Here is a 72,089-nt window from a genome sequence, read left to right on the forward strand (position 1 = left end):
TCATTCCTGCCTTTCAGCCTTTACACTTGCTGTTTCCTCTCCCTACACTCTTACCCCCAGGTCTTCACATAGTTCACACCTTCTTGTCATTCAGGTTTTAGCTCCAATGTCATCTCCCAAGAAAGGTCCTCCATGAGCATCCAGCTGTAATAATCATCAAGTCAATTTCTAGCCATCACTATGTTCCTTATGTGATTTGATCTTGTTGACTTATTTATTTTCTTGTTTACTGTTTATTCCCCACCATCCTTGAAAACACTCCAGTCCACTTAAAGAAAAACACCAGGTATTTTATCTGCCTTATTCTCTAGCATGTTATCAGCACATAGAACAGTTCCTGGATATACAATATACCCCCAGTGACTATATATGAAATGAATGAAAGTATCAATTGCAAAACTATATCGAGACAGCTTGACTTGCTTCCATATCCACAAGTTTCTCTTAGTAGCTGGAAGATGTCCTGCTTCAACATATTTCATTTCATCACAAGCTGATGAGCTTTTTCTTAGAGGAGACCTTGTGCTTAAAAATTAAAATGTGTAGAGATTTTGCTCAATGTCAAATGTCCAACTTGAGAAACGGGTGATGCACTGGTCAGAGGAGGACAGAGACTTTGGCCTTCTCCCGACTTTCACCCTCCAGTTGACATAATCAGGATCTGTTTCTCTGTTGTGTCCCTGGCCTTGTCTGCCTGGGATTTACAGTCTCTACAAATGTGGATCAAGAACACTTGGGGTTATGCTCTAATATTTGTTTCTGACTTTTAATGAATGCAAAATTGTAAATCTTCTGATGCTTGGCTTATCCCACAGACTTAACCAATAGCCCTGCCTCTGGTTTCCATTTAAATAGCAAATTGTCAAATACATCTTAGGCTCAGGGCACCCAGGTGATTAAGCAATGAATTCAGCTTAATCTTCTCCTCTGCTCTGAACATGCATGGTTAGTAGTGAGTTCTGAGTCCTCTTCTTACCCACTCTCCCCAAGGGAAAAAAAAATTGCAATTAAGAAGGCAGGTAAGTCTTCAATTACAGAAATGCCTCATTTGACATGAACACCTTGAATGAAGGTGTATATGTCAACTACTTTTATTAGTCTTCCCAACTGATAAAAAATGCATTCCAATCTTTTATGGGATTCCTTCAGTGTAACTTAAAGTATTTCTTTAGTGAGATTTTTGTTTTGTTTTGTTTTGTTTTGGAGCAGAGAATTCTGTACTTGGAGTAGCTGACCCATTTTTACATTCTGTGAGTTCAAATTTAGGGGTGTAACACCAGCATCAGTCTTTATGGGCACCTGGGAACCGAAAACAGGAAATAAAAAAGGTTGACAAAGTTGTACAAATCAACCAACTCTATTTGCATAGTCCTATTTGAACTTAGTGATATGTATAAAATGTAGTACTTTAAATCTAATTTTACTTTTGAACTATTGTTTTACTCTTTGTGTAAGCATCTATGTTCTATTTCTGCAGAATCATTTTCTCCCCGAATTAGTAAACCTTCTTTTCAAACCTGCCAGTAATGCTTAGTGAATTCACAAAGCAGGCTTGATTTTATATAGAGAGTAGTTACTCATAAAATCTAAGCATAAAGAAGTCTTGCAAATACAAATGTGGCTGGCATTTTTGAGATTACTGCAAAGATAGCAGGAGGAGAGGCACGTCTTTTTATTCAGATTCCTAGATGGAGGCAGTGAATCAGATTTCTAAGAAGAGAAACAAGATTTTTGACTTCAGAATGTCGTCCAAATTTAGCAACATCATTCTTAAAATGGAGGGAATGTAAAAAAGTATCTTGTTTTAGGCAACCTGTTGATTAGGCATAAAGAAAACTTCTGGTTTATTTATAGACTTCTGGAACCGTTCAGTACAGCTGAGGAATTCAGCTACCTCTCAATTAAAAAAAAAAAAAAAAAAAAAGAAACAACAACATCCATAAAAATAAAGATTTGGCTGAAGGAAAAGAGATGTCCTCTCAAACATACCCATCTTCTAAATGTCTTCTAAGGTGTTTTGTTCTGTTTTTAATGTGCACTAACAGTGGATCTGGACTCCAGGCTGTGATGATTCACAGAACAAAAGCAGAATCAAAAACAAACCAACAAATAAGAAAAAGAAATTGTGTATTTGTAATTATTTTGTATATCAGTTTAACAACTGAGAATGAAACTGAAGCATTCTCTCAAAGGTTATCTTTGGCTTCGATCCCAGCTTGCACTTCGGGAAAGTATGGTCTGCCTTCTGGTGAAGAACACTCCAGTGAAACCTTAGACTGAGATGAGGTAGATTTGCTCTTTCCCCACATACACCCCAAAATGTGCATCTGAAAAAAAAATTGTGAGAGGGACTGAGTCCCAGAGATATTCCCCAGGAATTTTACCCAATCTGTGGCACAATATGTGGTCTGACCCAGCTGGGCACCGGGCTGGCCTTGGCTGTCATCCCTCTGGCTGGACTCCTCCCCAAGTTAGGGCTCACCCTCACATGAAATTGCCAACCAGGGCCCACGTGGGTAGAGAACTAATTTAGCCTCCTGGACACTTGATGAATGAAGAATTTCCTCTTGGGACTAAATTATAGGGCTTGTTGGAGTTGCTCTTTCGTGATCTGTTATTTGGAGGTAATTTTCCAGAAGGGCTGGGACACAGGGCCATGAGCTAGAATAGGATTCACCAGGCAGAGCTGCCACGTGCTGGCCAGCACATCCCACCGTGCCCAGCCTCTCCTCCAGCCTCCGTGCCTCCACCCTTCCTTCCCCAGAGAGGAGGCCCAGCCAACAGAGCTGGACTTACATTAGATTTTTACTTTCCTTCTTAATTAAACCAGAATGGCATCTGCCCACCTTTTTCTGCATCTGGGTTTCTAGAAATGTAACATCTTGTCCTAACATGCTTACAAACAGATGAGCAGGCTTTCCCCTCATCCCCCAATGTGGATGATTACAACCTTCTGTCAAATTCCACCAACCCTCCCTCCCCTGTTGGCTGGAAGATAAGCTTCTGATCTTCCCTTGGCTTTTTGAACTGCTGGAAGCTGTGTAAACACAAGCTGTAGGTTAGTCAGATTCTGTTTGACCCAGGGCCTGCTGAGTGCAAAGAGATTACATTTGAAGACTCCCTTGTCTAATTAAGCAATGGTAACTTATTATGGGGTGGTTGCTGATGAGGTCAAGTAGCAAGAAGCTTCAGGCCGACCTGCTGCAGCTGGTCATCTGCTGATAAATAAGGAACAGCTAGTTTTTATTGGGCCAATTTCCCTACAGAGCTCTCATTTCATAAACCCTTGAATTTGGTTCTTTCTCTGAATTTTGCATGTGCATTTCAGCACTTTAGAGACTTTGCAACAGCAAGAGTGACAAGGATTTGTTCTATAATGGCAACTCTTCTTTTCTTGGTCTTTGCACAGTGATGCCCCATCCAGTGGTTCACAAACTAGTGTGCTGTGCCTCTAGCTCCATTTGGACCACTGACTTCTGGCAAATCTAGAAAGCCAGATGAGGGCCACTTCGAATATTGACATTTGGATGGGGTGGGGTGGTGAAGGCAGGAGAGGAAGCCCCAAGAAATAGATCATAAGACCTGGACCAAACTGTGCAGAATGATCATGATCATTTATTGAGCACCCACTATGCAGCAGAACTGTTGCACGATCTTCTCATATATGTCTCCAGACCTTACCATGACCCTCAGAATAGGTGTTATTATCCCTGTTTCACTGTGAAGATTCTTAAGGGAAAAAGAGGTCAGCAAGTTCCACAAAGGCATGCAGTCACCAAGTGAAAGGTGTGGGATATGACCCCAAATCGCTTTATCTTTAAATGTGTCTCACACATTCCAGGGAACTGTGTAATTTTCCTTTGGAATTGGAAGTGTCTGTGGTCCCCGGATGAGGGGAAACATTTGATGAATGCAGATTCTCCTTGTGAGTAGGTGATAAAAGTGAAGATGAGAACTTTGGAACCACAAACCTTGGAAAAGTCATCAAAGAAGCCCTCCTACTTGCTATCACACCCTCAGCTAGGTTTATCCCCAAATCTCTTGTTGTGGGTATCTATTGTTTCTCCACCAGTGTCTGTTTCCTGGAGTTCTGGAAAAGCACATGCAGAATTCCTCTGGGGATACCATCCCTCTGCCAAAATTTTGCATAAGTCTTCTGTTAGGGTCAGAGTCCTTCAGATGCCCTGGTTGTCATGATTACATTTGGACCAATCAGAACCAGTGAAATAAAGTACATGTTTTTATGGAAAGTAGAAAAGATACAGTTGTTCTTTCCCTCCATCTTCAAGTCAAGAAGGACAGGCTGGAGTTACTCCTGCCATCCTTCCACAAGATGTGGCCATCTGGATGTATCTGAGAGACAGAAAGTAACTGGGTCTCGGTGATATGGTTAGAATCCTGATCAAGCTGTCTGTGATCTCCCTCTGTGCGGCACTTTAGAGATTTGAGAATGTTTTAGATATTTGCCAACTAAAGAGTTTAAGAGGTTAAGTGTTAGTATCTTGCCAGATCCATGCATGCACCTATCTGGTTATGGGACAAGAGCATAATAATATCTCCCTGTCTCCAAAGCCACTCCTTTGCCATGGAATCACGCTGCTTCTGAGTTAGAAGGAGGATGTTGGAAATGAGAGGCCACACATTTTCATCAATGTGGTTTTTCTTTGTGAGCAAAGTCGGATGGAGTGTGACGATTCTAAAATCACATCTCTTGCAAAATCTTTCAACCTGTCCCACAGTTCATTTTTCATCCTTCTCATAAGTTGACCATATCAAAAGTTGGTAAATATTTCTGTTAATTATCCTCCATAAAATAATGCAAAGTCTCTAATAAAAGAAACATTTTCTGATGCCTTACAACTTTAGTTTAGACAGTTCTGAACAATATTGCACATACATTTCTCTGGCTACATTTTCAGCTAATGTTCTATCTTCAGCTTCATATGTAAAACAATTTTCCCTTAAATATCCCTTAAAAACTGTAGCAAGCCCACAATTCTCATGAATTTTTTGGGCTAGTGAAGAATCTGTTTTATTTATACAGGGTTTCAGAGTTTACAGAATACTTTTATGTAATTTATCTCATTTATTCCTCTTTTCAACCCTATAAGGTTGATATTATTATCCACATTTTAGAGATTAGCATTAGAAGGTTTAGGGATTAAGTGATTTGTCCAAATCTCCCCAACCCCTCCAATGGGGGGACTGTATTTTATACTCAAGTGTTCTGATCTAAGCTCAGACTTTTCATAGTTCCAAATAGTCTATTGGTACTTGGAAATCTTCTTTGAATAGAGAAGAGGAGTTTGAAATTAGAATGCCACCATGTTGCTTCTTTTCTCTAGGTTAAAGAAGAGAGCTGATTCTCTAAATAGCTGAGAATGGCTTATAATGTTTTCTGTTCATAGTTATCCCTTTTGGGAACCACAGGAATCTTGATTTTCCTGACCATTTGTCCTCCATTGGGCCCAAATGTTTAAAAGACATTATTTTTATATGCCAATGATTGCAGTATTTGCATGTGCAAATCAAGTAATTACTTAACTACCCAAATTGTGCATGCAACTAAGGTAATTATGAACTTAGAAAATTGCTGTAAGAATCTGACCCTGGAAAAATTATGATAGCAGAAAATGAGTGTTGGAGTGGAAATTTCTTGCAAGGCTGATTTTGTTGTTGTCATCGTTGTTTAGTGGAAAAATAAGCTGATTAAGTTGCTTGCTTTGCCTCAGTTTTGACATCTGAAGAATGAAAATAATAATGTTTGCACTACCTACTTCCAAAGGGTAATTTCCTTTTGAAGGAAATTGGGACAATGCATACAAAAGATTTGAAAAAAAAAGGACAAATTTTTTAAAAAGGGAATATTATTTTTAAGTGGCCTCATTAAACCTCCACTTTGAAATCAGAAATTCATATTTTTATATGAATCTTTGTTCATTTATCCAAATAGATGCCATGTTGTGATTAAATAAAATGTAAAAAAATAAGCTCAAATTGTGAAAAAATAAAATAAAATTATTGTTTTCTATCTGTAGGGTACATAACAATTTCTCATGTGGCTCTCCTAACAATTATATGTGGTACATGGAGAAGGAAAGATTAATCATGGTTACATATGGGGGAAACTGAAGCTCACTAAATTTAAAGTGAGAATCTAGCACCAGGGTGTCTGACTCCAATTAATTTCTGCCAGAGAGACCATGTTGCCTTGACACTGGTAGTTATAGCCATGAATAGGTCAAGCTGCTAAATGAGTTTAGAAATGTATCCGCTTCCCAATAATTTTGTGAATGTAATCACTTGTATTAGATTGACTTGTAGGTTACTACTGCGTTATATGCAAGAAAAGGTCTTCCTAAGAAAGCTAATGATGTACTTAAAAGGTGGAGGCTTTTAAAACTTACTTAAGAGAACAAATCAATCAATAGGTTGTGACTATTCTTTATTTGTTGAAACAGATACAAAGGGATAGAGACTAGATCCAACTCTGTGAGCGGATAGCTTAGGTTCCTGGCGCAGTGAGAAGAAACTCACATAAGTTGCTTATAATTCACCTAACCTTTCCTCCCAAATGTTCATTACAGTGAGGTCATTACTATAATTGTTAGAGGATCATCTGATAAAAACATGCATACTTTGATACAGTTCTTCAAACAATGCTCACCTTAGGCTGCCAAGCCTTTGAGCTACTGTCTAGGTTCTAAAGAGTGTAAAAGATGGATGAAGTTTGAAGTCTCCAGATCCCAATGATGTTTGAAGGTGATTCTGAGAGTTAGTGACAGGCATAGAGCATCAGTCATTGATCCTGACTCCACATTGTGTTCTCTAACCTTCTCTCTCTGTCAGCATAAATGTCTCTAGACAGAAAAGGACCAGAGATGTCTTGGACAGTAAATGAGGGTGTTTCAAAGAATAAGGGCCACCAAGTCACCTATCTATACCCAATGACTTGGCAGGAAATAGAATCATAATCTCCTTTTAGAGTGACAATATGTCTCAAATTGTGTTAAATTCTGGTAAAATGAACAGTCATCAGCATGATTCACATTTTTTCCAACTTTAGATGAGAACAGATACATTATCTATCATTATTCTACTCCACCTTTTACCTCATTTTTAAAAAATCAAACAAGTTTATATGCAGAGCTACCATTTCTTAAGCATTCACCAGGTGCCCATCCCCTTGCTAAGCATGATCTATGCCTTATCTAACTTAGCCTCCACTATAGTCCTGTGAGTTAGGCACTATTCTTTTCCTAGGTTCACAGATAATGAAATGGAGGATGAAAGAGCTTAAGTAACTTGCCTAAACTTACATTGATTGACTTATATTTATAAGTACTCTTTTGAGTACACCTCTGTACCCTGAAAACTCATCATTGATGACTCCAAGATGGACATGCCAATGACAAACATTCATATATTTAAACAGATTTCCATAAAAAAGAACAAAATAATGCCATTTGCAGCAACATGGATGGACATAGACATTATCACGCTAAGTGAAGTAAGTCAGACAGAGAAAGACAAATATCATATGATATCACTTATATGTGGACTCTAATTAAAAATGATACAAATGGACTTATTTACAAAACAGAAACAGACTCACAGATCTCAAAATCAAACTTATGGTTACCAAAGGGGAAACGTGGGGGGAAGTGATAAATTGGGAGACTGGGATTAACCTATGCACACTACTATATATAGAATAGATATACCTACCGTATAGCACAGGGAACTCTACTCAATGTTCTGTAATAACCTATATGGAAAAAGAATGGGTATATATATGTGTGTATATACATATATATTTATCTATCCGATTCACTTTGCTGTACACCTGAAACTAACACAACATTGTAAGTCAACTATACTACAATAAAAATTTCTTAAAAAGTTGAATATTTGCACAAAAAAATACATAAACAGATTTACTTCCTTCTCTATATTTGTCCATCAGATGAAGACATGAATTGCATGTTGCGGCTCTTTGAAAAATCATATTTATGCCCTTAGTTTTTCCATAGAATAATGTAACATTGACAATCAATGATAATTACTAACATCTTTGCAGCACCCATGAGATATCATTTTGAATAGTAAAAGAATGCTTTAACAGTTGGTAAATTTTAACATTTTAGGAAGTAAGTTTTACTCTTCACTAAATAAGACTATATCAAGAGGTTGAATAAGCCTTCCAGGATGGAATAGAGAACTTGATATAGAAGATTCTCCTGAACACTCAGTGTTCCTGCCAATTAATTGTAAGCAGAGTAAGAACAATACATCTCTAGAATGAAATTTATCTTCATTGAAGGGACACCAAGTTCTATCTCTTCCACTCCTATTTAGAGATTAACACAGATTAGTGTAACAGACACAGGAATCTATCAAGACGTAGTTATGTGCTGGGGGCTGGAGATACTGGAATAGTCCGTCAGGAGAGAGTAAACACAGAGGCCAGATGGAATTTGGGAGCTAGTGCTGAGAAAAGGCTCTCAGGAAAAGTTTTCTGGCTGGGGCCAGGTAAAGGAAATTCAACCTAGATCTGTACAGTAAATGCCTCATTTCTCTAATTTTTGTTTTTGCCATTTTATTTCTACATAACAACTTGTTGATGAATATTAAGAAGTAAATGTTCTTCACCCACCCACCTAGGATCAATGGTGAGGGGAAGGTCACTGTGCTCCGGTGGCCTCTTGTGGTATCACAAGGGTCTTGACCAGCTCTAAAGTGGTACTGGAGTCCTGGCAAGCTCATGATTTATCACAGTTAATCATCCAGAACTATGTTGTCCAATACAGGTGCCACTAGCCATATGGGGCTATTGAACTCTTGGAAGGTGGCTAGCATGGGTTGAAATGTTCTGTGGGTATAAAATATCAATACATGCTGGATTTCAAAGACTTAATATAAAAAATAATGTATAATGTCTCTTTAACAATTTTATATTGATTACATGGTGGAATGATAGCACGTTGGATGTATTGGTTTAAGTTAAATATAGCATTAAAATTAATTTTGTATGTTTCTTGTTACTTTTTTTAATGTGACCATGAGAACATTTAAAATTACATATTTGGCTCACATTATATTTCTGTTGAATAATGCTGATATAGAGCTTTTCTACTCTCATTGATATAGATCTTTTTCAAGATATTTACTTAGAGGAGAGAATTTATATTTTACAATAAATGGCCCCCCCAGATAGCAGGGCAACATTTTGATCCAATGTTATTTCCCTTTTGCTCTTGCCCCACTGCCACCCAAATATTTATAAAGCATTTTAAATACGATCTATGAAATGCCAAGAAATTGCAGAAATCATGAAGAATATTTGAAAAAAAATAGCAGAAGCAAAGCTTAGAATTTAGAAAATTGATGAGAGACAAAATTAGCAGACAACTTTTTTTTTTAAATCCTTCTTCAGACACAACTTTGTATATTGTTCAAATCTAAATTTTATTTAAAAAATAACAGAACATGGGATTTTCCTAGTGTTACTATCTCTTTAATGCTGTTCCTTTCAAAGTACATTTAACTTAAATGATTTTGATTAGAAGTTTAGTATTCAATAAAGATTTCTGTCAGGGACACACGCTCTGGGCCTATGCCTTCTCCTGTGTGTCATTCAGTCTGTTTCCTGAACCATTAAAAAGAGGGAATGGAATAAAACAATTTTCATATTTGTTTTTTATTTATATTGTCTATGTTTCCACATGCACTATAAACCAAATTTACCCAAAAAAATTATATATAATAACTGGAATGAAATTTCTAGTCTTCATGCTGTTATACTTCAAAAATGTTATCTCACTATTTTCCTTTTTCTTCTAAAAGTTGTGTTTGTTTAATTTTGATCTGTAGCCAAGGAAAAGTTGCATAGTTTACAGATTACAATGTTTGAAAATAATTTTATTTCTGTACTTAGTATGGAGTGATTAATAAAATGTGTAACTAATTACAATTCTGTTAAGTAGGAAATTTTTTGTTATTTTTGTTACCAGTCTAAATCTGTCATATGAAAAAAGACAACAAAATCAAATTTTCACAGCTTAAAATTCTATGGAAATGTATAATGTATATTATATAACAATATATATAATAGAAAATAAGTCCGATGCTAGAACTGTACGTTCAATGTACTTCATATCATTCATTATTAGTATTAATAATAATAATAATAATTTTATAAGATTATATTAATTAATGCCTTTCCATTGACCCAGTATGGATGTTTCATACTTCATGATCTCATAGTCCCGTAATAACTATTGTATTAGAAATGCCAGTAATTCGGGTCTATAAAGCCAATAGCTGTAATTTTGTTTCTTAAACTTGCCGCTTTTAAAATGTAGACATTAAATCTATGACTCAGATGTCTTCAATATCATGTTTTCATCGTTCCTTATATATCATGTGTACAGAGAGAAAAAGTATATTAAGATAATAGTTCCCTGGTAAAATGGTGACTCTTTATATTCATAAATATGCACCAAAGTATTCTTTGGACAAAGATTTGTGAACAGTGTGACACATTTTTGGTAGCTTACAATCGTAACAGTTTAATTAAATCAAAATTAAGGTGATGCTTCCAATGTTTCTAAAGGGTTCTCTCTTCAAATGTCGATAAATGCCAGGAAGAGTATTGTTTACTGCCTTATTGATCCAATTGTCTGGTTCTAACTGGTTAAATGAATAAGAGGACTCATACTAGAGTAAATAGAGGCATTGGGGCTGCGGAGTTTGTTGCAAATTTCAGCCACATTTGAACTGTGACTGTTGCCAATAATTTCAACAACTGACTATGACATGCTTCATCCTGCTGCTAATCAAGGGCGCATGCACACCTTGCTCAGCCCAAGTGGCTACAATTAACCTCTGTACCAAAGCTCTGAGTTATCTGTACAACTAAGAGGCGTGGACTAGTATGTCAGCCTGAATTGAAATAGTTGTGACAACTTATAGTCCTTTGGACAATGACCTGGTGATAAAAGCAGAATAAAGACTGGGGATGTTAAACTGAGTTTACTACTGGCCAAAGCAGGGAAAGTTTGTCCAACAAACAGGAGTGAGATTCTGTGGCATGAGTCATCAGAGTGTCAGAGAAAAAGTAAGAGAAAATTGTGAATTGGCTTGTAAATGGGTACAAGCACAGGGAAATAGACCCTGAGAATACCATCACCCCAAACAAGGCAAAGGTGTGACTTAACAAAGGCTTAAGATTTCACAAGGGACAGAGACTGGTTGGTTCAAACATGTTTTTGACTTGTTGGTTCTGGATTGGGGGCTTGTAGGGTGCTTTGGTGCTGGTCAGTTGCTGAACCCCAGATCTATTTGTGGTTTTCCGAGCTGTCTTGACACACGATGCCTATTAAGGTTAACTTCAGATAGTTCAGTTGAGTCACAGACCACAAGGAGTGGTTAACCATATGGCCACTTTTCTGCTGATTCTCACTGGTTTTCTGGAAGGGGCTGCTCTGACTTCTTCTTCTGGTGGCAGGATACTCACTGTTTTACAATCTTCCATTCTTTTCAAGCACAGGGTAAATCACAGGCTTATAGGTGTGTCCTCAAAGCACAGCAAAGACTTCCTTTCTCGCAGGTGAAGTAAGAGCTTCTCCTGGGCTTGCTGAGGAATAGCCATGTGAAAATGTTAGTGATGGAAAGGAAAGTCACTTGGGGTAAAAGTAGTGCAGAGAGAAATGGAATGTGGTCATTCCTCTTTAAAAATATTATTCACATAATCACTGTTCCTGGAGCATGATACGGATGGCTGAGTCAATTGTTTCAGTTCTTACTTGGTTCTCGAATTCTCTGATTTAGTTGTCTATATAAAATAATGGGACAATAGCACTTCTGTGCTTTAGTTAGTATGGTGTGGAAATAGTCTGAACACAGTCATGTTCGTCCTGCATTATTAAAATAAAGCCATTTTCTCACCCACCTTATCAAACCCCAGGGAAATGCATCAGTACTTTTATGGGACATTGTTAAGTCTTTTACTGTGGGTCTTTACTCTTTTTTTTTTTTTTGACGATGCATTCATCTATGCAAACGTTCAGGTCATGGTGATTGTGCTAATTAATGTCTTGCATAAAACAGTTATCTTTACTGGACAGTGGAAACCATGTGTAAGGTCTAGTTTCTGCTCTTAAGGAATTTAAAATTTACTGAGCGGAAATGTAACACAAGTCATAATACGGTACTTATTATCATTGTGGTGTGAAGAATAAAGGAGATGAGTCATAATTTAATAATTTTAGGTGGCACAATTAGAAAAGTCCTGGCAGGGAAGAAAAAGCAACTTTTGAATTGTGTCTTGATGTAGAAGTTGGACAGGTGGAGATGAGAGTGAAATTATCTCCTGGCAAAAGTGACCAGATGTGCAGTTCCATAGGGATATGGAACTATATACTATGCCCTGAGAATAGTAAGGAGGGACACACAGCATAAGCAGAGTCAGTGGGAAAAAAAAATCTGGAAAGAGGGGAAAAGAAGAGGAAAAGATAGGGTTTTAAATACCAGAGTAAACATTCTGTTTTTTTGTTGTCATTATATTTTTTGTTTGTTTATTTATTTTTACCATAGGGATCCACAGATAAATGTAGAGAAGGAAGATGGATTGCTCTGACTTGGAGGTTAGGTGGACGCCACTATCAGCATTGTGAAGGATGAGTTAGAGAGCAGTGGACCTGACTGGAAAGTGACCACAATAGCCTTGGGAAAAGATGGTATGAGCCTAGATAGTGGTGGGTGGTGGGGACTTTGGAAGGAGGAGGATTGATTTTATGAGGCATCCTGGAAGGAGAACAGACAGAAATTGATCATCATATGAACTCTCTTTGGAGAGAAGACAGAAGGGAGAGGAAGAAATCAAGGCAGAGTCACTGTTTCTTTCAGAGCTCCCTGAGAGGGATTGAAAACCAACTCATCCCTGTGCCCATGGACATCCCTTCTCTGATTGAAGCTTATGAATGAAAACAGTGGAGAAGGGCTCCTTAGAGAAAAGTTGGGATCCTGTTTGCAAGAGAATGGAGAACAGATTCTGGCTGAGCAAAATACTGCAAATCTCATCTATAGATTGTAAAACTATTAACTAAGGTAGTGAATACAGAAGGAAGGAATGTTCAGGTGGGTGGATGAAGAAAGAGGGGTGAGGTGGTAAGAATGGTTGGTATCTACTGCTTGTCATAGCACAATAATTATTAATAATCATCAACCATGATTATGTTTACTACCCATTCAGAGCCTGATTCTTCCAAAAGCAGGAGATACATAGTTTTAACAATATACAGCATGCGAGATATTGTATTGTTTTGTATTTTTCCATAATAAGTGTTATTGTCCCAAAGATTTTGATATGCACAGGGCAGGTATGTCTTTATTGATCAATCATAAATCAGACAATTATTTTCAGATGCATTGTAATAACATGTTTAATATGTTTCATGAATGTATGCAAGGATGGGTCGATAAGTAAAACACTTGTATTATTCCATCTTTATTAACATGACATTTTTGTTTTTGTTCAAATGTCTGAGGATGGTACCAGATGACAATTTTTCAATTTTTTTCTTTCTTTGTCGCTTTTCTGAAAATTTCAGTTAAGTGCACCATATGGAAATAGACTACATACTGACACATTTCATGATCAAGACATTTTATAGAAACTCTCCATTACCTAGAATATGTGGGAGTATATATCCTAAATTAATAACTACAGTATTTTAGCTAATGGATGATTTCTCCATGTACTATGCATAAGCATAAACAAGGGTAATGTGAGTGCAGTATAGATATACTTTACACTAATAATGCTAAATATTTACTTTGAAAAGTAAGATATTTATTTTTTAAACACCTTGCAATACCAATAACAATACTATAGATATATTTTGAAATACTTGTACCATAATTGAAAATGTAAAAGTTATAAGTCAATGAGGATTTATTTGTGCTGATCCTGTGGTATAACCTGACAAATGAAAAATTAATTTTATTTGTCAATTTCAATCAAGTTGTCAGCATTTGATTCTCAGTGTTACTTATTACACAATGGTCTAGGCACAATTCTTACACCTTCACTATTTTCATATGTGTATATATACATATGAAAATATATATACTCTGTTAGGATTCTGGATAAGAATTCTGGATAGGATTCTAGTCAGCATTCCTTGCAGGATTTTGTCAGGAATCAAAACTGGCCATATAGACGGAGAATTTGGTTAGAATTAAGGAGTATGTTCAGCAGAAAAAAAAAATAAAAGGAAAGAAAAAGATAAAGAAAGAAAAAACATATTGATCCAATCATTTTAGTCAATTTAGTGGGAAGGTCAGGCCAACTGGTACTTGTTTCAGGTTGACAGAGTCAGACATCTATGTAGGGATTTGTAATGAGCCTGCAGGTTTTGATGAAATGTGGAGGTGGTTAAGAAAATTATAACTTGTGGATTCTCAAGAGTTTTGGAATCTTATTCTGTTTCCAATGGAACTAGCTAAGCATGGCTTCAGTGACAGTATAAAGTAATAGAGAGGGAAAAATAATTTCTTCTCTATGGAAAAATAAAATCCCCTAAATAATAGTTGCTGGTTGTACAACCATTAAACTGATCAAGTAATAAAGCAATTAGTTAATAGTCTCTTAAAAAAATGATACTGAATTTTGATAACATATTTTAAAGAACAGTTTGATATGTATCAAAATTTAGAAGCTTCCTGGCCGAATTTATTGACACCTTAATTGAAAAATTTTTTTTGAAAATTAAAAGGATAATACATTTATACTTAAAAAATTTATTCATCAAATTAGCTGAGGTTTTTATAAAGAATAATGCTGATTAGGACCCTTCAGAATAGAAACTTACGTTACCATTAAGTAGTACAATTTGGTAATGAGCTTTAAAAGTTTAAAGATTTTCTACTCTTATAAATTTGTCCCATTAAAATGGTACCTCAAGACGTAGGTACTTATAAGACTGAACCAAGATTATACATCACAATAGGGGAATGTTTTGATAAATTATTTATAATCATTTGACAAAATAATAGGCAGCATTAAAAATCACATTCTGGAACATTATCAAAGCTAATTGAAAATATGAAGTTTATGCTGAATTTTCTAAGTAAAAAAGGCAGTAACAAAACAGCATATTGAGTATAAGTGCATAGAATGTATATAGAGTGAACAGAAAAACACTGAAATACTAGGGGAAATGTGGCTATCTCTGGGTAATGGTAAAAAGAGGAATTTTTCCTTTCCTCTTTGTGCTTTACTGCAACTTCTAAATTTTGTAAAGTGTATGTTACTGTTATAATTAGAAAATGAATATTATAAAAATTTATTCTGCACCAGTCAATTTTTCCTGTTTACACTTCTGACCTCCAGCTGTTTACCTTTGGACTTAATTCACCCTTCCTTCAGTGTACCTTATTTACAGATTTTCTTCACAAAACACACCCACAGGAAAGAAAAAATATTGGCAACATCGTAACATAATCTAATCATTTTCTACCCTGCCCATTCTTGTCTATTTTCAACATTCTGGAATTTCCTGCCAACTCCTGCCTCTCATTGGTCAAACACTGTGACCACATTTCATTCCAAGACCCAGATCCTCACAGATTTCTGGGAGCTCACAACCAAAAGTCCATTGAGACAAGAGGACTCTTTCCATAGGATTAAAAGGGGGAAAATCACTCTGAATAAACAGCTTGGAGTGTGTAGCTCACTCTCCCCTTTCCCCATCCCCCTTACAACTTACTAACATTCTAGATCTTCTGAGACTGTGAACAGTTTTCTAGTTTTCTAACCAGCTCCACCTGCTGGTGCTGACCTGTGTTTGTTATCTGTATCCTTGCCTCATATAATGTCGGAGTTTCCCTCAAAATATGACTTCCTTTTCATATTTTCTTTCTGCATCGCTTCGTTCCTGGCATGAGAAGAAAGGGGGTGAGATCTGTTTTAGAATATTTTCTTTTGGTCTTAAACAGTGTTTCATTTGCATCACATTTAATTGCTCTCAGGCAAATGGATGAACAATCCTAGAAAATATACCTCAGAAGAGTACGCTGAGGTTAGGGTTTGGAGTGATGAGCTGCCAGTTCCCTTCCTCGTAGGCCTCCCTAAGGATAAACTTAGCAGGACTTTACTGTTGGGAGCACAGAATATTTTATTTGGGAATTCAGCAGTGACTCAGATTTTGAATGTCTTGGATCTCTTCTGACACTTGACAAGCAGGTATGAGGCCCACACCTGCTTTAAAAAGTGTAACTGGCGGTCAGAAGGTTATTTTTCAGAAGCTTCTTGTTCTTTCTCTCTTGAGGTCAGTTGAGGCCATATTTCTGGTAACTTCTCATCTAGGCATCTCAGGGTCTTTATAAGCCGACCACCCTCCAACCTCACCCCTGAAAAGTCTAAATCAGTGTTAAAATACTCGCTGGCAATTCCTTTGGGGACCAAGAAAAAAAAAAGAAAAGGCACAGTAAGTGAGTAACTTGAAGGAGCGTTGATATTTGGCACGCTGGCTGTTGTTTCTCTTAGGAACCCATTGATAATAATCACTCATTCATTTTAGCATCCTTTTGCTCCATGCACAGTAGAGCCTGTAATTGGCTTCAGGCTTGATACTGTTGGCTGGATCAGCTTGTGCCTGGTGAGATAGAGAGGGGCAGGTGCCAAGAAGCTGGGAGAGAGGCTGTGTTTCCCAGTGTTTACTCTTTGATCTTACTCTTCATGTTCTCAGCCCTTTACTTGAAGGGGAAAAAGTCTGCTGTAGTCAATCCAAAGCTTCCTTCCTGGTTATTTTCCCAGAGACTTGGCCTCAAAAATTTGCTCTGGACATATTTATTTGGCATCTTGTACATTTGTTCAGTGCCCTTTAGCAAAGACATTTAGATGCATACACACACACCCGCACCCCCCCACACACACACACACAAGTTCAACTCTTGGTTCACTACAGATTTCAAGACCATAAATCATATTGAGTCGTATCTACTAGCAATTCACTATGGGCTCTTTCTTCACATTCCCTCTGCCTAGGATGTTATCCTGGATTTCTAATTAGAATCTCTACTATTATGAGTGCACAAAACATAGGAGAACCCAAAAAGAAGGCTGAAGATGTAACACTTGGTTACTGACACAATCTTTTTTTTTTTTTTTTTTTTTTTTTTTTTTTTTAAACATCTTTATTGAAGTATAATTGCTTTACAATGGTGTGCTAGCTTCTGCTTTACAACAAAGTGAATCAGTTACACATATACATATGTTGCCATATCTCTTCCCTCTTGCATCTCCCTCCCTCCCACCCTCCCTATCCCACCCCTCTAGGTGGTCACAAAGCACCGAGCTGATCTCCCTGTGCTATGCGGCTGCTTCCCGCTAGTTATCTATTTTACATTTGGTAGTGTATATATGTCCATGACACTCTCTCACCCTGTCACATCTCACCCCTCCCCCTCCCCATATCCTCAAGTCCATTCTCTAGTAGGTCTGTGTCTTTATTCCCATCTTGCCACTAGGTTCTTCATGACCTCTTTTTTTTTTTTTTTTTTCCCTTAGATTCCATATATATGTGTTAGCATACTGTATTTGTTTTTCTCTTTCTGACTTACTTCACTCTGTATGACAGACTCTAACTCCATCCACCTCATTACAAACACCTCCATTTCATTTCTTTTTATGGCTGAGTAATATTCCATTGTATATATGTGCCACATCTTCTTTATCCATTCATCCGATGATGGACACCTAGGTTGCTTCCATGTCCTGGCTATTGTAAACAGAGCTGCAATGAATATTTTGGTACATGACTCTTTCTGAATTATGGTTTTCTCAGGGTATATGCCCAGTAGTGGGATTGCTGGGTCGTATGGTAGTTCTATTTTTAGTTTTTTAAGGAACCTCCATACTGTTCTCCATAGTGGCTGTATCAATTTACATTCCCACCAACAGTGCAAGAGTGTTCCCTTTTCTCCACACCCTCTCCAGCATTTATTGTTTCTAGATTTTTTGATGATGGCCATTCTGACCGGTGTGAGATGATACCTCATTGTAGTTTTGATTTGCATTTCTCTAATGATTAATGATGTTGAGCATTCTTTCATGTGACACAATCTTTTGATCGCTTTTTGACTGTTTACTAGAATTTCAATTTTAAGCTGTAGCCCCTGGACATAATGGATTCTAAATCTATTATCCACTGGAATACTTTATATCTGGGTAAACCTTATACAATTCCTGAAAGACAGGAACTGCTTTTGCGCTGTTCTCCAAATTTTTGAAGTGGAGCTCATTTTTGCTCATGTGAAGGTAATCAAGAGAGAAATACAAGCCAAAATTATTTATGAATCCTTCTTAACGCATCTTCAGATTTCTCTCAATCTTCTCCTATTAATAAATGAAAGGAAGGGGCAGCTGTTGCTGTGGACAAATTCATTCCAAATATCTTTTAGTGTTCACTAGGAATGACACCAACGAAGTTAACCAATTCCAGATATCTTCAGGCCTATGCAGGTTGTAAGTATAGGGATTCTAGGATATTGGTTTATATTATAGTTTGACATGACAAATCCCTGCAGGCTTCTTAATATCTTCATAACATTTTTTCTTTATTTTTCTAATCATTTTATACAATCAGTGCTCTTACACTGTCCTTCTGGATTCAACTTTTTGTTTTTTTCACCACCACCTGGTTTTCTGCTGCAAACAAGCATTCCCTTTAACCTCTCTTACTTTCTAAATTCCATTGTGTTTGACTCTACTCTTCACTTTTAGTTTTTTTTTTTTTATAACTTTATTTATTTATTTTTGGCTGTGTTGGGTCTTCGTTTCTGTGCGAGGGCTTTCCCTAGTTGTGGCGAGCGGGGGCCACTCTTCATCGCGGTGCGCGGGCCTCTCACTGTCGCGGCCTCTCTTGTTGTGGAGCACAGGCTCCAGATGCGCAGGCTCAGCAGTTGTGGCTCACGGGCCCAGTTGCTCCGTGGCATGTGGGATCTTCCCAGACCAGGGCTCGAACCTGTGTCCCCTGCATTGGCAGGCAGATTCTCAACCACTGCGCCACCAGGGAAGCCCCACTTTTAGTTTTATCTAAAGATGTGTTCACGTTTTGGGTTTCTCCAATGGAATTATTTTAAGGTTATCATCTTCAAAGTGGATGTAATTATAGATGTTATACAATAATAGGGTCTATTCTGTACTCACTGGCACTTCCCCTCCCCCTTGGCAACCACAAGTCTGTTCTCCATGTCTGTGAGTCTGTTTCTGTTTCATAGATAAGTTAATTTGTGTCATATTTTAGAGTCCACATATAAATGATATCTTATGATATTTGTCTTTCTCTTTCTGACTTAATTCACTTAGTATGATAATCTCTAGGTCCATCCATGTTGCTGCAAATGGCTTTATTTCTTTTTTATGGCTGAGTAGTATTTCACTGTATATATGTACCACATCTTCTGTATCCATTCATCTGTCGATGGGCATTTAGGTTGTTTCCATGTCTTGGCTATTGTGAATAGTGCTGCTATGAACGTTGGGGTGCATGTATATTTTTGGATTAGAGTTCTGTTAGGATATATGCCCAGGAGTGGGATTACTGGGTCATATGACAACTGAGGTATCACCATACTATTTTCCCTAGTGGCTGCACCAATTTACATTCCCACCAGCAGTGTTGGAGGGTTCCCTTTCTCCACACCCTCTCCAGCATTTGTTATTTGTAGACTTTTTAATGATGGCCATACTTACCTCTCCTTTTGATCTCAGGAGATATTTAGTGCCATTTAATGATGACGGTTTTATTTTATTAAAAAAAAAAAACAGCACTCTCAACTGAGTAGCTGAGAGATTGTATAAAAGCTCAGGATTAAAAATCAGAAACATTAGTTTTATTTCCCAATTACCAGCTATGACATCTATACAGTGGTGTGCTGGTGAAAGATCAACAACCCTTTAGAGCAAAAATAGGCCCTGATTTATAGAGTTTGCCAATTTCCATGTGTTTTCAAATCCACTGTGACTAATTTTAAGCTCCAGATGGGAAGTCACTGAGCTCAGGTTGAGAAGCAGCGAGGTGCACAGTTGTCTCTCTCCACCCTGTGAGAGCAGGTTTGATCCCTGACCCACAGGCCTCAGCGGTGACAACTTCCCTGAGTCTTAGTTCTACTATGGAAAATGAACTACGTTAGGACAGAATGAAGTAGTCTATGAGAAAACCATGAAATACAGTAGCACCATTAAATATTTTTCCTGAAATAGTTCTTTAATGTAACTACCGTATTTCAGGGATATATTGTATATATAAAATAAATATATTACTTTCTTCAAACTTTTGTGGTAAAATTTAATTTTTTATCTCAATGTTAAACTTTATTTATCTTTTAATATTCAGCTTATAGTTTTTTTTTCCTGAAATCAACTATGCCTAAAACATATAAAAGGCAGAATTTTGGTGATTATGAAACAAACTCCATTCCTGGAACAGTTTTATACCACAGCAGCACTTAGTTGTCAAGCATTAGTTACTTGATATTGCAACTGAGTTTGCAACCTTCTTACTAAACCAAAGAGAGGGAAGAAAGTATGAGAGTCAAAGTTAGGTCTGGTTTTTGCCCACTGATCTCAAAAATCTAGGAAAAGAGTAACATTTCTGAACTATACTACTGAGATGATTTATTTAATTGAGTCAAAAAATGTTTGCCACAGTGTCTAATGAATATTGTTGAGTTTTACTTTACATGAGCTGTTAACTATTTTAAGAAAGAATGTGTTCTCTCTTATTTTAACTTTCCCATGTTGAGTCATTTGCCCTTGTTCCTTCCTGTCCAGCAGTGTCAATGATATGAGTACTCTCTAGCTCTAGTACATCTTTCTCTGTGACTTCACTGCTTATCTGTTTCTTCCCTCCCATAGAAAACGCTGGAAGGATAAATAGGAGGGTGACAGGAGCGTGGGTTAAAATGGTCAACAATAAGTCAATCAAACAAGTACTTGCCCAACACCTCCTAAATAAGAGAGATTATGGTATAAGCCCATAAAATCCTCAGAGGGAGAGAAAAAGAGGCAAAGCAATGAAATTTGGAAGAAAAATATTTAAGAAGAGGTCCACAGGTGCAAGATATAAGAAGAAACATTAAGAATATAGGAAGGCACAACATATATATAAAATAGCTCCAAGGAAAACGCTTGTACATTTGTTTCAGACTGAGTAAGATGCATACAATATCCACAATACCCAAAAGTGGATATGGTGTACATTTTTTATATTTCACAAGATACTATTTCATCTTGGAAAGCTAATGAGGAATCTCTCTGGTTTTCCTTATTCAGGTCTGGGACTGCCCATCCAATCAAATCTCCATTTAGCAAAATTCTGTGAAATAAATGTAAATGGCAGCAGACATATTTCCCCACCCTATTTCTCTCCCATTCTGACATGCTAAAGGATGACTTCATGGATATTTATTTGATGTTAGAGCTGTGGGATTTGAATTTTGAAAGTTTATATTTTTTCTTTTTACCAAAAATGAAAATTAGAGGAGGCAGATGACACAACAGTTAGGAATCAAGCATCTCAATGTAGGTAGACATCTTTTTACATTTCAGCAAATTACTCAGTCCTGCAAAGCCACAAATAGTGTTGTGTCACTGTCAACTTTCTATGAGATCACTTGACCTCTTAAACGCCACAGGAAGACCTTTTTTATATTTACACAGTTTTCAAAATGCAGATTCTCTGTATCATGCTAAACATTTCAGTCTTCATTTTATACAAAGTGTCAGTTTTCATAAGTTGGGGAATTGATTAGTATCATAGTGTGTGGTTGGCAAAATTTGGGGGTATCTAGTTAGTTTCTAAAAGGTATTATGTTACTTATATATTGATCTACCAATCATTTATCTCTAATAGATTCCATGTGATTCAAGCAACATCAAATCTAACTAATTAAATTCATTTATTATAATTTACATATTGCTGATACTTCATAAAAATCTGAAATTATAAGGGTAATTTGAATGTTTTCTTGTCTCTCTCACATGCTACAGAGACTCTATTTCCCTGACCTTCTGATTCAAACTAACTCAAAGAAAAAGATATTAAATGACTAGTTTTGAAGATTTAGTCAATATTTTGAAAATCTTTATGGAAAGTGTCCATAGACAGTGTGACACTTGAGTCATACAGATCTAGGTCCAAATAGTAATCCCTCCACTTACTAGTGTATAATTTGATAAAATTACCAAAACTTTCTGGGCTATAGTTAATGCATAAAAAAATATGGGTTATTTATATCTCTTGCAGGATTACTCTGAGAATAAAGATGATCAATAAATATGAGTGACTAAGTGTCTTTCCCTTAATAGGTCCTGTACTTTTCATACAGACATTTATTCTTGACATTTCTTTCCTTTCCCATCAAGAAGGATGAACAGGAAAGGGGGTCTCCTGGAGTGGGTTTGATAAAAGGCCATGTGAGTGTTAGTTCTGTCTTGAGGTTCTTACAGCTGAGATTCTGAGACCTGGTAAAACAAAGCTCAAATAAACACAGCTGCTTTGTGTCCCTTCTGTGGTGGTGTGGCGGTCTGCATCAGCCTCTTTTTATAATGATTAGAGCTCTTCAGATACATGGCTAGTGTTTGGCTTTAAGATAATGGCAGAAAATCACAAGAGGACTCATGTATCCCATTACCATTTATAGACTGAAAAGTCCAAGCCCCTGGCAAAGGGCTCCAAGCACTTCCATCCCAAATGGAGGCAATGTAGCAATAAGGAAGCATCCACAGAGAATGATCTTGTGGTTCTCATCTCATTACATTTCAGGTCTATATTCTATCTGTAGACAGAAAAGAAGTTGATGATTGGCAAATATGTATAGCGCTTAAGAATGTCCAAATCCACCAGTGACTCTTATGGGGGCATGGAATGTCCATATGTTATGTGCTTGCTTTGTCAGTTATTGTAAGGCACTTTATTTTAATTTCTTTTTACATTTTAAAATTGAAATACAGTTTAGGTAAATATTACATAAGTTATAGGTGTACAGTATAGTGATTCACAATTTTTAAAGGTTATACTCCATTTATAGTTGTTATAAAACACTATACACTGTTGTACAATATATCCTTGTAGCTTATTTTATACATAATAGTTTGTACCTCTTAATCCTCTACCCCTATATTGCCCCTCCCCTTTCCCCCTCACCACTAGTTTGTTCTCTGTATCTGTGAGTCTGTTTCTTTTTTGTTATATTCACTGGTTTGTTTTATTTTAAAGGTTCCATATATAAATGATATCATGCAGATTTGTCTTTCTCTGTCTGACTTATTTCACTTAGCATAATGCCCTCCAAGTCCATCCATGTTGCTGCAAATGAAAAAATTTCATTCCTTTTATGGCTGAGTAGTATTCCATTGTGTGTGTATATGTATACACTTAGGTTGCTTCCATATCTTGGCAATTGTAAATAATGCTGCTGTGAACATTGGGATGCATGTATATTTTTGAATTAGTGTTCTTGTTTTTTTCAGATATATACCTAACAGTGGAGTTGCTGGGTCATGTGGTGGTTCTATTTTTATACCCCTGCAATGTACATATCATTATACTTAACAGGGACACTAAAGCTCATAAACCTTGTGTAACTAGATTAACAGATTTGGACTGACAGATCTCAGAAGTTGGGATCCTTTCTGTTACACTCAGCTCTAGTAGTGCAACAGGTGAGTGCTGTAGGATCTTTACAATTAAATCAGTGTGTGCATGAACAGAACACAAATTACATTGAATCTTACCTGAGGTTGGGTTCTCTAGAAGCAGAGCGAGAGACGGGGATTAGGTACACATGATTTATTGAGGGAGTGCTCTCAGGTGAATGATGTATGGCAGTGAGGAAAGCTGAAGACAGGAAAAGGCATCAGACAAGAATGTGGGTCCATGTCCTCAGCCTGATCCCATGCAGATCCCTGGAGCTTGAATGGCACCACAGAGATGATCTCAATTTGAGGCAAGGGGACCAGATTTTGTACCCCCTTAATCAGTTATTGACTGTGGTTTAGCCCAGGGATAGGGTCAGCAGCTGGCCTCCTGGTCAAGGTGGCTCTTTTTTTGTCAAGGTGGCTCTTTTTTGGTCAAGAAAAATTCTGTGAAGAAGGAAGTAGCTGTGAGTTGGCAGCTAGGGCCTTGGTTGTACTGAGAGTGACCACTGTTCATCATATGTGTGGTACACCTGAACTAAATCAGGAAATATGATGCTATTTAACACATTCTCTACAATATAGAGCTACTAACCAAGCTGTGGTTTCAAGTTGTTTCCAAGTCACATATGTAAATCTTAAAATTTACCTAAAGGCCAAAATGGTAAAAAGCAGGAAGGTGAGTGGCCTTCCTGCACCTACTGTGGTTTTCTTCAGAGTGTAACTGGCTTAGATCTCACAGCAGGTGTAGTTCTGCCATTCCTTACATGTGAAACCATTAAAAAAAATTCATTTGGTGGCAAAACGTGACCCATAAAGATATAGGTTCATTTATTTTATTTCTTTAAATTCTTGGAATAGTCAAATGTTTTAATGAAGAATTATTAATGAGTTTTATTAGCATGTACTGCCCCAGGTCCTACTAACAGAGTTATATGATGTACACAAAGTGCAGTATTTGCCATTATAAGATCTGGAAAATTCTGAATTCCAAACCATACGGCCCTGAGGGTTTCAGAGAAATTATTGCAGCTCTGCCCCACTATTACCCCACATGGGTGAGGCACAGAAACCCAGAAGCTTTGGGTATCTTGTCCAAGATTGCATACCTAGTACAGGGGCCTCCATTCAAATTGCACGTATGTGAATACATGATGCTCTCTCCTGCATCTTCCTATGTCAGGTTCCAGAGATCATAAAACAAGGCCTGATTCAGAAGAATATGCCAGTTTTCTTTCCCTGAATACAAGCGGTAAAAAACACTGAACACTGAAGTTGGATAGGACCTTTTAGAATCAATTAAGTGGTGTGACCAACTTAATATAGGAACTTGTTTTACAATAGACCATCATATTATCTGGTAGACATCTTACATACATTCCAGCTCATTGCTTTGCAAGTGTTATAATACATAATCTAATTATGAATCATTTCATAATTCAGGGAACTCCAAAGTTTAGAAAGTCCTATATTGAATCAGAATCTATCTCCTTGTAAACTCCACCCATGGACCCTAGTCCTGGTCCCCAGAAGATTGTAGACTATAAGTGTTTCTCCTCCCAGAGTTTGCCCTGCAAAGATGTGAATAAATTGCAGATCCTGCCTCACTAGGATTTTTCTTTTATTAACTCACTGTCTCCATACCTTTTGCCATTCAAATCAATCTTTTTTGGAAGATTCTTTTCATAAAGAGCTGCTCCTGGGCCTGAGGTTTTCAGGGACTTTAGCCTAAAGCAGGAAGAAGGAAGAAGGAAGGAAGGGGATGGAAGGGCTGGAGAAAGGACACATGCTAAGAGCCTTGTTCCTACTGAGAACCAGACTTTTCGCTGTTGCATACAATCCAAAGGCCAGTTCAGCCACAGCTTGGGTTGGTGAATGTTCAAGATTTGACCCAGCTGGTGGCATAGAAGTAGGAAAAATCCACCTAATGGTGGTTTCATGATTCCATGGAGTTAAAGCTGTTCGCTGTGGAGCTGCTTGCTAGTAGCTGGAAAATCCTGGGGTCAGAATCCAGTCCCCCAACAGAAATTAAGTAGAACCTCAGTTCCTGAACAGGGCATTTTTGTCCAAGGTCTTCCTAGTGATTCCAGGTTGGATTTTCATCTTTTAAAGTGTGTGGAGACTTGCCTGGCACTTAGTAAGCACTATGTAAGTTTTCAATATATGTTTGTTGAATAAATAAATGACACTATATAAGTTGTCAATATATATTTGTTAAATAAAGAAATGAATGAAAAATTGAATGGTTGCATAAATTGAATTTTTTCAGATATTAAGTGTACCCATTTGGAATATACTTGTCTCCTGTTTTTCAACAACTGTACATTTGCCCATCTCTCAATTTCCCATTACTTCTGACCTATAAAGTATACTATCTGTGGATTAGAGACTCTAAAATAAAAACTGGGTATGTAAATTTTGTCTGAGACGTGGATTAATGCAAACAGCCTTTCTAATTTTTCAGAGGCCAGCCTTGTTTGGTTATACTCAGAGTCATCGAAACTTATGCTAGAACAATTTAAGACGAAGCAGTGAGTATCACTTAGCAGTGACATGGTAATTCTAGGATTTGTAATCTAATAACCTCAATAACCATAAAAGTAAGACAGGGCTGTAAGAAATAAAATTCACAAACTTGATTCACTGTACCTATGAAAAAATAAATTCTCTAGACCAAATCTTGTTCACTAGAAATTTACCCAAAGGCATATGGAAGATACAAACTCCCTTTTTCAGCTTTTCTTTGTTTTCTTTCCTTAAGATAATATTTTATCTTTAATGTGCTTTGAATCTTATCTTTGAGTTATTCAGAACGGTTTGCTAAGTTTCCAATTACATATTTTTGTAAAATAGATTCTTAAGATTTTAAACGTCTAGTTTTATGAGAATATTTCCAATAAGGAAGAAAATTAACTTATTAATAATGTAGGACACCAGCATATAAACAGAAAGACTTTATATAAAAGTGAAAACTGCTTTTGATTAATTCTAATCTTTTAATGTATTGGAATGCTTGTGTGAGACTTCTAGCTCAAAAAAATATTTGCTTTATAACGTATCCTGATCATATCATGCATTACTTTATTTTTAAAAATATTCCTATCTCTTTATAATAAATACATGTGCAATATGATAACATATTAACATATTGTGTTAAACATTTCTGTTTGTGCCCCTAAAACCATTATCTTCTCACGACTTTCTCTGCCCATGAATGAGACAGTGCATTAGAAAAAACTGCAAGCTGGGAGCATGGAGAGAGAGGCTTTGTGACTCTAGATTGAATTTCAAATAACTCTGTTAATCAAGTATCTGTTACATATTTGGTGTAACATTTAGGAGAACAGTTACACTTTCTTGGACTTAACTGTGACTATATCCTTTTGATATAAAAATCTGGGCTTTTAGTGCTTAAGGGGCCTTAGCTTAGACTAGTATTTTCAGTTTATAGGCAGCAATTTGTATATCATTTTCCTTCACTCTTTGAAACTCATAATAAAAATAATTGCAAACAACTTTATTTTTTGTAATAAAATATAAATGTTCATGTAGAAAAATTTAGAAATTCAAAAAAGGAAAAAATATCACTTTCATCAACAATTATACAACCCAGGCATAATACTATTAACGTATGGATTCCCAGTCTTTTATTGTCTTTTAAAAATATGTCCAATCATTAAAAGATAAAAATGCAACTCCAAATGGATTAAAGACTTAAATGTAAGACCAGACACTTTAAAACTCTTAGAGGAAAACATAGGAAAAACACTCTTTGACATAAAGCACAGAAAGATCTTTTTCGATCCACCTCCTAGAGTAATGGAAATAAAAACAAAAATAAACTAATGGGACTTAATTAAACTTAAAAGCTTTTGCACAGCAAAGGAAACCATAAACAAGAAGAAAAGACAACCCCCAGAATGGGAGAAAATATTTGCAAACAAAGCAACTGACAAAGGATTAATCTCCAAAATATACAAGCAACTCATGCAGCTCAAAATCAAAAAAACAAATCACCCAATCCAAAAATGGGCAGAAGACCTAAATAGACATTTCTCCAAAGAAGATATGCAGATTGCCAGCAAACACATGAAAGGATGCTCAACATCACTAATTATTAGAGAAATGCAACTCAAAACTACAATGAGGTATCACCTCACGCCTGTCAGAATGGCCATTACCAAAAAAATCTAGAAACAGTGAATGCTGGAAAGGGTGTGGTGAAAAGTGAACCCTCCTGCACTGCTGGTGGGAATGTAAATTAATACAACCACTATGGAAAATAGTATGGAGGTTCCTTAAAAAACTAAAAACAGAACTACCATATGACCCAGCAATCCCACTACTGGGCATATACCCTGAGAAAAACATAATTCAAAAAGAGACATGTACCACAATGTTCATTGCAACACTATTCACAATAACCAGGACATGAAACCAACCTAAATGTCCATCGACAGATGAATGGATAAAGAAGATGTGGCACATATATACACTGGAATATTAGCCATTAAAAGAAACAAAATTGACTTATTTGTACTGAGGTGGATGAACCTAGAGTCTGTCATACAGAGTGAAATAAGTCAGAAAGAGAAAAGTAACTACCATATGCTAATGCATATATATGGAATCTAAAAAAAAAAAAATTGTTCTGAAGAACCTAGGGACAGGACAGGAATAAAGATGTCAATGTAGAGAATGGACTTGAGGACATGGAGTGGGAAGGAGAAGCTGGGACGAAGTGAGAGTAGCATCGACGTATATATACTACCAAATGTAAAATAGACAGCTAGTGGGAAGCAGCAACACAGCACAGGGAGATGGGCTCGGTGCTTTGCGAAGACCTAGAGGGATGGGATAGGGAGGATGGGAGGGAGGCTCAAGACAGGGGGGGGATATGGGGACATGTGTATGCATATGGCTGATTCGCTTTGTTGTGCGACAGAAACTAACACAGTATTGTGAATCAGTTATACTCCAATAAAGATCTATTTAAAAAAAATAAATAAATAATAAAAATGCAGATTTATGTATTATATAAAACTAAAACAATACAGAAGGTGATAAAATGAAATATTAAAATTCTCTTTCCCTCTGCTCTCAGTTCACCTCCTTACTTCCTGTTCTTAGTTTTCCCTGGTTTTGTCTTTCCAAATGTGAAATCATATACTTCCTGATTTGTCTTCTTTAGACTATGTTTTAATTCTTAATTATAAAAGATGAGGAATTTGTTCACTTTTTATCACACCAACTTCCCCTTTTCTCTGCAGCTTTTGATTTTTTTCATTCACATTTAGTTCTTCTGATGGGATTGAGGAATTAGATTAAATTCTCTAAGGCTTTGAATCTGAAATTATTGAATTAATCTTATTTTAGGGTTTTATTTTTTAATTATTGAGAATGATGGTTTGAGTGTTCATGGAAGCTAGATTCTTATTTCTGCTAGTTGGCCCTAATTAATAGGGAGTATTGGCAAATCACTTATATTCTCGAGTTCTTAGGTTGTTTACTTATGAAATGTTAGATGTGAATTAAAGGTCCCTTGTGGCTCTAAAATTTTACTATCTGGTTATTGGGAAAAGAACAGCTCTCTTTCAGCCCGTTTAGTTGGAAGGCAATCAATTCAATCATGGAGACTGAAGGGTTAACTCTAACACCAAAGATTTCTAACTTATTTTCTCTTTTTACTTTGACTACAAAAGGATGTAGATAGATATACATTTATATAGCCCAATGATTGAGGAAAAGTTTATTGGAGACACATACTCTTAGGAAGTATGTCATGAATAATGATATTTCCAGTGGTATGCTAGAGACAGCTTATACTGGCTTGTGGAAAACCAATTGTTTGAATCTTTTCCCAACTCTACATTCAAGTGTCATCATGTTAGTAGGTTGAAATTGGCCTTAGGAGTATTTACACCATGGAAGTTAGTAAACAGTACAAATTCATTTTTTTCTTTTTTTCCCAGAAAACCAGTGTGCAGAAAAGAATTAATATAACACACTTGTGACTACTATCCTTAGAAAGACCTGCTTGCTAGGTTGGCCCTTGGCTAGTGTCTGGAAAGTTGGATTTTGGGAGAGTTCTCACCATTTCCTAACTAATAAGAGCCCTCTCTGTGCCTAAATGGTTTGTACAAATGATGTGGATTATGCTGAATGCCTGTCTTCCTTCTGAGAATCTGGAATATTCGTATGAACTAGGTAAGGATCACCTACACAACCAGTTTTCCAGAAAAACCTTGGGAACCGAGTCTCTAATAATCTTCACAGATAGACAATATTTCACACGTGTTGTCCAAATTCAATGTTGGAGGAATTAGGTGTGTCCTCTGTGACTGTACCTGAGAGAGGACTCTTGGAAACTGGTTTCTGGTTTCCTCTGGACTTTGCCCCATGTGCCTTTTTCATTTGCTGATTTTGCTCTGTACACTTTTGCTGTAATAAATCATAGCTTGGAGTTTGACTATATGTTGAGTCCTGTGAGTCTTCCTAGCAAAGATTTGGGGGTGATATATTTTTTTGGAGGTAATCTTTTTTTTTTTTTTTACTATTAGAAGCACTTTATTAAATACTGGACACATGGCCAATCCAAAACAGAGAATACTGTTGGTACAATATTGGTGTGATACGTGGAGGTGATCTTAAAGACCCTTGACACAGCTGGTTTATCTGCACACCACTGGTCATGTTAAGAAATTCTATTCAGCCATTAATGTGAAGTGTAACCATATGAAGTGTCCTGGAAAGTGGCTCATAATATATTGTTAAGGAGAAATGCAGAATGGTATAATTATATTTGCATATGTGTGTCTTTAAATGTATTAGAAATTATCTGAAAGATTATGTATCAAGCCATTAATATGGTTACTTTTGGATGATGACACTGGGTAGACAGAATACAATATTTCTCCTTCATATATTTGTATGACAATAAAAAATAAAATAAAATAATGAGATTTATAAATGACATCTTATTTTCCAGTAATACTGAATAAAATACAGATTAGGCAAAATTATATTTCTGAATAGCATTATCAATAGTGTATTTTGTTTAGAGTTCTATATCACGGGAAACTGCAAATTTGAGTCAGACATAACAAAATTTGATACATTAAGGAAGCTCCAGAGCTAATGATAATTGACTAATAACGTTGCTAATGGACATTCTGGATGTATGACCCGTGTTTGGTTCTGTAATTTGTCATGGTTTCCTGTTCCAAATGTCAAGGGGATCTTCATGCCCTGCATTTAATTTTTGTACCCAGGTAGTCAAATTTGTCTTCTCAAATGCTGTTCATCCAAATTTGTCAAGTCCACTGCATTTGGCTTCTGGTTGTTGAGCAGTTTTTCTCTGGTAGAGATTTGTGAATAGAGATGGATAATCCCAAGTCAGGTCAGTAACAGGATGACAGGTATTTGAATAACTGATATAGGCATATTGAAATCAAAAAGTAGAAATATGATATTTACAAAATTGAAGCTTTTATGTTAAACCTAATATCACTGTTGAATAACGACCTAGAGCTTTTCTAGATTTTCCTCAATTCACAAATAAATAATTCAAAAGGTATTATTTTCTCCATTTACCTCAAATTCCTATTGGTAAAGTCATTCCCGCATTCTTCTTCTTGGCCCCCACCTGCAACCCCTCAAGGAGCTATTGCATTTTAAGTAAATATTAGGTCATTATAGTTGCATTCATAGATATTTGCACAGTAGACAGTTAAATCAGCATCATTACTATGATCTATAAAACTGCATAATTACAGACCTTTCAAAGTGCATCTTATTAACTTGGGGCATGACTACTTCAAAGCGGACACGCTGCAGATCAGTTGAGTCAATACTCATATGGTACTCTTCAGCTTTCAGTCTTGCAAGGAAATAAAAATATAGAGGCTCCCGGGTATGTGCTAAGAAAGCATTAGGCATGAACTAAAAATTTAACACAATTATCCAGGATTTTAAAATATCCAGATGTTGGTTGCTCTGTTTTAGAACATTATATATAAACAAAATATCCAGTGATGTCACTTTTCATATGATATTTGAGTCAATTTATAAATATACTCTAGTTAGGCACAGCAGAAGCCAACTGACTTTTTAAAATTTATTTTATTATAATAAAGATATGTATTTCCAGTGTATCCACATCTAGATCCACAATATCCACACCTGATACTCAAGATGGTCCTAGTTTCTGGATCTTAGGTTTCTAGAAAACTGGATTCATTGGCAAAGACTTCCTTGGACTTTGTGGAATAAAACCAAAGGGATGTGAGTAAGGTTTGACTTTAGTGCAGACTCAGGTAAACCTTAGGAAACACCTTCACCCCTCATCAGGCTACACCTTTCTCATTTGCACGTTCTTCCCATCCCCCAATTGTGACTGCTTAGGAAATGCCAGAGGTATACTGTTGGCTTTTCTTTCCTGTTTCCAGGTTGATCATCTTTCTTCAGACTGATGCACATTTCCTTTAGCAGTCTCAGTTTGACAGCATTACCCTCTTTAGTTAAATATGCCTCTTCCCACAAGGGATAGACTAGGTTGGTCATCCTCCTCACTTAGCAATGCCACACAAAACTGTAAGACTAGACCAATCCAGACATTTGTTTTCTTTATGACCACAGTCAGGCAGCTGATTGTTTCTGGGAAACACACCACACATGTTCAAAATACAAAGACATGGACACATGCAACTCTAAATGTATCCTGTTAAAACCCATTTGAGCCCTCAGTTCTTATGTGATTCCATAGGCAGCTTTCTCTTCCTTTTTCTATGAGAGCCATTTCAAATTTCTTAAACATTTCTCCCCTCTGAACTTGGTATTCAACCCTTCACAGATATTCTTACTTCTTACTTCAAAGATAAAATGAGTTCAATCACATAGGAATAACCTCCACTTCCGGTCACTTCCCTATCCACACTTACATCTATAACTGACTCCGTTGACTGTTTATCCTCTGCCTTGTTTCCCTAGCTCTCTCTGTCTTCTGACTCTTGTCCAACAGTATTTCACCAATTTGCATCACTCCTAGATTAGTAATTAAAAAGGAAATAACAACCTACTTCATGTATCAATTACCCTACAATAATGGCTCCATTTCTCTCTTCACTCAAGCCAAGCTTCATTTTCCCTTTTTAAAAATTAAGGTGAAATTCACATAGCACAGAATCAATCAGTTTAAAGTGATCAATTCAGTACTTATAAGTTCATTAACAATGTTGGACAACCACCACCTTGACCTAGTTCTAAGCATTCTGGCTTCTAACCCTACAACTCCACCTAAATAGTTCTTTCCAAATTCTTCATGTATAACAATAGGCTGTTTATATCTCTTTAAGCATATATGATATAGAAAATTTCTTCTTTTTTTCTATTCAAGTACATTTTTATTGGATTGAACAATTCCTCTTTCTTGAAAGCTTTTGCTCACTTGGGTTTTATTAATTAATTTTCTCATTCATTATACAAATGTTTATCAAAGAGCTATTATTGACCCACGAATGTGCAAAGTGCTGAGGATACATTGGCATGTAGAAGTAGACCAAGAGAACTTTTATTCTACTGGTGGAGGCTGCCATCAATCAGAAAATAACACCAAAAAATGTAAAACTGAAACTATGGCAAGCACTGCTAAAGTGAGATACATGGTGCAAATGGCGGAAAATAGTATTGGTGGCTAATATTCATGTAGTGCTTAAAATGTACTAGACATTTTTCTAAACACTTTACATGTATTAACTCACTTAATATTCATAACAACCCATGATATAGATATTATTATTAGGCATGCTTTCAGATGAGAAAGCTTAGACACAACGAGGTTACATACATAAGCAAGGTCACGTAGTCCCAAATACTGGTGCAGGAGTTTGAACCCAGGTAATTTTGTGTTACAAACTCTGCACATGACCATATAAACTGAAGGGGTTAGCTGGAATGGAGGGAGGTTTTTAATCTTCCAGGAGTGATCATTTTTGTCATGTAGAGCCCTTTAGGCATGATGAAAAGATTGTTCTTCACTTTACAAGAAAAGGAGAAATTATTAAAGTACTTAAAATCAAGTATAATTTATAGGGTAATAGTGGGTGGATTACCATGAAGATAATTTATTGAAAAGGGACTAGAATTGTTGAAAGAAGACCCATTAAAAACCAATGCAGTAGTCACAGAATGAGGAATACATTGAAAGAAAGATAATGCTTGAAGAGATGGAGAGAAATGGACATACTTCAGATTTATAGGCTATAAAAAATCATCAGTACTTAGTGATTAATTGGGTATATACAATTCATGGAAAAGTAATGTCAAGGATTACTTCTAAACACATGACTTGTATCACCAGTTGTAAGTTGAGATGGAGAACACGATAAAAACCAAGTTGGGAGATGGGAGTTTGGTTTTAGACACGATGCACTTGACAGGCCTTTGGGACATCCAGGTAGAGCCCAGAGGAGAGATCTGATAGATATAAAATCTATGATCATTTCTTATAGGCAGTTGAAACCATGTACTAGGATGTGATCATCTGAGAAGGAAAAAAAAAAAAAAAAAACAGAAAGAGAAGACAAGAGGCTCTAAGGTTAAATCTCAAAGATCTCCAGCATTTAACCAGGATAAAGGAGGCTGATCAAGTGAAGGACAGAGGGAATGAGAAGCTAGAAAAGCAGGAGAAAAACTGGGTTCATGTTGTGCCACTAGAGCCCAGGAAAGAGAATGTTTCAAAAAGCAGAATGCTTCAAAGAATCAGTGGTCATTACTGTCTAATGCTTCTGAGAGGCCAGGAAAGATAAAGACTGAAAACTGTCCACTAGGCATAAGGGTGCCATGTTCAATGAAGGTTTTATTCAGATCTTTCATGAAATGTCTATGAAACAGAGGAGCAACGGTGAGGACTTCCTTTTGGTAGCACTTGCCACACTTATAACTTCAATTTTCTCCTGTGGTGTTTTGATTAGTGTCTTCATCACTAAACTTTAAGTTCCAGTAGTACAGGGACTGTATTTGCTTTAGAAGCCTGTGTGTTCATTTGACAAAAGTCAGAGCTTACCCTAGGGTCTGGGTCACTGTGGGAATAGTGTAAGTGTGTCTCAAGTAAATGAGTGACTTGGAAAAGAAAGACTAAACTGTGAAAATAGTAGCTCAAGATCCTATTCCATTTTGTTGTCTCTTTTATATTAGGCTGAAGCTCCTTTGATCACTACTAACAGTTACTAAAAGGATTTCATTCTTCCACATGATGGTACAGATCATTGCTATGTGGGGAGTTTTGCCTTGATATTTAGGGAAAACTTTCTAATTTCATAAGTGAACAAAATAATCTATTTTTTTATGTTACAATGCTCTTTTATACATGATATAGTCTTCCTAATTTTCAGAACTTCTTTTCTGAACATCAGTTCTCCCTGAATGTGACTGAACTTTGGTTTGACTCTCATGGACTTTCAATATTATAATTTCCCAACAAAGTTTTAGTCTAAATAGTTTTTTAAAGAACTGAGTTTACAAGAATTCTATCAGGCCCATTGATTTTGACTCCCCCATTTATTTTCTGTTCTGCATTCTCATCATCAACTCCCACCATTACCTCTACCAATTACTACCATTCATCAGGATGCTAGATAAAGGTAATCAAATGGTGGATTTTGAAAGATTTTTCATGGTGTATATTGGCATTTATATTCATTTCTTTTTTGGCTTCTAATACCTAGATTTTCTCTTCTTTGCCTTGAGAGTATATTGGGAATAGTACATGGTGTAAGTTTTGTTATACTTGACTGGTAAAAAACGAACAATGTGCTCAGTGGTCTAACTCTATAAATAATTCTCATTGTGCAAACTGTCAACATCTGAAAAAGAAGATAAATATCGCAAAAGAGAATGTTCATCATGGATTGAGTAAAAGCTTAGAGACTCATGATTATAGAGCGAGGAAGTACCATAAGGAAAATTACATACTAAAACCCAGGTTCCCTAAACCTTGCACTATTGCTTTTTCCACAAAAAGCAGTGGTTTTGCATCTAGCTCTCAATGATGCGCTTTGCTCTACACACAATTCATCCTTTACTCTGCTGATAACTTGAGCACTGTGCACTTTCAGAGTCTTGCCCATTCATTTTCTGCCCATTGTGTTTATCCACTCTTGTGCCATCATAGTAGTCTCTCCTCCCTCTGCTCTTTTTCTCATCACTGTAATATTTAACATGAACATTAGGGAGGCTTGATTTCAAGTTTGTTCAGTGCTGGCACACTGGGAAAGTCTTCTTTTCATGGCGAGCAGTTTGGATTGCTCCAAGACAGGATTTATTTTTAAAGCTCCACATTGCACATTGTTGGCTCTCCAATATCTTCTGGCAATAAGACGCCAACAAGACTGAACACATAAAAAAGAAGAAAAACACCCAAACATTTTCTCTCCCCTTTTCCACATTCTCCCCAAGCCAAGTTTGGAATAGCTTAAGGGAGGGGTTTTTCTTTCCCTTTCTTCTTTGCCTAGAACTGGCTGCTATTAGGCACCTTTTTGGATTCAGATATCTTCCTGTTGGCTTCTCCTGAGGGGATCTACCATTGAATTCTAGCACATTTTACTTATCCAAGAAACCACTGCTTAATGGGGAAACAGGCCTTTGGTTGAAGAACAACAGGCTCTACATTTTAAGGATTCTCTGTGTTGAGTGGAACTAACCACATTCCTTTGGATTTAAGGCTCTGCTGAGTCTTTAACCCATTCCGACAATTTCTAAGACCGTAAAAAAAAAATAAAAATGTCAACTGTTGTTGTAACAGTTTGTCACTGTAAGGTAAATCACCGCTAGTGGAAGGCGAGTGTTTGGTCTTTGAAGATGGTTATGAGCAACAAGCCAAACGTCTTGAGTCTTTCATTGAAGAGAACTGTTCCCCTGCAGTAAGAGTCTAAATATACAACTCTTAAGGGTTACTACCGAATCACTTGTTCTTTGTTTCCCCTTTTCTTTCATCATGGCAGACATCTGCAGTCAGAAGTACATGACCATTTGCAATGTACATTTCCCTGCCCCAACCAGCCCAGGTTGTTATTACAAATGAAGCCATGTTTTGTAGATAGAATTTTCCCCAATGAAGAGTGCATAGGTCATTTCACTCCATGGTTTTACTCCTGTCTCAGAACATTGTGGGCTGAGGAATGAAAGTGTGTACCATACTGTTTACCCATTTACCTTCTTAGTAAAAAGGAGAAGAAATAAAGTAAACTGTTTACTAAGAAAAATTAGCTAGTCAGGGACAAGCATCAAAGGTAGCGGTGTTTATGTAGAACTTAGTCAAGACTTTCAATTAGAAGAGAATTGGCAGAGGCTGACAAATGAAATTTAGTTGGGATTCTACTACTGGGAGAACATCTTCTTTGTGTTTCCAACAGATTCTAGGCATCTAGAAATATATTAAGTCCTCCCAAATTTTTAAAAGCATTAAAGACAAAAAAAAAAAAAAACCAACCAACAACCAACAAACCAGTATACCCACATAAACAAACACAGCAAAGAAATAGATGTATATTACCTGAGCACTACTGAACAATTCTATTAATGATGAAAAAAATCTTACTCTGATTTATTTGAGGTTAGGATGTAGAGATGTTGGGGTCAATTTTAGTGAGCCCCTTTAGAGCCAGCCTGATGTAAGAAGATCATGAGCCAACATTCACAGGCTACACAAAGGAAGGATTTATTAGGCAGCCAGAAATCCAGACAGCTAGCAAGTTTGGCATTATTCTGCTCACCACAGTAGAAATTACCCCAGACTTCGTTAATGCTTGCTTGGTTGCAAATGTCTCACTGCTGCTTATATAGTGCTCCTTGGGCAATGATCCTTATTTGGAAGAGCTGCTGGCAACACACATTTTTTTAAAAGAATAAACTGCCAAGCACCAAATAGGCTCATCACCAAGTAACAATGATGGCAGCAAAAGCAAAACAAAGGCATTAGAATCATCTGATAGTCACTCTCTTTTTTGGCCAGCAGGGTTCTTTCCATAGCAATTTATAGATATGGTCTCTATGTACTTTCCATAACTCTATTTTAATTATTTTATCCCAGAAGGCACCAATTACATTTGTTCTGTCTTAAGTAGTACTTTCTAGCCTCTAATTTTTGCAGGATCGTATTTTCTTAACCAAGGATTACCAGAGGAATGGAGGTGTGGAGGATACCAGCCTCATCTTCATGCCCTTGAAGACACTGAATACACTTCCAAGAGCTTAGCTCAAGTGCTAAGAATAATGATCCATATCCTTACCAGGATCAAGCTCAGTGTCTATTTCTTAATCTCCCATTTACTGCATAGCACCCGTCTCTGCATTGGAAGCTTTACTTTGAGAAAACACAATTCAGGGTTCAGTCAATCAAGTGAGCGAACATCTTTTGGTTTTGCCTGTCAGAGAATCTTTTCCTTTTTTCCTTAGGGAGGGCACCCTGGTTTTCCTTTGTGAGCATCATCCCTGCCCCAAACTTATTAGATGTGGTTTGGGTGGGGCTAACACACTAATTTCTGCATCCCCTTGACAAGGGATGGGATGGGACCTATAGCAGACTGTGTTGGTGGTCTGCCCATATCCCTTCAGATTCCCTCTACATTTCTATGCCTATAATTTTGGCTTCTGACAACCAGCAAAAGCATGATTAATGGAGGACTGCCTTGATGTTGACAAAATTTACTGTGCCCACACACAAGGCAGATGGGAAATATCTGGGGTATAAAAGTCCCCCTGGGGTTAGCTTTAGCTAGTAACTAGTGGACTTGGGGGTATAAATACCCCAAATATACCTCAAATACCTCACTCCTTGACAGGGGTAATTCTCCCGTATTTGTTTTGCCAGGAAATATTCCTGCAATATTAAGCTCCGCTCTCTCACTGGTATCTGACTTAACATCCCTGTATTGGCTGACTTCTTTGTCACCCACTTATGTTCCTTGCAACTTCCAATAAACTGTTCTCACGGAAATCCTTGGCTTAGGTCTATTTCTGGGGGAATCTGAACTAAGACAAAACCAAGTCCTGGAACATCCTTGGCTTCAGTGACTGATTACGGATGCAAACCTGACCCAAGCCAGATCAATGACAGACCCAAGCCTTTTCTGGAACCATTGAATGAGAGGTACTTTCTATTGAGATTCCTTAGTGTATGAAATGTAAGCTGGTTCTGTGTCTCATCTTTTCTACAACATGAGAGGGGAGCTTTGGGGAACAAAGCCAGCACTCAAGAAAACAGTGCCAAAAAATGAAGAAGAAGATTTTCTTGATGGATACAGCCATACCTGAAACTCTGATCTGCAACATGTCCCTTCAATTATATGAACCTATTTTCCCCCTCACCATTTTGCAAGCCAGATTGAGTTAAGTTTCTGTTTCTTAAAACTGAAAGAGCTCTGATTAATTCAGGTATGAGATAGCGTATTCCATCTCCACTTGCTTTCAATGTAGTGCCAGCCAGCAAGGCGGGGTCAGGTACTATAGGCTCTTTATTTATGATATACGATATATGCGGGGGTCAGCCATTAGCACTAAATGGAAAGCATAAGCTCTGGAAACTGAATACTGAGGAGCTTGCCTGTTCTCCGCTTTTACCACAAAAATTTGAGACAGGCCATACTCTAATTTTGGTTGGGATAAAGGAAAAAAATGTTTAAAATATTTCACTATCTTTCTTCTTTCATGAGAATTTTTGTAGGATATGGACAAACGGTCTTTGAGGACAAAGCATTATGTAGTGAAGAAATTTGTCCACATGACATAACTGATTGTCTTAAATTTTTCTGTGCATATTGCAGGCTGCATTTTTGTTTTAATTAAGCAATGGCAAAAATGGCTTTGTGACATTTTCCTTCCAGGATTGGGAACCTACACATATCAGCTTTGTGCATGAGAACCAGAAATTAAAACTGACCACAGCTAATGGGAACCTGCTCAGGCCCATTTTATAGGCTCTGCTGAGTGAAGTGTAAAGAGAAAACAGGCTAAAGAAGGAAAAAACCCAATTCTGCCTTTTCAACAAGATTTAATAATGTATAACCCTCCAGAAAGTAACATATGATCAGAATTACAAATTATGAGCTTGTTGCTTTTCTAGCATTAAGGATTTGTTAAGTACCCGAAGGGATTTGTTGGTCCTTTATATTTTTAATTCAACTCCAATGTCTTCAATTACAGCATGCTGTCAGAATAAATATATGGTCGAGGAGGACTGATGCTAAATCTTGAGGTGTACACACCCAACTGGAGATTCTAAGGTAAGTGGTTACAGAGGGGATTCTTGTTGGCAAGGTGGCCTCTTATGATGAGTGTGAAAAATCTTGCTATCCTGTGTATGTTTTGTGTATGAAGCAACATAAAAACAGAAGGGCATCCAAGAGATACTTGTCATGGTTATTAGCCCTTTTCAATGGTCCCAAGAGGCATGGTCTGTTTCCATTAACTGAGTCTCTTATTCTGGGTTCTACCTCTCTTTGGAGCTTAATTTTGTGACGTATTATGAAATAGCTCTTCTTTGAAGGCATATGGCAGCCGCCAGGTATTCCAAGGCTCTGAAGAGGGGCATAAAATATGCAGAATGAGACCTTTTATTAACAACTGTAGTGACTCAACAGAAAAAAATACTGGGATCCTTCTAGCCTGATCTCTGGAGCCCGCTTCTGGGGAATTTTTTTCAGAACTCACTCAGTGGCCAGCTGCAGTTGTATGTCTTTATTTTGTAAAATTTCTGTTTACTGAGTTGGCTCTCCTACACTGTTCTTCTCTCCATTACATGTTGTGGGACCTATCCTGGGTTTCCCCCCTTTTCCTACGGCTGAATCTTCCCAAAGATGCAGTCCTTTAAAAAATATGAGATGCCCTAAAGCCAAAGAAAGCAGCCTGGGACTTTGTTGTTCATAATTCAGTTGTAAATATGTTGAGTGGAGAGATGCTCTGTCAGTTATCCATTGATATGTGAAAAACAACCTCAAAACTTGATACATTAAAACAAAGATGTATTACTTATTAAGATTATGTGAGCTGTGGAGTAGTTCTTCTGCTGGTTTCAGCTGGGCTCACTCCAGTGGCTGCATTTATCTGTGGATTGGCTGGAGTTAGAGTGTCTACAATAGCCTTATCCTTCTTAGTAATTAGGGAAATGCAAATAATAAATGTCAGCAAAACGTGAGGGAGCTATTTTCCTTGAGGTATTAACAGGTGTGAGCCTGGAGAAGATGGCCCAGGCACACCCATCTCACTCTGATTTAGGGAACGCAGAATATTTAGGCTGAAGTAGCAGTTCAATAGCAAAATTATTGGAGGTATTGTAAGGTAGAGACTCATCCTAAGTTTTCAGCAAAGGTGAATAAAGTCATCTGGAATAAGGAGGTTTGCTTTCTTCTGAGGAGTCAGAAAGTGGAGTGTGTTGGTAAATGAAATGGGTAACAATTGGCTCTCTGCAAATTATATCTTAGTACAGCTGTGATTAAGAAAATGAAATGATATAATAAAACAATTGGCTTTAAAAAAATCGAAATCACTGGTTTTTAGCATGTGCCAACTTCCATTGTGTAAATATTCTGCCATGGCTAATATCAAGCATTTGTTCAAGTTGGGAAAACATGTGCACAGTGGACTCTTATGAGCCTGTACAAGCCTGCTTTAGCACACTAACCAGCAATAAAAAGAAAAAAAATTAAGCATTACCAGGAAATTGAAGAGATCTCTGGTTTCTAAACAACATTGGAGGAATGATATTCAAACATGTGGATGGGGGATGAGACAGAATCATTGGTGAAATCTTCTGTTAGCTACAAAGGAATACCTCCAAGCATTCTTGAAATGCATGCAGCCTCAAATGCACACACTCGGAAAAAAAGCACAATGCAAGAGTGAGAGGAAGTAAGATTGAAGTGCTCATTTTGGACCCAAAGTCCTTATTAGATCATGAAGTGGACAAATCAGGTCCTGGATTTGGTTGCTAATCAGCACCTCTGGGAGATTTGAGGTGGGATATGGTGTAAGATGAGCACTTCATTGAAAGATGCCTAAGGAGGTTGATGGAATGGAAAAAGCCCGATGAAGAATTCAGGAATCTAGACATGGTTCTGGTTCTGTTATTAGCACAACTCTGTAACCTTGAACATTTGACTTTTATAAGTTCTAAGTTTTGAGGCACTTCTCTGCCCATCTTTGCTGTGTAAATATATCCCAAGGTAACAAAGATAACTTCTATGGGCAAAGATATAAAATAATATGAAGATAACCATGGTAAGGCAATGATGGCTTTCCCTATTTGTGGCATAGAATCCAGGACAACTAATCAGGGAAAAGAACAGTTGCACTGGCTTGACCTAAAACAATAGGGAGAGAGTATACAGTTCTCAGAAACATCTTTGTCAGTGGTAGATACTGGTCCCAGGAGAGGACGTGATGCCTTGGCTGCAAGTGTGGCATTACATGAGGTAAACTAGCATGGGATAGGAGGAGATGATGCCTTCAAACTGGTCCTGGGTCAGGAGGTGACAGTGTGGCTTGGCTCACAGTGAGAATAAACAGAGTGGCTCTGCCTCAGGGAAACAGCGTAAAGGTTTTGACTGAAGTCCACCCCACCCTCACCCCAGCCTCCTACACTGGTGTTTCCTCACTTTTCAAGTGGAGTTAGTGTTCATAAGGATCTGATGGCAATTTATGCACAATGGAAAATTATTCTTACTGAGGTATTTCTCTTAAGCGCAGATTACTTACACCCCTTCTGTGATGCCTTTCCCTAGAACAGCTCATTAAGCAACAAGTTTTGACTCAAGTTCTAGAACGGTATCCTAAGAATTTGCTCAAAATTAATTCATTGACAAAGTCAAATATTGGCAATATCATATGGTTAGGCCAAAATTTATCAAACATCTATTCATCTCAGTAAGGTTCCTCAAAAATAGTCATAAAGGGGCTTCCCTGGTGGCGCAGCGGTTGAGAATCTGCCTGCCAATGCAGGGGACACGGGTTCGAGCCCTGGTCTGGGAAGATCCCACATGCCGCCGAGCAACTAGGCCCGTGAGGCACAATTACTGAGCCTGCGCGTCTGGAGTCTGTGCTCCGCAACAGGAGAGGCTGCGGTAGTGAGAGGCCCGTGCACCGCGATGAAGAATGGCCCCCACTTGCCGCAAAACTGGAGGAAGCCCTCGCACAGAAACGAAGACCCAACACAGCCAAAAATTAAAAAAAAAAAAAAAAGTCATAAATACGAAAATGGGTCTCTTTAGCACCTGTGTTCCACTTCCGGAATATGTTCTGAACTGGCCTTTGCAAACTGTGAATTACTTTAAACTCTCTTCTTGATCTTCCTCTGGACCCATGACTTACCATCACACCCTTCATTAGCACTTTGGCTTTGCCACTTTTGTGGTGGCAAGAGCAGAAGTGCTGCCCTGACCTTGCACTTCTGCCTTCAGAGATTCAAATGGCTGCCCAGGGACATCAGCCAACTTCATTTATTCATGCAACGACTATATATGCTTCTATTCTCCAGCATGTGCATTTATGGCCACCTTGTGGTTCTTGGGTGCCACTGAGTATTATGGCATTTTGGTTTCTTTCTTGACACATTGTTTAAATAAACAGTAAGAAACAGTCGTATGCATATAAAGTCAGTCAACTCTGGAGAATGGTTACTATCCTGAGCTTCTATGAGAACTGTGAGAATTTAAGACACTTCCCAAGAATGGGGATGCCTATTTATCTACCTATGGCCTCTGATAGAGGAAGGAGGTCTGTCTTGAGAGATTCCAATTTCAACTTTAGACTATTGGACTGCTCTGGAAAGGATATCATTAGGAAAGTGATTTCAAAAAAGCTTAGTCATCCCTTTGCCATGAACTGACCAGCATCAAAACCAGATGGTCTGTTTGGGTCAGTCACCAGATGAGTATAGGGGACTGGTCATAACCAACTTAGTTATGTTTTTAGTTCAAGGCCTTTCCTAAAGCAAAGAATTAACCTATACTTCTATGAGGAGTGATCCCTCCATCCTCACTCAAGAAACAAGTCCAGTCCAAACATCATCCCTTCTCTTACCCTGAGGTATATTTTGACAACTCATGGTTTTGGTATTTAGGACAAGTCTCTCTATCTTGCTGATAATAGACTCTAACAAAACAGGTACATTTACAGCAACTAGAAAACCTAGTTGTCTAACTATATCCTCATGTCCCCACAATTAGTGTCCACATGCCCATGGCCCTGCCATTGGGGGTCCAAGTAGAGTATCCTGCAGAGAGTGATGATGCTTAAGATACCTGGTTTGAGGTCCATGAACTGGAGGACTTTACTTTGAGTAGAAAACTGCTTTGGCCAACAGTGCCAAACTTTGATTATTGGCTGAGTAGGAAACTATCTAACTCACCATTCAAGTAGCCTGCATGTCTTTCAAGCCCATGGCCCACCATGGGACTTATAAAACAAACAGAAAAATAATTGCATCTAAATTGCACTAAGTCTGTGACTGTGATCTTATGTTGGGACTGGAATTCTTTAAAAGTACAAACTCTGTCTTAGAGCCAAGGGCCTAAGCTGCAGAAAATTCATCTACAAACCTTGCAGTATGACACTGTTCAGCAGATAGTTATCTCTCGCTTTTGAAACTTAAGTTCTGTAAGTATCCTGATTGCTGTAAAAGTCGGAGAAGGCGTCAGGTGTTCACAAGAAATGAATTTCCAGAACCTCAAAAGGTAGACGAATAGAAAGTTAATTGTCAAGTTAGATTCATCTTTTCCTTGGTTTTGTAATTCTATTTTGCACATGCATCATCCCCACAGTATTCCAGTCCCCAATGAATCACATCTTCTACCACCTTCAGGTTAGGAGATCATTATCTATTTCAAAGATACTTTGATTCAGTCTTACCTAAGCTCATGATCTGGGATGTCCTAGCCCAGCTACATTGCAGAGGTTGGGTGATGTGTGAATAGAGACAGGATTGGGGGAAACCAGTACCTTGGCCTTGCAGGTCTGGCTTCAATCAAGGACTCATAGCCTTGATATTTAGAAATTAATAAGAGACCTTCTGGGTTGGGAACCAGAAGAGGCAGTGGGGTCAAACCCAGATGCTCACAGAATGAAAGCTAAGATTTAAATTTAAATGAGAGTGGGGAAAGTCAGTGGGGTTGGGGTTGAACCATTTAGCTTAGTCACAGAAAGCCATGGAAGAGGCTAGGGATGCTGAAAACTGGCCCTGGGTTCGGAGAAGGGGCACAGGGTCTTGCTGTACCCATTTAATAGAGTCTTTCCTCAAGCGAGGTGTGTGGGACCTGATTCATGAAAAGAAGATGGTGTCTAATAGATGAATTCTTCATTTTGAGCAAAGGCATGAGTTGCTCATGTGGCAAAAGAGGGTATTAAATAAACAGCTCTGGACTCTACAGTGGCAAGTGGGAATGCCGAATTGGATGAAAACAGCCACCCCAATTATGGTTTATTTATCTCTCCAGTCATTCTTAAATCTACATGAGTTTTGCAAGGTGTGAAAGACCGATTTTGGAGTATATATAAATAAGAAATGCTAGTGATGAATGGTGGTCACCTTTATGTGACTCTTGTCAAATATAAACATTGATTGAAACCATCTTTCTGAGTTCTCCCTTAGTTTAGTCTTGTTGCTTTCCGACTGAGTTTCATGGAACATTATACTTTTTTTAGAGTATGAGGAGCTATTATAGAGAACAAGAGAGGTGCCAAATGCCCAAGCTATTGGGGTCCCAACTGTGTTTCCAAAACATTTACCCCTCTATCACCATCTTTATGTATAAGTGTTACACTTTGGAAGAAAAATTCTGTTATTAAAAGTAACCAGTTAGAAGACCACTAGCTAAGTTATTACCACCTGAAAGACTTGCATGCTTGAATTTTCCCAGAAGGTATGACTATTACAACCTATCATCTCCTAAAAAACAAGAAAAAAGAGTCCTAGCCCCAATTAGTACCTTCAAGAAATGACTGTTGTCCTCAAGGAACGATGTCTTGTGGATTAAAGAAGACTTTATTTTTCACACCACATAGCTACAACTAAGACCCAGGTGGATAAATTTGCCATAACTCTTACTTCGGTAGAAGTAGTTTATTAGATGATGAGAGAGATTAATGAAAGGGGTTAAGACAAGTTATAAATAGGAGACTATATCATTGGAGACCAAGTCCTAGAGACCATTACTTTTCCCTATTGAAGTTTCTCTGACACTGTACCTCTTAATACAATTAGCCATTTAGAGAGAAAGATGACTTCTTTATGTTGTGGGATAAGCACAAGGTGCAAACAGTATGCTGTCTAGGTAAGAAATAGCATGCTGTCTTTGGCTATATCATCTGGATGGATGCCATGGAATACCTGGACTCATCATATACTGATGCTCACTTTTAAAAACTTAAATGATTCAGACACCAAAGAAGTTGATGTTTAAAAGTACGGGTTGCTCCAACCTGACCAATCTAAGGCCCTTTAGAAAATTACAATAATCTTGCCCAGTGGGGGATTTGAATTTCCACAAGACATGATCTGGGGGCTCAGATTATTATCTACATGTCAAGGTGTTTGAAGATCATAACAAGAATCGGGTTATAGCAGAAATAATTTGGCCCTAAAACTTAGAATTTTAAATAATTGTATGCTATGTGCTGTAAATGTACTTACCTGCAGTTGTTTTTACCAAGATATTGTTCCAATCGTTTCAAATGATGCTAACAAACAAACAGGCTACTGTGTATTCCAAGCTGATGTTCACCACTCATCACACTGTATCATTGTTTCAAATTCAATGCATCAAAAAGATCGACTGTGAACTCCTACTGTTCCTACCATCATTCATGGTTTTATTTTTGGTGGGTGGGGTGGGGTTGGGGTGGAGGAATAATGTATAAATTAGATTTAGCAGACTTCTGGTCTCCACACTTCGTGTAGGGTGATTTAGTAAAATAATTAAAGGAAAACAGAACTTAAAAAAACAACAACAACAACTTTTTTCTACCTTTTTCTACTCAAGCTGAATGTGAAGTGGTCTTATTCCCACTGACATGCAAACTTATATTCACACCAATTTATCATTGTTTCCGATTCTGTTTATTTACTTATACTTTAGAACCAACTTTTCAAGCAAGGAAAGCTTCTTGCATTTAAAATAACTTTATGTTGCCATATTTTCAATTGATTTGGTTAATTTCTAGCAACAGAATCATTCTAGGGTTTCAGGATTTAAAATTGTCTGACAGACTATGGCACCCAAATAGGTCAGACTATATCTCTCAAATATGAGATGCCTGGAGGGAGCCTACATCCCAACCCTAAGACAGGAACAAGGAATTATCAAACATAAGTAGCTGTAAATGGACTTACCTGTGACAATGTCCTTCAAATATGACAAGCTTTTCTATTCTCCATTCTACAGAGAGATGTGCTCTTTTGGCTGAGTTTACATTTCTTGTAAGGTAGGGATCCAGAAGGAGAATAAATTAGAACCAATTAAATGAATAGGACCAAACCCTTAGGGCATTGATTCCATTTAAAGTGTAATTCTGAGAAGAGAAGGCCAACTGTGAGGAATGTTAGCAATGCCATTCAAGGCTCAGCAGGCTTTCAGTTAGCAGATCCTATGGCTTCCTTCCACTGGGAGAGGGTGAGGTGAGGTCCTGTTTGAAAAAATGCCCGTAGCAGAGGGTGCAAAAGACTCAGTGGTCTCAGCCACACAACTTAGGCAAAACTCTCCTAGAAAAAGGAACCATGTCTGAACTTGGCAGTCTACACAGTCTCAGCATGATTCAGATTTAGAAAGTCAGTGTAGATTTAACTGGCTAATACTGCTCCCATGGCTCCTCCAAGCTAAGATGGAGCAATGGATTCAAGATAGTGAAACTCTCCTTGAGACATACGTGAAATCTACAGGATAAATGAAGCCTGATTGTGACCTAGCATTGGAAAAGCAGGCATTTCACTATTTGTGCTAAACTCACTCTACCACCTTGGGTGGAACACTTCTATGCTTTTTTTTTTTTATTTCTTTCTCTTCTAAGATAATTATGAAATTAAAATAAAATTTAGTCATGTTGAATTCTTATATTCTTTCTTAACATGATAACTTTTTTCAATTTGGGGAAAGTTTTTAATTTTCCCTATGAGCATACAATTATTTACCAGAAATAAAGTGCCTACCCTTAAAATTAATGAATACCCTTGGCAAAACAAAGCAATGCCCCAATTCTACTCATGATATGTCAGAAGCTCCGTCTTTTTTAAAGCGGAGCACACAAGTGCAGAAGCTCAAATTATCTGCAAGTTCTCCATTCATCCTGTAAATATCTCTAAGGATGTACTGTGCGCTAAGCATGTGGTAAGGGTTGAGGGTATGAAGCAGACACACCGTCATCTTTGCTTTTAAGAAGTTTGTTATTCTTGTGAAAGGAGCAGGCAAAGCCATTGTGAGTAAGTGTTATACCTGGAGCAGGAAGAAGGAAAATAATAAAGGCCTCAGGTAGAAGACTAGAGCTATCAAAGTCAGGTAACAAATGGTAAACAGGTAGCAGAAGGGAAATGAGGAAGACTGAGTAGAAATGATTGGGAACAAAAATAATAAAACAAATGGAGCAAAACACGAGGATAATTGAGTACATGACATATTATAGGAAACTCAAGTCGTCTTGTGCCTGGAGCAAAAGATGCAAGTGGAGCACGAAATGAAACTGGTGGCATACGGGGCGGGGGTCCTCTCCTTTATAAACCCCTGAATCCTGTGGAGAATTCTTGGCAAAGAATGTCACAGAGGAGGTGGGTAAGGAGTAATTGGCTTCTTTCACGATGAAGCTATCAGCCAGGATTCCAAACCACATTTTCTGCCCATAAAATCCTTTTATAAAATTCATGTTTTTATCTTTAGAATTATCCATAAAAATCTAGTGGAGAAAGAAAACTAAAGTCAAATAAGATCACATACAGGTCTCTGAGACTATAAACCTCATGTTTTTGCCTAATTTCTTCATTAAAATCATATAAGAAATAATCATGGCCATGTTTATTTTATAAAACTCTGAGTATTATAATCCAGATGATAGCAAGTGATGTCTTGAAGAAGAAAAGGAGAGGTTTTCATGTGACCCATTTTACAACCAATTTACACATTGGAGAGTGAAGATGAGGGAAATGCTTAGGTCATATGTTTCACTCCAAGAATCAAGATTGTGTCAGTGTCTTCAAAACTTTCATTCATGCCATTCCAGCTTCTCCACTTTGTGTAACCTGTACATTGTCACTCCTAAGAGCCTAGATTTAAATAAGGTCTGGTACATCTTAAGTAATTCTCTTTCCTCATATAATGTTTTTATCCTGTACTATCCACTTCATTTGACTTTGACTTCTAAATCTTCAGAAGTTTCAAGGAGACAAAAATAAGTATGAGCCAGGTAGAGTAGTGATCCATATTTTATCATTTGTGTAATTAGGTACTTATATCACACCCTTGAAGAGGGAATAATAAGATCATCCTCTTGTTCTTGTGTTATTCCTTATGATAATGCAATGTTGTGGTTTTCTTTTCTCTAGCAGTTTTAGTCTAAAAAAGAGAATGCAGAAGAGGGACAGAGCTAGGATATGGGATTTGAAATCAGAAAGACATCATTTCAAGTCTAATTCATCCATTGACTGATTGTAGGATACATGTAAGGTGAAGATTATAGTCTTTTTTATGGGACTGTTCAATTACTTCTAAGTGTTATTAATTATACATGCATATATACTCTGACATATAGCAGGGATCACTAAACAGCTACTCATTAAGCAATATTCAAGACTGCAACCTAGGAAAATAAAGTAAGAATATTATAAATAGCAAAGCTGAAACTAAGCTTTGCTTTCTCATGTACCTCTTCTGTACAGGAAAGTTCAGTCATATGGGTTAGAAATGACATAAAGCAGTGATGCTGTTTGAGTACTGTTTAGGGGAGTGAGCTTGTTAGGTGCTGATTTAACCTCTGAAGATACAGCAAAAAACAAAACTTGGGACAAGCAATGAACTTGTGTACTGAGGAGCTTTTGAAGTGTATGCAATTGTTTGCCTCTATACTATTTGGCTATATTGTTTTTAATGATTAAGTCAACTTTTTATAATTGCTCTATTTCCTCTCGACCAGTTAGTGACCATTCCATCTTGCTGTCACAGTGATTCTTAATATCTTCATGTTGACTTGAGGTAGACATGCAATTAGGAATTATTTGGTTTTCAACAACATTGTTGTTATGCTGGACTAATCTCACTGCATGTTCACTCCAGTATGCAACTAAATACATATGCATATGCAACTAAACCATATGCTTTTGAAACAAAGTAAAGTCTCTAACATTAAACCATAAAACTCAATAGCTTTCATAAAATAACTTAATGTCAATTTATTCCTTCTGAGATGCTGGGTGCCCAATGAGTGGCTGAATGACTTATGAGATCATAAGCATTTGTGTAGAGGTTTTTGAGACATGCATTTTGATTGCTTTGAGGATTTCTTTCCTTTGAATTTATAATTTGCTCTAGGGAATTTGACTTCCCATTTCATATTAAGGTAGGATTGCTACATACAACTTTTTAAATTGCAAGGGGAACTATTATTGCAAATAGGACCTTCAATGTTACCCATAAACTAATCAAATTACCATTTGTCCAAGAGTGAGAGTGCCCATGAAATTGAGAGTTTATAACATTTTAGAAAGACCACTGAGTTCATGTACTGGAACTGCATATTTCTACAGAAATCAGGTGTTCACATTAATAATTAAATGTTTCTATGATCTATTATTGTTCAGACACGGATCCAATCCAGGGGATAAAGGGTAGCCCAGGTCAAGAAAAATGGAACTCTTCCATTCACTCCTCTCCATTATTTCGGTATTTGCCCTCTTGTTGTTGTCATATTTTAGAGAATAGAGAAGTACCTACAAATATCATTGTGGTACTTAATATCTGAGCTTTCTTCTAGTACAAGATTTCTTAACACTGAAGATGGAATTGCATGGTTTAAAGTTTTTTGTGTAATTACTAATAGAGTTCATATACATACAACTACTAGCAGTGTAGCCAGACATCACTGGTCTGTGGTTCTTATAAACTCTAATCTCTCCCTACTAGGATACTAACAAATCACTTTGTTCTTGTTGTTTTTTGCTGATGATGGAAGGAGATTCTAAGGAAATATCTGGCTATGATCTAATTTCCTCTGTTTCCCACATCTAATGTTAATTATTTCCATGTCCATATATATAGTTTTTTATATAGTTTTTTTTATATATCACTATATATATATATAGTGATATATATATATAGTTATATATGTATAATTTATTCAGAGAGCTTATATCTTGAACTCATCAACCTATTGGCATGTTGGGGTTACTCACCATTTGATGCCTTTTCTTTTATGCTCTCATTATAATGAGAGGGATTTTTTAAATACTTAGGCTTCACAGAGGACACTTAACATTAAATGTATAAATCAATGACTGTTTCAACATTTGTTAAGAAACAATTTTTTGAGAATACATGAAACATTGGCAGAGGAAGACAGAATTCACTCACATGATGTTTTAGAGGATAATACAAAAAAAACAAAGTTGATCGTTTTTCTTTGAGTCAAAATGTGGCCATTATACTTCTATGATAGCCCCCCTGATACTTTATTGCCTTTATATGTTTACAAGTCTGTCTCCCTCACCACAGGGTATTCTCTTGTGTTTCATTTACCTTGTATCTTTAGCTCCTAGCACAGAGCCTGGGTGGATAGGATGTGTTCGATAGATAAATGGGTGTCGACAAGAGGAGTCATAGGTCAATGGATCGAACAGACATGATCTAGGCTTCAAAAAAGCTGAGGAATTTGATGTGATGAGGATGAGCTGAGAGAACATGCTAAGTGGAGCAGGTGTGAAGACATGAAGGTGAATATGTCAGGGGGATGTTCAAATCACCATGTGAGATTGAGTTATAAGCACTTCAATCCATTTTTAAGTGTTTACCATAGATTGATTCTAAAATATGTTCAAAAGACTCATTTTCTACCCTGAGGATAGAAGTTTTTCTCTATCAGTCTACCATCCTACTTATAATTAAGTCATTGAGTCTGTGGCCTGTATTTATGATTACAATATATGATCAAGGATTCTAAACACCAGGAAAACTGTATTATCACACTGTGTAATTATCACATTAAGAGAATGACAGCAGACAAACGTTTCATCTCTTACTAGAAAGAAGAAATCTGACAGAACCTGGGAGTTCACTTTGATGTAGGATTTGTAGATGAATGTATCAAAGATTGAACTATTTTCAAACAGAACAATCAATGTTGGTTTCATCCAGGCAGTCAGTTTTTGGCTCCACTGCCATCATTTTCTTTGAAGTGGCATAGCCTAGAGTTTGTTATTAGGACATATTTATTGCAGGAAGAGCAATGAAATTCAAGAAGGTGAAAGAAAAATCAGAAGACCTCAAAGCCAACAGCAGGTATTATAAGTTGATCTCTGAAATGTGTAAGGGCCTAACAGACCCAGCCCATTAGTGTGAATAGCCTAGATAGACCAGTGGTTATTAAAGTGTTGTCCTTAGTCCAGTAGTATCAGAAACACCTGGGAAACACAGATTCTCTGGCTGTGCACCACAGCTACTGAATCAGAAACTCTAAGGATCGGGCTCAGCAATCTATGTTTTTTGTGTTTTTTTTTAAATTAATTTATTTATTTATTTTTGCTGTGTTGGGTCTTCGTTTCTGTGCGAAGGCTTTTCTCCAGTTGCGGCGAGCGGGGGCCAGTCTTCATCGCGGTGCGCGGGCCTCTCACTATCGCGGCCTCTGTTGTTGCAGAGAACAGGCTCCAGACGCGCAGGCTCAGTAGTTGTGGCTCACGGGCCCAGTTGCTCCGTGGCATGTGGGATCTTCCCAGACCAGGGCTCGAACCCGTGTCCCCTGCATTGGCAGGCAGATTCTCAACCACTGCGCCACCAGGGAAGCCCAATCTATGTTTTAACAGGCCCTCCCTCCAGGTTGTTCTGTTCTCTGCTAGAGTTTGAGAACCACAGCCTAGAATAACGCACGAAATGGATCTTATGCATCCTTTTGACTTTTCTAATCCTTAGTGGCTCCAGCATATTTTTTTAAAAAATTTTTTTATTGAAAAATAGTTGATTTACAATATCGTGTAAATTTCAGGAGTACAGCACAGTGATTCTTTTTCAGATTCTTTTCCCTTATGTTATTTTCAGATTCTTCTTTAGATTCTTTTCCCTTATAGGTTATTACATAATATTGAGCATAGTTCCTTGTGCTATACAGTAGGTCCTTTTAGTTATCTATTTTACACATAGTTATCTATTTTATACATAGTATTGTATACATGTTAATCTATCTGTTTTATATATAATAGTGGGTATATGTTAATCCCAGCCTCCTAATTTATCCCTCCCCCCACCCTTTTTTCCACTTCAGTAACCATAAGTTTGTTTTCTGTGTTTGTGAGTTTCTTTCTGTTTTGGAAATAAGTTCATTTGTGTCTTTTTTTAAAATTTTAGATTCCACATATAAGATATATCATATGATATTTGTCTTTCTCTGTCTGGCTTACTTCATTTAGTAAGATAATCTCTGGTCCATCCATGTTACTGCAAATGGTATTATTTCATTCTTTTTTATGGCTGAGTAATATTCCATTATATATATATATATATATATATATATATATATATATATAGTGCCACATCTTCTTTATCCATTCCTCTGTTGATGGACATTTAGGTTGCTTCCATGTCCTGGCTATTGTAAATAGGGCTGATGAACATTGGTGTACATGTATCTTTTCAAATTATGATTTTCTCCAGATATATGCCCAGGAGTAGGATTGCAGGATCATATGGTAGCTCTATTTTTAGTTTTTTAGGGAACCTCCATACTGTTCTCCATAGTGGCTGCACCAATTTACATTTCCACCAACAGTGCAGGAGGGTTCACTTTTCTCCACACCCTCTCCAGCATTTATTATTTGTAGACTTTTGATGATGGCCTTTCTGACTGGTGTGAGGTGATACCTCATTGCAGTTTTGATTTGCATTTCTCTAATAATTAGCAATGCTGAGCATCTTTTCATGTGCCTTTTGGCCATCTGTATGTCTTTAGCTTATTTTTCATAGCTATGCCAGTCCATCTGTAAATTCACTTCTCTGAACAATTTGTCACTTAAATGTGTTCTGGACTATGCTGCTCTCTAATTGTTTCATATATGTTCATTATGCTCCCTAAAAGTCTGTAAATGCCACCACAAGTTAGTGTATCTTATAGAACTATATCTTCCTGGCTGTAGTAACAGGGAAGGACAAGAAATAAACTCTCAAACACTTGTTGGTTTATTGACAATGTCAAGCAGCATCCATAATTGGCTCCATAAATGACTATAGAAGAAGATAATACTATACTGAACAACTTTCTTTTATTCTCTCTTTCATCAGTAGTGAAGAAGTAGCAAGCACCTCTTGCTACTTAAGTTTATAGTTAGGAAAATGAAAAAAAATGGGTAGATGAACATCCATATTGAATTATTCTCTAGGAAGAGATCAGGTATAGTTCATCTATATAGGTAACATTACATGGTACAGAGCCTAAACTTAAAGGTGCCCCTTGTTCATGATTTAAGCATTTGAGGCTGATATAAAAAGCTAATACAACTCTAATGCTGTTACCAAGGAGTTTTGAATTCCAATCAATTTGTACAGTGGTTGTTAAAAGACTTTGGAGTCAGCACATTTGAATTCAAATCAAATGTTTCTGTCTTAACTACAAGTTACTTATCCTCTTTGTAACTCAATTTCCTCATTAAAAAAAAAAAATTATTGGAGTATAGTTGCTTTACAATGTTGTGTTAGTTTCTGCTGTGCAGCAAAGTGAATCAGCTATATGTATACATACATTCCCTCTGTTTTGGATTTCCTTCCCATTTAAGTCACCACAGAGCAATGAGTAGAGTTCCCTGTGCTATACAGTAGGTTCTCATCAGTTATCTATTTTATACATAGTAGTGTATATATGTCAATCCCAATCTCCTAATTCATCCCACCCCCCCTTTGCCCCCCTTGATGTCCATACATTTGTTCTCTATGTGTCTCTATTTCTGCTTTGCAAATAGGTTCATCTGTACCATTTTTCTAGATTCCACATATATGTGTTAATATACGATATTTGTTTTTCTCTTTCTGACTTACTTCTCTCTGTATGACACTCTCTAGGTCCATCCACATCTCTACAAATGACTCAACTTCATTCCTTGTTATGGCTGAGTAGTAGTTCATTGTGTATATGTACCACATCTTCTTTATCCATTCCTCTGTTGATGGACATTTAGGTTGCTTCATTTTAAAAGTGCAATAGTAATACTTATCTCATATAGTAATTTTGAAACTTAAATAGGGACTCTAAAGCTTTTAGCATAGTGAGCATAGCAGACATCCAATCAATGAAATTTGTTATTATTAACTTCTCTGTCAAGGTTCTCCATAGAAAAGAACACAATAGGATGCGTGTGTGTGTGTGTGTGTGTGTGTGTGTGTGTGTGTGAGAGCGAGAGAGAGAGAGAGAAAGAGAGAGAGAGATTCAGTGGGAATATGTATTTTAAAGTTTGAAGGGAAGGCCAGCAGTCTAGAGACTCAGGGGTGTTAATGCTTCAACTTGAGTCTGCAATGCAGTCTGGAGGCTGAAACACTTCTTCCTCTGGAGGACATCAATCTTTTTCTCTTAAGGCCTTCAACTGATTGGATGAGGCCCCCCCATATCACAGAGGGAAATCTCCTTTACACAGAGTAATAAAATAAATTATTAATTTAAATATTAATCACATCTAAAAAATACCTTCAGAACAACATCTAGACTGGAGTTTGAGCAAACATCTGGGCACATAGCATAGCCAAGTTGACACATAAATTAATTATCATACTGGGTGAATCACTTAAATTCCTGCCCCACTCTCTGCTATTAGGTTATGCCATTAAGATTTCCATACCTGTGTGAACTGATAACAATTACCCCTTTTCTTTGTCATAAAGCATCAGAATGTAAGGTTTAGCTGATGATGGATGGGAAGAAAAAAGAGAAAGAGGACTTGGAGTGTGGAAAGACCTGCCAGAATGTGGTACACCTCTAGGTAGGTCTCAACTGAAGAAGGTTTCAGAGAATTAGGATCCTCCATTGCTTGCTCTCTGTGTCTCAGTGACTCTGGAAGCCACATGTTGAGATGACGATTCCAAAAACGGTGGAGTTCTCATACTTGGCATCAACGATGCATAATGGGATAGTGGGAGGTGGGATAATCTGCACTCTACTTCTTCCCTCCTTTCCTCTGGTGCCAGAAGTTTCCCCAGTAAGCAGCTGAGCTTCTGCTCCCACCTTCCAGTAACAAGTCAGTGTAAGTCAGCCCTCTGTTCTCCCTTCCCAGGTGTTAGCAAGGCCCAGCAGGGAAGTAAAAGTCCCTAGCACCCCCACCTAGGTCAACAGGGAAGTTTGAGTTGGTGTCAAACTTTTGCTAGCATGTTTCTGGCAGGGCCTGGTGGGAAGTAAAAGCACTCAGCATGGAAACCCAACTTTCCTTTGGTCTAATTCTCTGGTTCTCACAGTGCCGCACCCAAACCTAGGGCATCAGCATCACTTAGAATTTTGTTAGAAACTCAGATCCTCAGGCTTCACTCCAGCTCACTCCATCCACCTGGTCCTCAGGCTACACCTCAACAGATGGATTGTCTGCTAAAAAATAAGATTAAATAGGATCCAGAGTCTCACAAAATAATACCTAAAATGTGCAGGATAAAATAGAAAATCACTCATAATACCAAGAACCAGGAAAATCACAACTAGAATGAGATCCAACATTCAACAGAGATGACTCAGAGGCTGGAATTCTCTGCCAAGAATCTTAAAGCAGCCAATTACAGAAATGCTTCAATAAGTAATTACAAATTTTCTTGAAACAAATAAAAAATCAGAAAATCTCAGCAAAGAATTAAAAGTAATAAATAAGAACCAAATGCAGATTTTAGAACTGAAATATAATACAGTTGAAATTAAAAACTCACCGGATAAGCTCAATCATAGAGTGAAGATGACAGAGGAGAGAATTAGTGAACTTGAGGACAGATCTATAGAATTTACCCAAATTGAACAACAGAAAGAAAATACTCTGGAAAAGGATAAACAGTCTCAGACACTTGTGGGATAACAACAAAAGAGCTAACATTCACATCATTAGAGTTGACGAAGGAAAGGAGAGAAAGAGGAGGATTGATAAGGGATTGGAAGTAACAGTGTCTGAAAATTTCCCAAATTTGGCAAAAGACATAAACTCACAGCTTCAAAAGGCCGCGAGAATCCCAGGTAGGATAAATCCAAAGGAATTCATGCTAATACACATCATAATGAAAACTTCTGAAAACTAAAGAAATCTTGAAAGTAGCCAGAAAGTAACAACATATTATTAATAGAGAAACACCACCTCAACAACAGTTTTATTGTCATCTGATATCATGACAGCTAGAAGGCAGTGCTGAAAGGAAAGTCCTGTCAGCTATGCACTCTATATCCAATGAAAATATCCTTCAGGAATGAAGGGAAAATAAAGACATTCTCAGATGAAGAAAAGCTAAGAGAATTGCTTAGCTTTGCAAGAGAATTGCTTGCAAACCAACTCAAAGAATAACTAAAGGAATTTTTCTAAACAGAAAGCAAATTTGGCAGAGACTGGTTAGCTAATCTTCATACCTGTCTTGACTTCATCCTAAGCCTACAGCTAGAACACATTTCCAGCACCTCTTATTCATAAGTGTGATTATGTAACTAAGTTCATGCTAGTGGAATATGATCTTTACTACTTTGAGAACTATCTTATAAAAGTCTTCCATGTTTGCCTTTCTAATGTTCTTTCTTCTTCCATTAGCTTGTGTTGGAAGAACAGTGTGAAAGGAGATTGAATCCCGGAACTGCCACTTGGAGTAGAGCTATTTACCAACTAGGATGAACTATTTTGGAAGTAGAAATAAATTTCTACCATTGAGTATTAGCCATTATACATTTTCCATTTATTATTGTTGTTAAAGCAGCTGGTATTACTTTGACTTATAGAGTAAAACCATCGATTAAGGGGTAGAGAGGACTAAATGGGGATACCTATACTATTTTATCCTCAAGTGTTTATACCTTCACCTTTTATAAATGCAGATAATCTTTTTTTTTTATTTCTTTTTTTGATTTTTTAAAATTTATTGAAATCTAGTTGAATTACAATGTTGTGTTAGTTTCAGGTGTACAGCAAATTGATTCAGTTATATATATACATGTATATAAACATATACATTCCTTTTCAGATTATTTTCCTTTATAGGTTATTACAAGGTACTGAATATAGTTCCCTGTGCTATACAGTAGGTCCTTTTTGTTTATCTATTTTATGTATAGTAGTGTGTATCTATTAATCTCAAACTCCTAATTTATCCCTCCTGCCCTTTCTCCTTTGGTAACCATAAATTGGTTTTCTATGTTTGGGGATCTGTTTCTGTTTTGTAAATATGTTCATTTGTATCATTTTTTTAGATTCCACATATAAGTGGTGTCATTTGGTATTTGTCTTTCTCTGTCTGACTTACTTCACTTAGTATGATAATCCCTAGGTCCATTCAGGTTGCTGCAAATGAAGCACAGATAAAATCTTTAAAGAATCAAGGAAGCAGGTTTTTGTCTTATGTCTTATGAGGAAAGATTAAAATAAAATTGTTATTCTCCTAAAATGTTACTGTGATTAAGTTCACTTAAAAAAAAACAAAAAAAGTTGTGTTCAGATTGAAAGGAAAAGTAATTTCACTTTCAGGGAAGTTAGACAATATTGTAGTGTCGGACTAAATGGACTGAGGCCATTGAGTTTCTGTAGCATGTGGAATAGCACGACAAGAAGACAGAGGAGAAGCCTAACTGGTTTGCTTAGGTTGTACCCCTGGTTGGTCTTGCCTCCAGTAGAAGTGATGAGAAAGATTTTATAATGGGAAATATCAAAAAAGTGTAGGTTGCAGAGATGGTGGGTGAATTGGAATGAGAATAAACAGAAGAGTGAAGGAGAAAGTTCATAAGTTTGTCAAAATGCATTATTTTAATAAATAAATGCTGCACAGTAAATAAAAATTGTGGCTGTGTGCTCTGATATAGATAGATTGTTGGGAAAATCACAGAACTTTCAGATTCTAATGAAAAATCTCACTATTTTGCCCTCTCTGATATTTTTGGAAGAGCTTTGAGGGTTTTTAAAAAAATATACATCTTCCTGCAAGTGTATTTGTGTATGTGGTGCATGTTTACGTGCTTGAGAGAGAAGAGGAAGAAAAAAAGATGGAAAGAGAAAAAGAGAAAGATTATTAGGTTACCTTTCCCTTCGTCCATTCAAAGTAAAGCCCTAGGAATATGAAGACTGAAGGAGAAGAGAGGAACTATTTTCTGAGCAGTCCACAAACAAAGGACTTTTAACCATCAAATGAAGTTAGCGATTCCTGTCCTCTCTGCAGTAAGCCGAGAGATCAATAGTAGTGTTGGGAAATATTTTCTCTGACCTTGAATGTATTTTTTAAGCCATTGCCCGAGTTGAATTTCCTTGAGATGTTCGATGGAACGCTTTCAAAATGTGCCAGAAGGAGCAGCAAGGCTGTGCTTCTCGATAGGACCTGTGCAATGAATCTGAGATGTTTCTGTGAGGTCTTGAGAACTATCGTATCAACAGGGGAAATCCACAGAGCTTCTGTGTTAAGACACTGTGTTCAACAGTTAAGCATTTCTTTCCAGCCCTACCATACTGCTTTCATTTAGGTGCCCCCATTCTTGTGGAGGCATAGGGATGTGTGGACAATATGCAGATGCCACATCAAAGATGGTAGTGATCATGGCCAGGGGTATTTCAGATTATGTGAATTAATAAAAGCTGCTTTTCAAAAACCAAGGTTTTTTGTTTTTATTTTTCTCCCCGTTGATGTACTGCCCTAGATTGAGAGTGGCAACATTTTGTTTCCTTTTGCTGAAACTGTGGGATTCTTGTGGGGCAGGAAAAGTGGAAGTTTGGGTTGTGTTGTATGAAAGGAATTGCTGGGTGCCTTGATTTTTGACCAGCTCCACTAAAATTAAAGTCTTTGTTTCTGAGAAACCTGGTTATTCAGAAGCAATGCCTTGCTCTGGGTTTTGAAACACGTTCCATAATCACTTAATTGTTCTAGGAACAAGAGCTTTGTTGGAAAAGTGTGGGTGGTCACTATGAATGGGGCACAGCGGTGGCCAAAAATGTGGTAACAGAGGAAAACCTGGGGCTTCAGAACTCAATATTGGGATAAGAATTTTCCCAAGGAGCAAATGACACCTCTTTAGGCCAAATTAAAAACTAAACACAGACTCAATATCTTGATAATCTACCCACACATTTCAGGCTGTGGAAACAGGGTTTCACGGACACCCTTTCCTTTCCTGTTTCCTACATGGAGTTTGGTATTCCTTGGACCCTTAAAAAAAGATTTAATGATGTAGCAATTAATATTCAGCTATATCTTTATAAAACAGTTTCTCCTGTCTTCATTTTCTTTCCTACCCCTCTAATCCCCAGAGTATATAATCTCAGTTCTTTTTGCTATTACTCTTGCATTTTTTCCCTTTTAATGCATGTTCTCTAAACTCCCAATAACCAGGTCATTCAAATGCATCCTATTCTCCAAATCCAAGGTCACAGAGTCTGCTGAGCTAGTGCAATAGATTCTTTTCTCATCTATAAACCTCTGTTCTGGGGCCAGCTCCCATTATTGCCAGTGCACCCTCTCTAACCTGTGAATCTTCCCATATCTCTCCCTTTCTCACAATCTTTCAGTGGGCTTACTTGTCTTCAGTTGCAAATCTAGCTCCTTTGAAGGTCAAGGAGGCTTTTGCATAATCAGGCTACCACCAAATTTAGAGTTCTGCCATTCCCCTTATTGCACAAAACACCACACAACACTAAGCTTTGTGAAATTCTTCAAATAAGCCTCCCTTTCTTTAGCCTTTTGCCCTTAATAATGTTGCCCCCCCTTGCCTTGTACACACACTAAACTTCACACTGGTGCCCCTGCCACCAGTTTCCTATAAAAGTATCCTTTCTTCAAATTTTGTCTTAAAGGTTTCATCTTAAAGATAAAGTTTCATCTTAAATGTCTCATGAATAAAGGAAGACTTTTTTGATGCTACACAGATGGTCTGTCTCATATATTCCCATGGAACAGTGCTCAGTTTATAACTCCCTTGTAGCAACTATTATGCTGCATTTTAATAATATGTAGGCATATCTGTACCTCTCTAGACTTCATGAGGTTGTGTTAATCTCTCCCATTTTTAACACCTTAATTTTTTATGGGGTTTCATCTTTGCTTACCAATTGTTATTCATCATTTAATGGCTTTAGTAATTTCACCATACATTTTTTTAAAAACATCTTTATTGAGTATAATTGCTTTACAATGGTGTGTTAGTTTCTGCTTTATAACAAAATGAATCAGTTATACACATACATATGTCCCCATGTTTCTTCCCTCTTGCGTCTCCCTCCCTCCCATCCTCCCTATCCCACCCCTCTAGGTGGTCACAAAGCACCGAGCTGATCTCCCTGTGCTATGCGGCTGCTTCCCACTAGCTATCAATTTTACATTTGGTAGTGTATATATGTCCATGCCACTCTCTCACTTTGTCCCAACTTACCCTTCCACCTCTCCATATCCTCAAGTCCATTCTCTAGTAGGTCTGTCTTTATTCCCGTCTTGCCCCTAGGTTCTTCATGACCATTTCTTTCTTTTTCTTTTTTGATTCCATATATATGTGTTAGCATACGGTATTTGTTTTTCTCTTTCTGACTTAATTCACTCTGTATGACAGACTCTAGGTCCATCCACCTCACTACAAATAACTCAATTTCATTTCTTTTTATGGCTGAGTAATATTCAATTGTATATATGTGCCACATCTTCTTTATCCATTCATCTGTTGATGGACACTTAGGTGGCTTCCATGTCCTGGCTATTGTAAATAGAGCTGCAATGAACATTTTGGTACATGACTCTTTTTGAATTATGGTTTTCTCAGGGTATATGCCCAGTAGTGGGATTGCTGGGTCGTATGGTAGTTCTATTTGTAGTTTTTTAAGGAACCTCCATACTGTTCTCCATAGTGGCTGTATCAATTTACATTCCCACCAACAGTGCAAGAGGGTTCCCTTTTCTCCACACCCTCTCCACCATTTATTGTTTGTAGATATTTTGATGATGGCCATTCTGACCGGTGTGAGATGATATCTCATTGTAGTTTTGATTTGCATTTCTCTAATGATGTTGAGCATTCTTTCATGTGTTTGTTGGCAATCTGTATATCTTCTTTGGAGAAATGTCTATTTAGGTCTTCTGCCCATTTTTGGATTGGATTGTTTGTTTTTTTGATATTGAGCTGCATGAGCTGCTTGTAAATTTTGGAGATTAATCCTTTGTCAGTTGCTTCATTTGCAAATATTTTCTCCCATTCTGAAGGCTGTCTTTTCATCTTGTTTATGGTTTCCTTTGCTGTGCAAAAGCTTTTAAGTTTCATTAGGTCCCATTTGTTCATTTTTGTTTTTATTTCCATTTCTCTAGGAGGTGGATCAAAAAGGATCTTGCTGTGATGTATGTCATAGAGTGTTCTGCCTGTGTTTTCCTCTAAGAGTTTGACAGTGTCTGGCCTTACATTTAGGTCTTTAATCCATTTTGAGTTTATTTTTGTGTATGGTGTTAGGGTGTGTTCTAATTTCATTCCTTTACATGTAGCTGCCCAGTTTTCCCAGCACCACTTATTGAAGAGGCTGTCTTTTCTCCACTGTATATTCTTACCTCCTTTATCAAAAATCAGGTGACCATATGTGTGTAGGTTTATCTCTGGGGTTTCTATCCTGTTCCATTGAACTACATTTCTGTTTTTGTGCCAGTACCATACTGTCTTGATTACTGTAGCTTTGTAGTATAGTCTGAAGTCAGGGAGCCTGATTCCTCCAGCTCCGTTTTTCTTTCTCAAGATTACTTTGGCTATTTGGGGTCTTTTGTGTTTCCATACAAATTGTGAAATTTTTTGTTCTAGTTCTGTGAAAAATGCCAGGGGTAGTTTGATAGGGATTGCATTGAATCTGTGGATTGCTTTGGGTAGTATAGTCATTTTCGCAATGTTGATTCTTCCAATCCAAGAACATGCTATATCTCTCCATCTATTTGTATCATCTTTAATTTCTTTCATCAGTGTCTTATAATTTTCTGCATACAGGTCTTTTGTCTCCTTAGGTAGGTTTATTCCTAGGTATTTTATTCTTTTTGCTGCAGTGGTAAATGGGAGTGTTTTCTTAATTTCACTTTCAGATTTTTCATCATTAGTGCATAGCAATGCAAGAGATTTCTGTGCATTAATTTTGTATCCTGCTACTTTACCAAATTCATTGATTAGCTCTAGTAGTTTTCTGGTGGCATCTTTAGGATTCTCTATGTATAGTATCATGTCATCTGCAAACAGTGACAGCTTTACTTCTTCTTTTCCAATTTGGATTCCTTTTATTTCTTTTTCTTCTCTGATTGTTGTGGCTAAAACGTCCAAAACTATGTTGAATAATAGTTCACTATACATATTTAAACATTTCTCTCCTGAAATTCTTTCATGGGGACTCACGGACTTTGATTCTGCATGTATTTTGTAATTATATTTTTATTTTGAGTTCATTTTCAGCAGGGACTAATATGCAGTCTGTTTGGAAGATATGACTTTTCAGGGAGGTTTAGCATTTGCTTTCACCAGGTACCCTAGGTATCACTGTCATGGGAATATCTTTATGCTCATTTCTTGGCTTGAAGTAAATAAATCTGCTCATGTGTGGATAAGTATTTTTAGATAAGTATTTTTAGGTCAATTTTGTATCTTCATTGTGAGTTAATTCCAACTCCAAATCCCTCTAGCAAAATTGAAGTTAACAATTCTCAGGGGAGATTTTTTTTTCCCCCCAGATCATAGGCCAAAGGCGTAAGAGTTATTTATTTATCTATTCTGCTATTTAATGGGTTTTCTTCAATTCATTCTTTCACTAATCCCTGAAGTATATAATCTGTTACCTTGCTGGTACTGAAACCAAGCAGGTCACTGTGTGGCTCCTGGGCATGGAGGCCTTTCTGTGTCCCCTGTTTCTTTTTTGTAGGGAATAAGCTTCAGCCTCCATGACCTTCCCTGAGTTCCAAAGGGCAGGTTCAAACAGTTGCTAATCAAGGAAGGGAGGGGATACAGAGACAAAGGAGGAGCAGCCAAGAAACAATAGTTCAGCCTTGGGACAGGATCCTGGTTCCACCTCAAGTGATACATATAACAATATCTTTGACCTCTTCTACAGAAATAAAACCCCCAACAAATGGAAGATGCTAACTATTTGATGAAGCACTCTTCAGAGAAGATTGAGACCACCTGAGGCCAGATTAAAGGCATGCTGGCCCTGAACACACCCTGATCCTATCAACAATCCCACCCTTGAACCTTTGCTGTAAAACTCCTCACTGAATCCTCCCGGGTTGGGACACACAGTTTTTGAAAGGCACGAGCCTGCTGTGTACCCCTTTGCCTGGCAAAGCAATAAAGCTATTCTTTTCTACTTCACCCAAAACTCTGTCTCCAAGATTCAATTTTGCACCAGTGCACAAAGGCCAAGGTTTGGGCAGCAGTACCCTCAGACTCTTGCATTTTTGCCCCTTTACTGTGTGTATTCTCTAAGCCCCTAATAACTAGGTCATACAACTCTCTGCAGCAGGTCCATGTATTGAAAATGCTTTTTAAAAAAGTCAAACAAGAATCCTATATCCAGCAAAACTGTCCCTCAAAAGGGAGGGAGAAATTAAGACATTTCCAGGTTTACCAATGCTTCTCCCAGGTCAAATCTACTATTAACTCCCTTTCGAGAATTTTTCATTTTAGTTGTATTTTTTGCCTCCCAAATTTCCACTTGGTTCTTTTTAAATAATATTTTATTTCTTTATTGTTATTCTCTATTTGATATGACATTGTCATTGTACCTTCCTTTACTTCTATAATGATGGATTCCTTTGAACATATTTATAATGACTACCTTGAAATCTTCATCTGTTAAATCTGACATCTGTTTACTCTCACAAGTAATTTCAGTTGCCTGCTTTTTGGGGTGTATGGGTAATACTTTCCTATTTCTTTGCACATCTCATAATTTTTTGTGGGAAACTGGAAATGTTAGATCATATATTGTTTCAACTCTGGGTTAGATTATTTTAGTAAAGTCTATTATCCTCCCCCCCCCCCCACAGTGTAAAGCATCTAACACAGCTCTTCAGGGGGTGCAGTTTCTAGTAAGCCCAAGATCACCCTGCAATGACATGGCTTTGATCTGGCTCTTTGTTTCTTTCCCTGACCACACCCAGCTGTCAAGATTCAATAACTTCCTACTGATTGCTCTCTTGTTTTCAATTATGCCCTGGGGGTCTAAATTGCTATAGGAACTTCTCCAATCAAATTTTTTTTTTCAAAGGACAGTTCCCAAGGTTAATGTTTGAGACTTGCTCTTATCCCAGGAGGGCTCCTTCCAGCTGTCTCTTTCCTCAGTTCTCTTTGGCAAACTAGCCGGCATACAGTTTAGCCTATATCTCCAATGAGTCCACCAAGCTCCTCCCAATTGCATAACTTCCACTGTATTTGAAAGCTTCTTTAGGCTAGAACTCCACACTCTGTTGCAATTGAAGTCAGTTCCATTGGGAAGAAATTCTGAGCAATCAAGGTAGAACATTTACAATATGCAAAGACCTATAGAATGTAGGTACTCTTTTCTGTTATGATTTTATAAAAAATGCAAACTTACTATGTTCCATGGTAAAAATTTCCTCTTTTGTGTTTATTTTATTTCTTTAAACATACATTTTGATAAAGGTTTTCAAGTCTCAGGCACTGTTCAATGTGCTTGAAAAATATTAGCTTGCTTAACCTTCATGCAGCCTGTAAGGTATATATAATGAGGGGGTGGAACTGAAGTTGAACACAGGAATTCTGATTTCAAAGGGCCAGCTTTTAATCACTACACTATAAACATATATATATATATGGTGATGCAAACTGTATGGTGATAGGGTGATGCAAAAGTGATGATAGCTTTTACAGAGTCTTCTCTGTAAAATGTCATGGTTCAGACACTTACAGATTCAGCCAGTACTTACCAACTTGAGCTTCCCTGGTCTCATCTGTGAAATAACAAGAATAATCACCTAATCATGTTGTAGAGTGGATTAAATGAGATCATGTGTATGAAGTGCCTGATAAGATACCTGGCTTAATATTATCAGTTATCTTACTTTACCTTTAAGAGAGTATTTTGCTATTAATTTTTATTTATTCTTTATAGACATCACTGTAATTTATCATTTTCTATTTGCCATAACTTAAGAGAGATCAGTCCCTGATAAAAGAATCAGAAGCTAAAGAAAAGATATCTCCTTAAAATGTCAAAGTCACTGCACATCAGGGCCTAATTTTGTTTATAACACATCAATGAAGAAACAAGGAATAAGGTCTATAGAGCAATGGCATAATACTCAAAAATTGCAAAGAAAAAGGGAAATTTCTGGTATTGATATATAAGGTCTGGAATGAAAGACCTCTGCCCCCTAGATATTTCTCTTTCACAGGTTCTCTGTTCTTCTAGACGTTGATTCCATTATCCTGTTACTTCCTAGTGACCTGTTGCCTCATCGCTAAAGCACTTGGGGATCTAGTTTGGGTTTTCTAGACCTTAAGAGTGGGCTGTGGACCAGCAGCTTCAGCATCACTTGAGAACTTGTTTGAAACACAAACATGCTAAGGCAGAAATGCCAGTGGGTAGGGCTGGGCAATCTTTTTTAACAAATCCTTCAGGTGATTATGATGTTATCTACAGTCTGAGAATCACTGTTTCATACAATTGCAAATGCTGCCACTGGGAAGAGCTCTTCATGTATGGACTTTTGCCCAGGAAGCCCTGTGTGGGGCCACCTTTGAATCAAGTGCCCACTCCTGGTCACAGGAGTTGCCTAATGCTGCTCTGGTGAACAGTAAGCTGATTCAACATTGCCAGACAATTCAGAAGATTTTTCTTCCAGCCCAAACGATAGCAATATTATCATCGAACATTTAGGAGGTGACCACCATCCTCCACTCTGTAGATTTCCAGACACATTAGCCTTCTTTGGATTCCTTGAAGTAGCCTTGTTTGCTACTGCCCTTGGCCTTTGCCCAGCCTGTTTTCTGTGCCTGAAATTCTTTTTCTCCCTTTCTTTACCAGTTAATACTAACTTCCCCTTCTAATCTCAACTTAAATTTCAGTTCCTTGAGTGTGGCATTTTCTGAGTCCATGATTGAAGTTAAGTCCTTCCTCCTTCCTTCCCTCCTTTCCTTCTTTCTTTTTTTTTTTTTTATTGCTCATAGAACAATTTCAGTTTGCAATCATCGTACTTTCATTTATGGGGTATTTGGATTCATATCTGTGTTCCTTAGGAGACTGCAATCTCCATTAGGACTAAGAGTGAACCTGTTTTTGTTCACAAATGCATCCACAGTTGAGACACTCAACAAATATACACAGATAAATAAATGACAGATGAAGTTCCATTTTATCAATATTTTGTGTTATTTAGTAGTTAATTCATGTCCATGAAGAAATACCATTTAGTTTCTGATTATTTAATTTGACAAATTTTTATTGAGTACTTGTTATGTGCCAGACATTCTTTCAGTGCTGGAGACAGAACAGTGAGATAAACAGACAAAATGCCAGCTCTCATGGAGCTTATATTCTAATTTCTGTCAAAGACCCATAAGTAAGGCTATGAAGCTAGGTTGCTGAAAATTCCACTTCTAACTTCTATAACAGAATTTCTAAAATCTGAATTACAATTAAATTAAGTTGAAGAAAATATATTTAGTATAATTAAAGAGAATATATGTGACTATATAAATTGATGTAATTCTTAAATTTGAAATGCCTTGTTACAAAAATTATTCTGAAACAAAAAAAGGGGACTTTGTCTCCAGCATACCTTTCCAAAATGTAAAAAACAAGTCCTCAAATAATAACAATAGCCTCAGTGGAAAATGTATATTTATATTTCAAAAATAAAACTTTAATTGAAAATACAATAATTTCTGTTTCTTGGTAATGAAATGCTAATGGTAGACAGACTTTTAGGAGAATAATTTAAAATGAATGGAGCAAGTTTTTGATTTGGTTCGGAAAGTTTATTTTTAAAGGGAATTGGCTGCACTTTAGGAGATAAGAGGGGAGAAGAAACATGAGAGGAAAACTGCTGATCTTGCTGGCAAATGCACATGTACATAATCTACACAATCAAATATATTACCTTCAATTAATAGAGCAGAATAATTAATGTCTGTATAAACTGGCTACCTTGGCATTGGTTGTTTCAACCCTACTTCAGATGTTCAAGTATTGGCCTCCATGACCAGAATCAGAGGTAAAAAAGAAACTGTTTGGAGGGACATTAGAACCACTGTTTTCTAGAGTTGTAACTTGTTAAAGTGCCTGGTAACTCTCTTATGACTGTGTTTGGTCAGCCCTGATTATTTCTACAACTATGTAGCAGCTGCCCACAGTTCCTAACAAGAGGCAGAAACAGAAATGCAGCTGAGCCCCCTTCATTAGTTGGATCTTCTTGCACCTAATTTGCATTTCTTCCCTCCTCTTTTCCTCTGTTTGGAAGTAATCTTACCAACCAAAAGGAATTCTCCAAATCAAGGAGTGACTCCTCCTTCTGAAAATTAAAGATTTAAAGATAATTTAATCTTTCCTAATTGAGGAGCATCTTTAGTTTTTTAAACTGGTCACATTGGAGAGCTGGAACTGTTGGTTTGTCAGTCATTGTTAACTAAGTCAGATACACTAAAGAAATTAAAACATAGGAGAAAAGAAAGGAAGGAAGGAGGGAGTGATGGAGGGAGGGAGGGAAAGAAAGTGGGAAAGAGGGAAAGTGGAGGAAATGAAGAAGAAAGAAAGGAGAGAAAGAGAAAGAGAGAGAGAAAGGGGGAACCCACTAACCACACCCTTGTATCAGTCTAAGTCCTTTAGGGAAGTTTTGTAAGCTTTAACGTGATCCTTCTTCTTACTGTAACTCCCTTTTTTTTTTTTTTTTTCATTACAAATAAAAACATGGCATGTCTTTGAAGTCTTAACTGCATCAAAGACTTGCTCCCATTAATTTTAAATTACTCTCCTAAAAGCCTGTCTACAGTTAGCAGTTTATGAAAAGGATACCCTGTTTTGCTGTCCCCTGGGTTCTCAAAGCAGAAGAACCTCTTAATTGATATTCCTGCATTTTTTTACATCAAATAATAGTGAGCAGGACAATGCCCTTTAACTTGTAAAATAGCCACATCTTTGGAGATTCTTGAGGCAGATAGGACTGAAGAAATGCCTCTGGCTCACACTTTGGAGTTCTGGATTTAGAACCGAACTAGAAATTAAGGAGTTGAATTTACCCCTGAAGTCAGTGAAGTCCTGACTTTTGATTGGTTTCTATGGCAGTCAGAGAGACAGTGAAATATTCTTGGACATAAACTAGCATTTTTAGGGTATTTTAAAAATTCAATGTTGTAATGCAGGATTTGTTAGACTTGCAGATTTGAAGGAGGTGAATAAAATTATTATATGTTGAATTTATTAAACAGATACATCTGTTTCATATTTTTATGTTCTTCCTGTACAAAATGTCCATATCTGTTTATATCACTATTTAATTATTCTTTACATCAAGAAATTTTACCTATATCTTAATTTTATTCTCCCTTCAACATGTCTTGTAGATCAAAGAAGTAGACCAACCTAAGAATAGCCCATCATATAGCTGAAGACCAGTATTAAATAACCCATTAACTCTCTCTTCTTAACAAGAATCATTCAATAGCTTTTAACCATGAGGCTTTTGCACATACAAATAAGTTCAGGGGAATGATAATAAAAATCACCAGACTTGTGGTATTCTATCAAAATGATTATTTGGAAAAATAAATCAATTTATTCCTTAGAAGACAACTAATTAAACTGCATTTTGGTCTAATTTTTATTTAGTAAATTAATACTGTTAAGAAAAAAAACTTTAATTGGTTGCCTAACAAGTTGAAGAAATTAAATTGTTTTATTTTTTTACATCTGTAATTTTTAAATGTATTGCCTCTATTGCTTCATTCATTTGCAAAATACAAAATTAAGCGAAGTGATGCCAAGTATTAGGAAATTATATCTCCTAAAGTCTTGTCCGTGGTGATACTTGGCAAAATTCTGGGAATAAGAAGTCTAACAGAATAATATATTTCTCAGTGTATTGTTATCGATAACCAAGAACTCAATGATAAGCAAAATTTGTTTCATGTTATGAGAACAGCTTGTCCACACCAAACCCAGAATAACTACTTAATATCTTTAAACAAGGGTTGTAAAAGAAAATTATAGTCAGCACAGGGTTGTATGTGGCTTCCTTGACAACAACTGCCAAGAGAATAGTTATCCAAATAACTGAATTAGCCACACAATTTTTCACTGATGGAGTCCCCTCCTTGATATTCAAATATTTATGGTTCCATCTAACATAAAGTGACACAAAACATTTTTAGTCTTCTTTATGTCAAATCTGAAAATAAATCTCTCCTGGTATTATCTAACCCTGGTGATAGTTTATAATGTTACCCAGGAGGCCACTCTCTAAGTATTAGGTTGGCTAAAAAGTTCGTTCAGGTTTTTCCGCAACTTCTTACAGAAAACCCAAACAAACTTTTTAGGCAACCAAATACTTGGAAAGAAAACATAGTCTTTTGAAACTGACAAATATCTTGGAGGTCATTTTGTTCAAATGCTTCATTTTAAAGACAATAAACCTGAGGGCCAAAGAGGTTGGTGACTTTCCCAAGGACACTGAATTTAATCATAAATAGATGAAGAATAGTGCTTGGCTAAGGTTGGAAACTGAGAGTCAACCACTGAGTAGCAGAAAGAAGCTTGGGTAGTAGAAAGAACCACTGGGATTCAGAGGAAATCTGATGCCAGGAACAGCAAAGGGCCAAGAAGCAAAACAGTGAATTGGTTTAAAGAATATTGCCAGCAAGGTCCCATGAAGTTGCCTGTTAGCATTGTGCAGCAATTTGGTTCATTTTGAAGGTCCATGTGTTAGTCCCATGGGAATGATTCTACTGACTCTAAACAGGCCATATAAGAGCCAAGAGAAATGTCAGCTCTCCTGATGTGGGTTTAAACGTGATCCTTATTTTTTTCCCAGCCAGCTATTGATATCTTCCATCCCATGGCAAAGATTTTTGCTGTCCTCCACCCTAATTCACTTACACAAAGCTATGGAGATGATTGATTAGGAAAAATAGAACTTAGGCACAACTAGATTCAATGGAAAATCCCAGTGAAGGTGGGTGTGTATATCTAACAGAGGAGGTTTAGCATACTGCTTATAAGCATAGGATCTGGGGACAAAGTATCAGGGTTCAGATCCCAGCTCTGTCCCTAGCAGTTTGACTTTGGGCAAATTGTTTTTCCTTGCTTTGGTTCTTTAAATTCATCTATTAAATGGAAGTAAGAAATAATAGGGCTGTGATGAGTACTAAATGAGATAACACATATAAAACAAATAGTGTCAGACACAAAGTAAGTGGGACTGTGATACCTAAGGGATTCCAGTGGAATCTGTCTCACCATACATTCAGAAAGCACAAAGTTTTTTTAAAAAAGGCAACTCTGTATTCTCACAGAAGAAATTTATCTATCCATTTGGCATTATACAAAATTTGAAAAGACTTCACAAAATTTGAAGAGACAGGTTATCTGCTATAGATAACTTGTAAAAGAGGATGTGAGGAAAAGTGAATTTTGCTTTATAATGAAAATCAAATGAATTCAAATATAAATTTTTAGATTGCATTGTTAAAACAATGCAATGAGTCTTCTTGGGTCCAAACATGAAAGAATTTGGTTTTATAATCTTAAAATTTGTATGGAACCAAAAAAGACCCCAAATAGCCAAAGCAATCTTGAGAAAGAAGAACAAAGCAGGAGGCATCATACTTCCTGATTCCAAACTATACTGCAAAGCTATAGTAATCAAAACTGTATGGTACTGGCACCAAAACAAACACATAGATCAGTGGGACAGAATAGAGAGCTCACACATAAACCCATGCATATATGGTCAATTAATTTATGACAGAGAAGCCAAGAATATACAGTGGGGAAAAGACAGTCTCTTCAATA

This window comes from Eubalaena glacialis, chromosome 13 (genome assembly GCF_028564815.1).
Source record: "Eubalaena glacialis isolate mEubGla1 chromosome 13, mEubGla1.1.hap2.+ XY, whole genome shotgun sequence".
Classification (NCBI taxonomy): domain Eukaryota; kingdom Metazoa; phylum Chordata; class Mammalia; order Artiodactyla; family Balaenidae; genus Eubalaena; species Eubalaena glacialis.